We start from the raw sequence: 72,089 nt of genomic DNA on the forward strand, positions 1-72,089 counted from the left end.
GGTAACTGCCTCAGTTCCTTTCACTCACCTTCTTAACTTTCCATCCAAACCCTCTTTGACTTGTACTAGTTCTTGAGAGTTCAGGCAAGTTTTTTTGTTACTACTCTTGTAGGACTGCTTCTTTTAGCTGTTTTAAGATTTTTTGCCTTCTTTGAGAAAGGAGATTTTTTTTTAAATCATTGCTTCCTTTTACAAGTCTCTTCCACAGTATGGTGCCTCATGATATATGATTAATTACCAATGGCTTTCTTGCTTAATCAGTTTTCTCTTAATAGAGTGCATTAGGTTTTTCCTCTCTTGTTTCTCCCCTTTCCTCCTCTCCCTCACTCCCTGCCTACATATCTCCTTTTTCCTTCCCAAAATATCTCTCCAGCTTCCCCAACCCCACTTCTTTCTCCTGTATCTGGGGTCGCTGAAATTCTTAAAATCTGTGATTATAAAAAATACATGACCCAAAATGGGAAATATATGGGGAAGAACATTTGAGCAAAGGTCAAGCATAAAAAAACCCCCATAAATAGAATAAAGAGTAAATAGATGAGGTACTTGGGAAACAGATCAAAAGCCCGGCATAGAGATATGATATCAATATTTATGTCAATAATAATATAGTGGCAGGAGACAAATTATTGTGTTATTTACTGAAATTCTTTCTCCTTGCCAAAGAAGAAGAGCAAGTAAATTTTTTTTTGCCTTGCCCCAATGATGTAGAATAAATAAAACTAAGTAACTGATTGAATATAGGGTAGAAAGGACAAAGAACAGACAAGCATGACAATGAGATTTTGAATCTGTAAACAGAAAGATGGCATTATCATCATAAGAATTTGGAGCAAGAGTGACTTGGGAGGGGGAAATGCATTCTCTAATGATAGTTTCATCTATCTAAGATATGGGTGAACTAAGAAAGCAACTGGATCTGATATGAATCAGTAAGGTAGAGTTGATTCCCAAAGCAGCAATGATGGCAACTTTGAAAGGGTCTTCAAATACTTTATCTTAGCACAGTGCATGGTATATAGTAGGTGCTTAATAAATGCTTGTTTCCTTTTCCTCCTTTCTTCTTAAAATATGTGATAAAGGAGAACAAAGATGCACCAGCCTGACAAGTACACTAAATTTTGAGAGAAAATATTTTAATGACTTCATGGAAAGGATAAGTAGAATCTCACAGACAAATTCTACAAAAAAAAGCCAACCTTGGATGAATAAGGAGGTTATCAAGAATGAAATTCTTAAGACACAAAGACAAACTATCCCAAGGAGGAAGTCAAGGGGGAGTTGTACATTGATGAACAGGATGCTTGCTGACCAATATAGATTTTTTTAAGGACATGAACAGAGAGGAGAAGCAAGGGCATATGTAACAAAGGATCAATATAAAAACATGACTGTGCCCTATAAAATAGTGTTGGCATCAATGAAGCTGAAACTGGTTAGGAAACTAAGAATAGTCATCAAGGGGTATTCTGAGATATGTATTTTTTAAGCTATAGTAGGGGAAAGAGATGTCTCAAATAGAAGAGTAAGACCACTGCTTGGGACAGTGGAGAGAAAATTGATCTGCTCCATTCTTGTTTTGCTTCCATTTTCTTAGCAAGGGCAAGGAATGGACAGAACAAAGATGGAGAATAAAAGATTAATGCACCAACTAAGTAGGAAAATCGCAAGAGAGCACATAGCTGTGTTTGTTAAATTCAGGTTACCAGACTCAAATGAGCTACATCTTCAGATACAGAAAGAGCAAATTGATCTGATTCCTGAGTTATTGTCAGTGATTTTTGAAAGTTTGAGGAGAATAGGTGAGGTATCATAGGATAGGAAAAGGGCAAATTTGTTCCTATTTCCATCCTCCCCCAAATAAAACAAAAATAAAACAAAGCACATAGATACTCAAAACTATAGGCTGAGGAGTTTGACACTGATTTCTAGCAATATTCTAGACAGTATCATCAAATGGATGGTTATAAAATAAGACAATAACTAATTAGGATCCAGTATTGCTCAGCAAGAACAATCCCTGTCAAACAAACTTCAGTTATTTTTTTTTCAGTTACCAGACCAGTGGATCAGAGGAATGTTATAATATTGTAGATGTAGTTTAGCTTGATTTTAGCAGATCATCCAATGTCTCTCATGCTACACTTGTGGAGAACATAGTAGAATGTGTACATCATAGTACATCAGTCAGTTTTAAATTGAATTACTTGAGCAAAATAATCATTTATTGTTTGCTATGAGCTCATTGTACCCCAGGAGTTTATGTCTGGTCCTCTGCAATTGTTTTTGTCAATGAATTGGATAATTTAATATTTGGTACACTTGCATTTTGTAGATGAAGTAAAGCCAAGAAAATCCTTCATAACCTGTTCACTTTCCATCTTCTCACTCTAACACCTTAGTCTCTTACACTCTGTGATCAAGTGACCCTGACTTCCTTGCTGTTCCTCACACATGACACTGCATCTTTGGACTCTGCCTTTTCACTGTCTGTCCCCAATGCCTTTAAGGTTTTCCTTCTTCATTCCTAGCCCCTATCTTCCAAGGCTTTCTTAAAATCTCACCTGGAATAGGAGGGAGGAAAATATATTTAGTCACAATATACCTACTATGCAAATGTTTTGCGTAACTACACATGTACAACCTATATTGAATTTCCTATTTTCCCAGTGGTGGTGGGTGAGGAGGGAAGAAGGGAAAAAATCTGGAACTAAGTTTTAAAAACAAATGTTTAAAAATTTGTTTTTTACATGCAGCTGGGAAATAAGATATACAGGTACTGGGGTATATAAACCCATCTTGTCCTACTAGAAAGTTAGGGGGGTGATGGGGGAGGATATAAGAGAGAATAGATTGGGGGGAGAGGTATTCTTTAGGCTTGCTATTTTGGGGTGGGGGTAGGGAAAAGATGGGGAGAAAAATAATTGTAACTCAAAGTCTTGTGGAAATGAATGTTGAAAACTAAAAATAAATTTAAAAAAATCTCACCTGAAGTCTCATCTTCTGCAGAAAATCTTTCCCAGTTCTTTTTAATCTTAATACTTTCCCTTTCAGAAGATATCCATTTTTTTCCTATAGATTCTTTGTATGGAGTTGTTTGTGCACCCTCCCCCCATGATTAGACTGTAAGCTACAGCTTTGGGGAATAATCCTACTGTATTTTACCCTGGTCAGACCAGATTATGATCTGTAGTATTATATACAATTGTGGATGCCAGTTTTTGGAATGAGCATTGATAATGCTCAAAAAGATCCAAAGGAATACAAAAAGGATGATAAAGAACCTTCAGTTAATGTTATATAAACTTGGTTGAAGGAACTAAGTCTGTCTTAGAAGAGAAACTTAGGTAGGGCACCTGTCTTTAAATATTTGAAGGACTTTAATGTAAAAGTATAGTCAGATATCTCCTGTAGCAAAACTACAGACAGTGATGAAGATTGAAATTTGACACAAAGAAAAATATCTTAACAATTACAGCTATCCAAAAGTGAAAAGTGCTACTGTAAAAGATGATAGTGTTCTTTAAATAAATGCTAAATGATGTAAAATATGATGTAGAGAAAATTCTTATTCAGATATTGTTTAAAACTTCTTGGCTTTAAGGTCCCTTTAAACCTTAACATTAGCAGGACACAATTTCTCTTTTCCTATGATTGCACAAATTTACTTTGGGAGTGTGTTTAGTTTCTATTATTAAAAAGGGACTGGAGTTACAAACTAATTGATATGGTGTTTTTTTTCTTTGTTTTAGTATGTGTTGTCATAAGAGAATGAAATGGTCATTAGATATAACCTCAGAGTATCTACAAGACCAAAGACCTCCACTCTCTGAAAAACAAAGCAAAATCATACTCACAGGAGGCAACTCATAATGACCTAAACTTCTGGGAGTAGAATAAATTACTAATCATTTGTTCTCAGAAAATTCAGAGTAAATGAATAGAATCAGAAAACTCTAAGAAATGAAGAAATACGGTAAAGAACTCTCATTATTGACTTTAGCCATGCTAATACTTTTGGCATCCTTGGCAATATTCATTTTCCTTTTCTGGACAATAACCTAGTAATGGAAATAGTTTAGGAAGTAGTGAAACCCTACACACATATTTGATTTTATGACATTCTTTGCCCTTCCAACAGTATGGTTTGCCAGATATACATTTTTTCATTATAATGAATTAGTGAGAGTTCTGCATATTGAAACTTAAATTTGCAAACTATTGAAATCCTAGTTCATATATAATCAACCTCAAGAATAACATTATCTTATAGACTTTTATAGGATCACAGATTTAGAAATGGGAAGGGGCTTTCACAGACTAGTTAAATTCCTCTTATTTTACATATGAAGAAATTAACTCAACTGACTCAAGATCAAAGAAATAGTTGACAAAAAAATAAAGAAATTGAAACCCAGTTCCTCTGAACCCAAGTTTGCTGTTTTTTCAACCATTTCATACTCCTCTATCTCCAAGTAATCCAAAGATTACTCAAAGCTAAGTAACTTGCATTCATTAGACTAAAACTGGTTAATAAGTACTAAGAGGCATCAAATTATTCTTTTCCTCAAAATAGTATTAGATGTTAGAGGTAATGTTATATTTTGTTGTGTTTTTAATCATCTGTCTACATATTGTTGTCACCTAGAACAATGTAAATTCCTTGCTGTCAAAAAATATTCCATTTTTATTTTTGTGTCCCTCATGCCTGGAACATACTGGATGCTTAAAAAATGTTTTATTTATTATGATTTCTTGTTTCTTAAAATTGTTTATGGGGTTAGTTTTAGAAAAATTATTAATTGTTTTAAACATTACATTTTTCATATGTATATATATATATACATATATATATATATATATATATATATATATATATATATATCCTTCCTCCCTCCACTGCCCAGCATGTCATTCTTTGTAACAAAGATTAAAAAGAAAGATAAGCAACTCCTCCCAACACCCCACAAACCCCCCCACCCCAAACCTCACAAAAAACCACAAAACAATTCAGGGAAATCAATGAACACATCAGCTGTGTCAGACAATATATATTATATTCCACAACCATAGTTTCACAAGTAAGGTCCCTTGGATGCTCTTGTTTGTGGATCATAACATTTTCTTCATTGCAACAAACTCCAGGACACTACAGAAGAGATCTGTAATTACTTGAAGGTGTTTGGCATGATTACATACACAGGAATGACCAAGTATATGAAGACTTTCTATAGATCAGATGTCAGCATTCATTTGGACAAATATACTATAGATCTTTGTCCAACAGTAAGTATGTATGTCGTGGATGGACAATGAGTTGGACCCAGAATTAAAAAGGAGGAGCATAGACAGATAGCTTTTGGGAAATTACACAGCCTTTTGATTTTATTTTTACTATCCCTTAGTTTTCCTTGAAAGCAAATTTCTATATTTTCAATAGTAACATTTTCCTGATGTTTCATGGTGGTGAGATGTGGAACACTATTATTACTGAAGAACTAAAATTCAATATCTTAAGAGGTCAATGGAGCAACATGTAGTGGATGTGAACATACTGAAAAATGTAAACAAGGAGAAACTCTGAAGAAGAATAAAAGATGCTGCCAAGAAAACATATAACAAAAAGAAAAATGTACTGGTTAAGTGGTAAGATAGATGACAGGTAGATAATAAGAATGCCCTAGTAGTATCTTTGTGAGGTTAGGAGAAAGTGAGAAAAGCCTCTAGCACATTGGGGAGATCCAATGTAGTGAACTTTTGGAACTATATACATATAACAAGGGAGACATAGGATAGGTAGGTATGGATAGTGACATGTGTTATTGGATAGAACTCTCAAATAGAACAGGTTACAGAGTTATTTGAGTATAGTCCCCAACCTTTCCAGTGAAGGAAAGGAGTTGAGTTTTTAAACCTCTTCTATAAGGCTAAGCTTGGTTATTATAAATACATACCATTCAGTTTAATTTTATTTTTGGTCTTTACATTTATATTGCTGTAGAGATAATGTATATTGTTTTCCTAATTTTATGTACTTCTCTTTGCATCAGTTCATATAAGTCTTCCAATACTTCACTGAACCTTTCTTATTTGTCATTTCATTTTTTTTCTTGATATGGGTTTTTTTTTCTTCTCCCCCTTTAAAAAAATTAATTTGTTTGTTTATTTTTAGTTTACAAGATTCAATTCCACAATTCCTTGAATTTCAAATTTTGTCCTTATTCCCCACGCCCCCCCCCACCCCATGGCGGCATACAATCAAGTATAGGATCTGCAAATACTTTCACATTAGACGTTAGTCAGGTTATAAAGAAGGATTGAATCAGATGGAATGAAAAATAGTAGGGGAAATAAAACCATACAAGAAAAAGATGAGGTAATTTACTTCAATCTGTATTCAAATTCAGTTCTTTCTAGTTCTTTCTCTGGATGTAGACATCTCTCTCCATCATGAGGCTTTTGGGACTGACTTATATCACTGCATTGCTGAGAAGAGTCCAGTCTATCAAAGTTGGTCATCACACATACGTTGTGTCTGTAATTGTGTACAAATTTCTCCTGGTTCTACTCTTCTCACTCAACGTCAGTTCGTATAAACCTCTCCAGGTAAATATGAAGTCCATCTGCTCCTCGTTTCTTATAGCACAACAGTATTCCATTACATACATATACCACAACTTGTTCAGCCATTCCCCAATTGATGGGCACCCCCTTAATTTCCAATTCTTTGCCACCACAAAAAGAGCTGCTATAAAGATTTTTGTTCATATGGGTCTTCCTCCCACTTCTATGATCTCTTTGGGATATAACCCTAGAAGTGGTATTGCTGTGTCAAAGGGAATTAAATTATGTATAGACCTTTGGGCATAATTCCAGATTGCTCTCCAGAAAGGTTGGATCAGTTCACAACTCCACCAGTAATGCATTAGTGTTCCAATTTGCCCACATTCTCTCCAGCATTTGTCATTTTCCTGTTTTTTCATCTTAGTCAATCTGACTGGTGAGATGTGGTACCTCAGAGTGGTTTTGATTTGCATTTATCTGATCAATAGTGATTCAGAGCATTTCTTTATATACTTATAGATATCTTTAATTTCTTTCTCTGAAAACTGCCTGTTCATATCCTTTGACCATTTATCAATTGGGGAATGACTTGTATTGTTATAGATTTGACTCAATTCTCTGTATATTTTAGAAATGAGTCCTTTATCAGAGACATAGGTTGTGAAAATTCTTTCCCAATTTCCCACTTCTCTCTTAATCTTGGTTACATTGGCTTTATTTTTACAGAAGCTTTTCAATTTAATGTAATCAAAATTATCCATTTTGCAATGCTCTCTAATTCTTGTTTGGTCATAAAATCTTTCCCTCTCCACAAATCTGACAGGTAAACTATTCCTTGTTTTCTGAGATTGTTTACAATATCAGCCTTTATAACTAGATCATGCACCCATTTAGACTTGATTTTGGTGTATGGTGTTAGATAACGGTCTATGCCCAGTTTCTGCCATACTATATTCCAGTTTTCCCAACAGTTTTTGTTAAATAGTGACTTCTTATCCCCAAAACTGGGGTCTTTGTGTTTATCAAACAATAAATTACTATAGTCTTTGACTGCTGAATCTCATGTGCCCCTTCTATTCCATTGATCCACTACTCTATTCCTCAGCCAGTACCAAGTAGATTTGATGACTACTGCTTTATAATACAGATTAAAATCTGGTATAGCTAGTCCACCTTCCCTAGCATTTTTTTTCAGTAATTCCCTTGATATTCTGGACCATTTGTTCTTCCAAATGAATTTTGTTACTATTTTTTCTAGCTCTATAGAGTAGTTTTTTCATAAATTGATTGGTATGATCGCTCTTTGAACCAGAACCAATGAGTATAATGTTCAAATGATGCTCCCCTCTCTCGTTCCTTCCCCTCTACCATAGTGTTTTTATGCCTCTTTGTATTGCATAATTTACCTTTTTCTGTCTTATCCTTTCCTTTTATCCCATTACAGTCCCTCTGACCCCCTTAATAAAGTTTTGTTTTATCATCAGATTAGTTCATTTATACCCACACCCTTGATCTATGTATAACCCTTTTAAAGGTCATGATATTCATACAAATTTCGATATTGACAGCTGATAAGCTTCTCATATAGGGATGTGACTATGTGGCTCTTATTGCATCTCATGTTATGCGCGTGTGTGCTTGAGTGTGTGTGTATGCATATGTGCATGAGCAAGTGCGTGTTTTCCTTGTTTACCTTTTTATGTTATAATTGGAGATCAAGTTTTCCATTGAGCTCTGGTTTTTTTGTCAGGAAAGTCTGGAAGTCCCTTATTTCATTAAATGACCATCTTCTTGCCTGAAAAATTATGCTCAGTTTTGCTGGGTAGTTAATGCTTGGTTGCAGTCCTAGCTCTTTTGCTGTATGAAATATCAAATTCCAATTCTTCTGATCTTTTAATGTAAAATCTGCTAGGTCCTGTGTGATCTTGACTGTAGTTCCACAATATTTTAATTGTTTCTTTTTGGCTGCTTGCAGTATTTTCTCCTCAATTTTGTAATTCTGGAATCTGGCTACTATAATTCTTGGAGTTTTCAATTTTGGATCTCTTTCAGGAAGAGTCCAGTGAATCCTTTCGATACCTATTTTATCTTCTGATTCCAGGACGTCAGGACAGTTTTCTTTGACAATCTATTGGAGGATGTTGTCCAGGATGCTTTTTTCATTATGGCTTTTCGGTAGACGAATAATTCTTAAGTTATCTCTCCTGGATCTGTTCTCTAGGTCAGTTGATTTTCCAGTGAGATATTTTACACTTTCTTCCAATTTTTCAGTCTTCATGTTTTGTTTGATTGACTCTTGGTACATCACAGAGTCTTGAGCTTCAATTTGACTGATTCTAATTTTTAATGAATTATTCTCTTCAGTTAGTTTTTGAAGGTCCTTTTTTAGGGAGGCATTTTCTCCAATTAGTTCACTAATTTTACTTTTTAAGATTTGTTTTCTTCAGTAAGACTTTTTTTTTTCCAATTCGGTCATTGTAGATTTAAATTTATCTTCTACTTCACTAATTTGGCCTTTAAAATCTTTCTTGAGCCCCTCCAAGATTGCTTTTTGGGCTTGAGACCAATTCATATTTCCTTCTGTGGTCTCAGGTGTGAGTATATGTTTTCCTCTCTATTTCGTTGTTCTTGATCATTATAAGCTCTAATCGATTTTCTTGCCTTCCCCTTCTCCTTCTCAGCTTCCTTATCTCCCATTGTAACTTCCTGTTTCCTAATTTCTCAGGCTGGGAGCTAGGTTGTTGGCTTTGTGCATAGCCTATGGGTATCTAGATTGAGGCCAAGGCCAGAAGTCTCAGTGTTTCCCTTGATTTATGCTGATGCTCACAGAGTACTCTGTGGAGGACAGGTGGTCTGCTTACTTCAGATTTCTGCTTCTGTGCCCCTGGGCTACTGCTCTGGCAGGCTTTTGCTTGTCAGGTGAATTAGGGCTTGTTGGGACCCTTCCTACTCTTCCTTCAGACTCCTTGCTGCCTCAGTTACACCCCTTCTCAATGATTCCCAAGCCTGAGGCTGTTTCCACTATCTCAGGATTTCATTCTGGGTGGGACACTTATCTCTGGGTTTTTAGGTTAGGGAGGGGGAATTAGAGCAGCCAGAGTTTACTTTGGCATCCTAGCCCCTGGGAAAACAGGCAGCAAATTTCTAAACTTCCAGGCTGGGGACTGATAGCCCCAAGAGAAGGTGCTATCTCTGCTGGGGGCTCCAAGCCCTCTCTTACCCGGCTCCAATGGATCTTCACATCCTGTGGTAAGATGATGGTGAGATGGATGCGAATTGCCCTTGGGGTGGGTAAGTCCTCTGGCTGGGGCTCCTTCTCTCTCTGCTGTAGTCTGCTCTCTAGTCTGAGCTGCTGCAGCCCCCACATGCTCTGCGCTCCCCCTGCCCGGACCCACTCGAGGACTTTACTGGGCTGGATTCTGCCACGCTGTTTCTCCCAGTGGATTTTGACACTACAAAATCCATTCAGATTCACTTTTTAGAGTTTAGTGATGGGATTCATGGAAGAGCTTAGAAAAGTTACTGCTTCCATTCTGCCATCTTGGCTCCACCCCCATATTTGTCATTTCTTAAAGAACAATATTATATTACATTCATATACCACAATTTATTTTGTTGTCCCCCAAACAATGGTCATCTACTTTGTATCCATTTCTTTGTTATTTAGAAACTACTTCAATGATTTTTTTTTTCACTTGATGTATTGCTTAATTTGGCAGCTCAGTAGTGCTATGGTTAGAGGACTAGGCTTGGAATCAGGAGAACTCTTCATGAATTCAAATTTGGCCTCAGGCACTTATTAGCTTTGTGTCTCTGGTCAAGACCCTGTTTACCTCAGTTCCTCATCTGTAAAATGAGCTGGAGAAGGAAATGGCAAACCACACCAGTATCTTTTCCAAGAAAACCCCAAAATGGTGTCATGGAGAGTTGGACATAACTGAAATGACTGAAGAAATGTTTTCATTCATATGGCGAACTTTCTAGACCAATGCAGGTCAGTCATTGCTGTGCAAATTATAATCTTTTGTGACTGCTCTGTTACACTTTTGACTCATATTGAGCCAGTAGGCTCATTAAAAAAAATCCCAGGACTCCTGAATATGTGTAGTTATTTTATTTTCAAATGCAAGTTTTTGGATTTGCCATTATTCATATTAAGTTTCAATTATTAGATTCAGACTACTGTGTAAGTTTTTTGAGAAATTTTTGGATACTCACTCTGTTGTCTAATGTGATAGTTTTGTGTTATTTTTTTTCCCTTTTAGAGGGAAATTGGGGTTAAGTAACTTGCCCACAGTTACACAGCTAGTTTTTTTGTGTGGGTGTTTAGTGTCTGAGGCCGGAACCGAGTTCTGGTCCTCCTGACTCTGGGGTCGGTGCTTTACTCACTGCACCACCTAGCCGCCCCTGTGTTATTTGTTAATTGAAAAGCATTTGATCTTTGTCTTCCTCTAAATTGCTGATAACAATGTTGAGCAGAGTCAAAGATAGATTCCTGTGGTATTCCAATATAACCTTCTGTCCATGTTGATATAAATCCATGTATCTCTCTTTGAATCTCATTTTTTATCTAGTTCTGAATTTGCCTAGTTTTGTTATCACCCATTATTCATGGAAACATATGAGCTAGATATTTTTGAGCTCTAGACACACTTATTTCTATGATATTCACCTAATCTATCATTCTAATCACCTTGTCAAGCCAGGAAAAGACACGCCACAATCTGATCTCTTTCTAAGTGTTTATAAAATTTCCCTTTAATAATATATTCTAGAATTTCGCCAGGCATCAGAGTCCAGCTAAGTGGTTTATACTCTGAAAAAAACGCTTTTTTTTTTTTTGGAAAATGGTACCATTTTTCTTCCTTCTAGAACTGTACTGCACGTTATACTCTTTTTTTCTGACTTGTCAAGATATTTTTGAATTCTGATTCTGTCATCTATTGTATTAGTTATACTACTAGATTTTTGTCAGCTGCAAATTTGGTAGCATTTCTTCCTTCATTAAAAAAAAAAATACAGGGGGCAGCTAGGCGATGCAGTGAATAGAGCCCTGGCCCTGGGGTCAGGAGGACCTGAGTTCAAATGTTACCTCAGACACTTAACAATTACTAGCCATGTGACCTTGGGCAAGTTACTTAACCCCAATTGCTCTGCTCTCCCCCCTCCAAAAAAAGCAAAAAAAAAAAATAAAGCATTTATTAAGTGTGTTGAAGACTACTGTGCTGAAGGAAATCCAACATTTAGGTAAGATATTACCAGGCCTCAGAGAGCTTATAGTTTGAAAAAGAAGAAATTACTAAAACACAGATAACTATAACACACAGTATTACATAAGTGCATTAGATAGTTGCAGAACAAATTTATATATGAAACCCAAGGCGTGTGTGTGTGTGTGTGTGTGTGTGTGTGTGTGTGTGTGTGTGTGTGTAGAGGTGGGGTAATTCTTGACTTGCAGGATCAGAAGAAGTTTCCTAAAGGATATGACATTTTCCTTTCCTCCCTTATCACCCACCATTACTGGGAAGATAAGCAATTCAATATAGGTTGTACATGTGTAGCTATGCAAAACATTTCCATAGTAGATATATTGTGAAAGACTAATTATATTTCCCTCTATCCTATCCTGACCCCCACTTATTCTATTCTCTACTTTGACCTTGAACCTTTTCAAAAGTTTGTGCTTCCAACTTCCCTACCCCCAACCTGCCCTCCCTTCTGTCATCCCCCCTTTCATCCCCTTCCCCCCTACTCTCTGATAGGGTGGGATACCATATTTGGTGTGTATTTCATTCCCTTCCTAAGCCAAATTCAATGAGAGTAAGGTTGATTCATTCCCTTTTGCCTTCCTGTTCTTCCCCTCCATTGTAACAGTTTCCCTTGCCTCTTTTATATGAGATAATTTAACCCATTCTGTCTCTCCCCATCGCCTCTTGTTATATTCTTCTCTCACCTCTCAATTTCACCTTTTCAGTATCATCCCTTCCTATTCAATTGGTCCTGTGCCCTCTGTCTATGTATACGTGTACACATATATACACACACATATGTATTCATATGCCCATATACCCTCCTATATAGACATATATATGTATCTATACATATATTTGTACACATTATATTTCCTTCAACTATTCTCATACTGAGAAAAGTTTAATAAGTTACAATTATTGTTTTTCCACCTAGGAATGTAAATGGTTCAACTCTGATAAGTTCCTTATTATTTCCTTTCCCTGTTTTAACTTTACACGCTTCTTGTATCTGAATGTCAAATTTTCTATTCAGCTCTGGTTTTTTCATCAAGAATGCTTCAAAGTTCTCTATTCCACTCAATGACCATATTTTTCCCTGAAACATGATACTCATTTTTGTGGGGTAGGTGGTTCTTGGTTTTAATCTCAGCTTCTTTGACCTCCAGAATATCATATTCCAAGCCCTTTGATCCCTCAATGTAGAAGCTGCCAGATGCTGTGTTATCCTGATTATGTTTCCATGATATTCAAATTTTTTCTTCTTGGCTGCTTGTAATATTTTCTCCTTGATCAGGGAATTCCAGAATGTGGCTATAATATTCCTAGGGGTTTTCTTTTTGGGATCATTTTTAGGAGGTGATCAGTGGATACTTTCAACCTCTATTTTGCCCTCTGGTTCTAAAACATCAGGGCAATTTTCCTTGAGAATTTCTTGAATGATGATTTCTATGTTCTTTTTTTGGTCATGGCTTTCAGGTAGTCCAATAATTTTTAAATTATCTCTCTTGGATCTATTTTCTAGGTCAGTGGTTTTTCCAGTGATATATTTCACATTGCCTTCTTTTTTTTTTTCATTCCTTTGGATCTCTATAATAGTATCTTAATTTCTCGTAAAATCACTAGCTTCCATTTGCTCCAATATAGTTCTGAAGGGATTATTCTCTTCAATGAGCTTTTGAGATTCTTTTTCCATCTGGCAAATTAGGCTTTTTAAGGTATTCTTCTCCTCATTGCCTTTTTTTTTAGCCTTTTTGCCGTTTGAATTAGTCTATTTTTTAAGGTATTATTTTCTTCAATCAGATTGTTGGCTCTTTTCATGATTTTCTTGCATCATTCTCATTTCTCTTACCATTTTTCCCTCTACTTCTCTTATTTGGTTTTCAAAATCCCTTTTCAGCTCCTCTATGCTCTGTAACTAGTTTATATTTTTCTTGAAAGCTTTTGGTGCAGGAGTTCTGACTTTGTTGTCTTCCTCCTAGTCCATGCTTTGATCCTTTTTGTCCCCCCAAAAGGAGTCCAAAGTCAGATTGCTGTGCTTCTTTTGCTTTCTTTGCTTGCTCATGTTGCCACTCAATTACTTGACTTTTGATCTTTTTGCCACGGTAGATCTCTGCTTCCAGAGAGGAGAGCTTTGTCCCAAATCACTCGGGTTTTCTCAGCTGTGTGAACTATTAATTGGGTGTCCTCTCAGAAGCTTTCACTGCCTTTGGCACACTGGTCACACACCCTAGGACCTCAACCCTAGGCAGCAATCCAGAACCAAGCAGGTTAAAGCAAGAGCATTCACCCTTCAGACTGATTGCTTGGTCCCGCTACAGTCTTCAGGCCAGGAGCTCTGATGTAGCCAATATTGTGGTACACCCCAGCTGCTTCTCTTTCTGGTGGCAGAGGTTGGACCACACTCCCAGACTTCCTGTTCCCAAACTCTACACTGACCTCTCACTTTGTCTTTGGCATTTATGGGTTGATAATTCTGGAAACCACCACAGTTGCTGGTTATCTACTCTCCCTATGTCCCTTTAGTCAGGGCTGGTTGGGGCCACCCTGAAGATAAAACTGAGGGCTCAGGTAGGGGTGGGCCCTGTTCCCACACTCGATGATGAACCCTTCCTGTCAGCTTGTCAGGCTGTATTCTGTGGGAGATTTGTTTCTCTTTGTCACTTTGTGGGTTATTTCTCCCTAAATTTTGTTTAGAGTCATTTTTATATATTGCTATGGTTATGGGGTGGAGCACAGGGAGTTTTCCTGCTTCTATGCCACCGTCTTGGCTTTTCCCCCTACATCTATGTTTTAAAATGTTCAACTAAGTTGTGCACAAGGTGAATTTAATAGAGATAAGACTAATCTTAATTCTTACTATGCTTTCTCTATAAATCAATATAATAAAGTATATTATTGGGCCTAGGACTTTAGAATTTAATTTTGCGTGATCACCAGTAATCAAATAGTTAAGCATTTTTGTTCAGTGACATAATAGCTCAAATTATTCTTAATTTACCTTTCATTCCCAAGTGTCAAATGTGCTTAATTCAGCTGTCAGCTTGTCTTATGTTTATGGTACTCCTACTGGCATAATAGAAATTATGTGTTTGCATAGTAAGAGACTGGATTACCCAAATAACAAAAGACACTTACATTGTTTGTAGAATTCAATTTTATTTTTATTAGTTAGTCAATAAACATTAATCAAAGCCTATTGTGTGCCAGGTACTGTGTTATGAGTGACCATGAATTATTTTTCTTTCGAGGGGGGCAGATATAAATCATTACCTTATGTTTTAAATAATCAAACACTGAACAACAATCATGCCATAGATTAAAGAAAATAACCAAAATAATTTTTGTGCTTCTGACTTGGAGAAATTTTTCTTAAATAATCAGTAGGTTTCCTGGTGTGAAATATAAACTTCAACTAAAAAAGTGTTTTGCTTGATAGGGTCATAATAACTATTCTTGTCCTCAGGTTCTCTGTTCCTTGTACCTGTGCTGCCTTGGGAGGACTATAAATCTTGTTCATGAAATTATAGGGGAGGTTGTACCCAGAGTAGTTATATTGTCCCAATGGAGTATGAAGGGGGTGCTTTCTTCAATTCTTTCCTTTATAGAAAGTAACCTCTTACCAGAGAAATAGAAGAGAAAGTTTATCTTCTTTTCCTGTGGGGATGCTTTTACCACTGTCTGTTTTTCTGTCTGTCTCTGTTTCTGTGTTTCTGTTTTTCTCTTTTTCTGTGTCTCTATTTCTCTTTCTCTTCACAACACACACACACACAAATGCACACAGTCACACATAACATTAGCTAAAACCTTACTCCTTATAGTAATGATTTCTAATAGAAGAAGAAATTGTACGTGGTAAAAAAAAATGAAAAAGTGATCTCTTTCTATATAACTAACCCCCCTCATGTACATAGAAATAATCTGTCATGCATACCTTTGTGTAATAGAATCCCAGGGTCACACAACTAGGAAGTGTTTGAGTTCATATTTGAACCCAGGAAGATGAGTCTTCCTGATTGCAGGTCATGGGAGAGGATTAGATTACTAGGAGAGTGAAGAGAGAAGGAGAGAGAAGAAAGAGAAGGTTCTAGGAAAGAATTTTAGGGTACATCCATCATCTGCATAATGATTCAGAAAAACAGACCTAGAAGAAGTAGTCAGACAGGAGAAGCAAGAGACAACAGGAATATCTGGGTTCAAATCTTACTTCTGATACTTATGAATTGTGGGGTTATAGGCAATTTAATTAAACTCTGAGTCACTATTTCATCAGCTGTAAAGGATGTATATCACAGCTATTTCACAGAATTATTGAAAAATTCAAATTAACTAATGTATATAAACTACAATATAAATACAGGCAATTATTGCCATTGTCCATAGATGATCAGAGTGATTCTAATTCAGAGGTAGCTACACACATACAATCTATGTATGTGTACACATACACACAAACCTATTTTAGGTATATACACACACAGACATTTACGTGATAATTCTAGAAAACAGTAATTCTCTTCTCTGATTTTCCATGTTAGAGCACTACATGAAAACATGGAATTCATGATCTAAATATAACGGACCCAACTTTTTACAGTATACCTACAGTAAGATAAAAAGAATGAGACAATTTGCTAGCCGAGCATGGACAATCTAGCTTGTCAGTTACTGAATGAAACTAAGGAGGGGACTGAAGTGAAAGAGCAAAATGGATTCTATTCTTAGCCAATTAAGTGCTTTTCTTTTAGAGACAGAGAAGATATTTGTGATCCAAACGAATCGCAATAATTAATCAACAAAAGGTGCTGCAACTTTAACATACAGACATATTCCTTTCCCTTCTCTTACCTTCTTTTCATCCCAGCACTTAGAATAGCGCTTGGTGTCAGAATGGACCTTGGCACAATACCACGATTTGGACAAACCAAAAGGGCAAAAATGAATTGTGCAAGAATCAAGAAGACTGAGTTTCTTTTACACATAACCAACTGTCTTTCCTTGGGAAGGATAGAGAGAATTGATAAAGAAGAGTAGGACTAGGAAGGACCTAGTTTGAGTTACTGATATTTCATTAAGGCAAAGGTGGAGAAAAGAGGTAATGAATTAGAAAATAGGAGTAGTGTTCTGTTCTGCCTTTTTACAACTTTTTAGCACATTTGAAAAGACGACAATCATAATAATGAAATTAAAGGGTGTAACAAGAGGGTTTCGGGTTTTTTCTCCTTAAATGTACCCATTCTTGCTTTTCCTCACTTATCCACCTTACAAACTCTTCAAAGATTCTGGAGGTAGCCAGGATGTTAGAGATCATTTAATCAAATTCCCCCATTTTGCATATGACCAAAGTGAGGCCAAGAGAGGTGAAGGGACTTCCCCATGGTCATACAGGTAAGTAACAGCACAAGGAATCTTTCTAGGTTCTTCAAGGAAGATTTCTGGTTACTTTAAATCCATGCAGTTCACTGCCTTTACTTACAATATGTCAGACCTTGTGAGTATTTGTCAATAAAATTTCTGATGTTTACATTTGAAAGCATTTGGAGTCACATTTTGTGATTTATGGTCACTGAGAGCCAAGAATAAGTTTATAATTACTATTCTGCAAAGCACTGAAATTTTATTTCCTTCCCTTTTTAAGGTTGGACAAAGTTTGCCCGATTGACCCGGGCTTTGACAAATAGCCGAAGTGTTTTGCAGCAGCTTACTCCAATGAACAAAACAGAGGTGGTCCATAAACATTCAAGATTAGCTGAAGTAAGTGGGACATACAAACTTTGAGGTTCCAACCCAGTGAGAACCTAAGTGGGAGAAACTGTCTTCAAAAGGCACTGTTTTCCAAATATGGCTAATATACTAACTATTTTTTCCCTGCCAGAAGAGTATGTTTCCTTGACAAGAAATTACTTTTATCTCCTCCTGCTCTTGAAATAGCAAATTAATTCTACTATGAATTATACATGCTCAGGTGGGAAATTTCCTTTGAGCAAGGAGAAATGAGGCAGGAAAAACTCATGTATTCCACATGACTTTTTCCATCATCTGTTATAAAATATGTCCTCCATGAAAAGTAGTATAAAGCACATAGAAGACACTTAAAATATACTTGATTTTGCTTAATTAAAAAATATAGTTCCTAATCACTTGAAGCCTGGGAGACTTTGTGTAGAGTTCAGTATTAAAGACTCATGTCAATACTTAATGCATTTGTAAATTTCTTTCATTTTGATGCATTTTCACATAAAATACTGCCCTGAAATCTGTTAACATTTCCCCTACCCCGCATTTGTGTTGACATCAGGAAAACTTCAATTCTAGAGCTATTCAAGTTATGGAATTGTGCATTGTTAGCATGTCCAAACACAAGACATAACAGAATGGTGTGAATTTCAGGTATAAAACTATTTTTTCAAAACATGTGAAGTTACAGAATGTGAGTTTATAATGCAACATAACATTAAAAAACCCTACAGATATTTTTATAGTTCCATCAGTGTAGTGAAATAATAGTTATGTTATTTTGGAGCAATTTTCATGATATCATCCAGTTGGTACAAGACAGATGTATTTTAAAATGTTCCTAAATAGTTGCTCTGGCATGTTTGGGCCAACTCAGGGTATTAGATGTTCTGTGCAGTTGCTATCTGCTCCTTTATTCTGAAAGCCAAACATACGTTTTTGTATTTAAAGTCATATGTGCTCAAATTTCAAAAAATTGTTAATTTTAACGATTGGAATCTCCTTATTGATAGTCTTTTAGTTTTCCATGTGAATCTCTGCCTTCAGTATTTAGCCTTTGATTGGAATGAGATAGACATATCACCATAAAATTTCAGTAGTTCTGGCTCCTTTATAGAGTCACAAATTTTAGATCTTGTAAGAAGAATAGGAGTATTATCTCTGTGAGCACAAATATTTATAAGGCAATGCTTCTTACCAGAATTTAAAAGATAAAGTTACTTTGTTCATGGTGCAAATAAAATCTCTCGAAAAAGAAGAGTTAAGAGTGAAGATTGAACCAATGGAGAAGTTCCATAAGAGCAGATCATCAGTGATTCTCACAGTGTGGCCCATGGACCTCTGGAAATTCTAATCCTTTTCAGGAAGGTGTATAAGTTGAAAACCATTTTCATAAGAATACTCCTCACTTTTTCAACCATATATCTGTGTGAGGCTAGATTTTCTTTATATACTTCAACTAAAACAATGTATCCCAACAGACTAAATACAGAAGCAGATAGAAAAATCCAGTTGTCTATTAAGCCAAACATTAAAGAAATTTTCAGAACTACATAAAAATGCCACTATTATTAATATTTATAATATTTCTTATAGTTTTTGAAAATAGTTTTTAAAAATAAAAAAATATGCCAAAATAAAAATAGTTTATTACTATTATTTTAAAGTGAACTGATATATACATATTTAAAAATGGTCAATTTTAATTTTTTTTTCTTTTTGGAGGACAATTGGGGTTAAATGACTTGCCCAAGTCACATGGCTAGTTTTTGTGTTAAGTGTCTGAGGCCATATTTGAACTCAGGTCCTCCTGACTCCAGGGCCAGTGCTTTATTCACTGCGCCACCTAGCTGCCCTTCAATTTTGATTTCTAGCATGGAAAATATTGATAGATACAACCTATATAAGCAACAGCTCTTTAGACTCCTTGATAATTTTTAAGAGTGAAAAGGTATCCTGTGACCAAAATATCTGAGAGCCTCTGATCTGTGGAATCACCAGCATTGTCAGCCACAATCATTCAATTAAATTAAATTCAACAAATATTTATTAGATGCCCATTAAATATGCTAGGCTCTGGGAATAAGAAGACAAAACATGAAGCAGTTTCTGCCCTCAAGGATCCTACATGTATTGAATTGAGGCATCATACTACGAACTAAAATGCAGAAAATTATGAGACATAGTACCTGATCTGGAAGAATTTACAGTATATAATAGGGGTAGGAAGTTATTTGATACTACCTCTAGAAAAATCAATATAGTCACTTATTTATTAACTCAGATTTCTTCCTGTGCCTATAGCCATCTAGTACATTGTCTTAAATAACAAATGGTGACTGGACATGGAAATGGAGAAAGTTTTAGTACTTTGCACTGGGCAAGTTATTTTGATAGAACAGTACTGTGATAGATAAGAGATTTGATTATATCGGCCCTTGGTTTAGGAAAAAATATGAAGCTGCCTATATTTTTGTCCACTTTACCTCTGAAGCAGTTTTGATAGTACCCTCTGAAATGAAATCACAAGATCACTACCATTGAGATCTTGGGGGAATAACCTGGGCCTTTGTAGTTGTAGCACTGCTGTCTGAGGTGCTAGATGTGGATGAGGGACAGATGACAGTTTCTGGATGCCAAATGGAGATAGCTTGATTATTGACAGGACTCGAAAGGAAATGTTTCCAGCATTCTCTGAAGCAAAATCTCCACATAAATTGGATAGCTGTGACTGCTAGAAAACACAAGCAGGATGGCAAATCAGTTTGATTGTGCAGCAAGTGAGGTTGGGGGAGAGAAATCTGAGCAAAATCTAGGTATGACACATGAATCAAAGAATCAGTTCCATGAACAGAGAGATTTTTTTGAGGGGGTGAAGGGGAAGGAAATGTCTATAACAATCTCATGCTGAGTTTGTATGCTAAGGAAAGTACATCATATTCAGTTTATGGCTATATTTACATGTATAATCAGCATCATCTTCAAATCTGAAGGACATTGTAATATGCTTCTGAAAATTTCCTTTACTCTTAAATACAGGTCATTATATACATATGATTTTCTTTCATGTAATAATGGCCAATTATATTGTGGTTATTTTCTAATAGTTGCTGGATTGCTAGGAAGATACTTAGTATGGAATCATTAGACTTCAGTTCAATGTTCATATGGATAATATATATTCTCTCTTTTAGGTACTTCAGCTGGGATCAGACATTCTTCCTCAATATAAGCAAGAAGCTCCAAAGACTCCACCACACATTATTTTACACTATTGTGCTTTTAAAACGACCTGGGATTGGGTGATTTTAATTCTTACTTTCTACACCGCCATTATGGTTCCTTACAACGTTTCCTTCAAAACAAAACAGAACAACATAGCCTGGCTTGTGCTGGACAGCGTGGTGGATGTTATTTTTCTTGTAGACATTGTTTTAAATTTCCACACGACTTTTGTTGGTCCTGGCGGAGAGGTCATTTCTGACCCCAAGCTCATAAGGATGAACTATCTAAAAACTTGGTTTGTGATAGATCTGCTGTCTTGTTTACCTTATGACATCATCAATGCCTTTGAAAATGTGGATGAGGTAAGCTTTCTTCATATGTAGCAAACTTAGTACAGACAGCTTTCAATTAAATCTGTTTGTGGGTAAATGGCATCCAGATAAAAACTTATAAAACACTCATTTTATGCAGCTAGATGGCATAATGGATAGCGCATTGGACATGTATTCAGGAAAACTGGAGTTTAAATCCAACCTTAGCTACATATTAACTATTTGACTCGGCCATTTAACCTCCATCTGCCTCAGTTTCCAAATTAGTAAAATGGGGATAATAAAAGCATCTACTTCTGATGGTTATCAGGATCAAAGGAGATAATATTTGTTAAGCATTTTGTAAACCTTAAAGCACTATATAAATGTTAACTATTATTAGTTTCAACTGTTTTCTACCAATCCCTACCTCTCTACCTTTTGTTAATCAGTTAATGATTATATTTGAGTAGCTTGAGATTTTTTATTTCTCTCTTTATTTTAAGGAATAAATCCTTATAGCTGTTCTAATTATGGAGGCCTAGACTAGATGAGCTCTAAGTTTCCATGTAATACTAAGAACCTTTGATCAAATGGAGAAATTTCTAAAAGTCATGCAATAAAATAATAATAGCTAGCATATGTATACTGCCATAATAAGGTTTGAGAAGCACTTCCAGATTTGAACTCAGGTTTTTTTGATAAGGAGATCATCACTTTATTCACTGAACCATCCAGCTTCCTGTAAAAGAAAGAGATGAACCTAGTCCACATATAATCCATAAACTAAATTATTAAAGTAGAAGTGTTTTCTTTTAACAATTGGAATTGAACTTTGCATATTTAGTTTCAAACTGGTTAAGAGATGTTCAAACAAGAGAATAGGCATCTATGGATTTTCATTTTTTCTTTCTTCTAACCCTATCTCCAAAATTGGATTGTATTCCTTTCAAAGATAATCACAGGTTTTTCTATTTCATCTGTGGAGAGGTTATATTTGAGTGCTGGCCATGTTTGTTCCTATCTTTAATTATTTATTTAAATAGATTTTTAAATTTTCCTTTGAAGTGGTAAGTATTTAAGCACATTTATCTTTGGAAAGTTGGACTAGATGACACCTAATGTGTCTTTCAATTCTATCATTCTAATTTTGTCTATGTTATGGAATTGTAAATTGAGCTGTTATTTAGTTGCGTTTAGCTGTGCCTGACTCTTGGTGCCTCTATGGACCATAGCGTCCATGAGGTTTTCATGGCAAAGATAGCAGAATGGTTTTCCATTTCTTTATACAGTTGATTAAGAAAAACCAGAGGTCTAATGTGAAAGTATTTGCAGATCCTATACTTGATTGTATGCCGCCATGGGGGTAGGAAGGGAAGGGGAGGGAGGGGGAGAAAATTTGAAGCTCAAGGAAATGTGGAACTGAATTTTATAAACTAAAAGTAAACAAACAAATTAACAAAGACCCAAAAAAGACAAATAAGAGGTTAAATGTCTTGCCTAAGGTCATTAAGACAGTAAGTGTCTGAGACCAAATTTGAACTCATTTTTTCATGACCCCAGGTCTAGTACTCTATCTACTGAGCCATCTAGCTGCCTCTAATACTTTAAGAATTCACTAAAAAGTTCAGAACATCTTAGCCTTTTACTTACTAACATTTTGTAGCAGCAAGCACCCCAAGCATCCCCAGGGTTTGCTGCCAACACAGGTTCTTGGATCTGCTTTGATAAAGGAAAGCAACTCAAAATGGGTTAACAAGCTTACTTTGATCAGTCCTTTAATATATCCTTTACTTCGTTCAGGAGAAAAAGGTCAGCACCCCGCACTTCAAAGTATACAGGCAAAATTATCAAGACAGAAACAGATCAAGTAGAGAGCCTTCCAAACTGTCCAACCATTACATCCATACCAAACAACATCTGGGTTTCAACATCTGGGTTTTTCAAAGCCGAGGGGGCTCTGGACAACGGCTTCCCATAATCCAGATCAAATCACAGAACACTTCTCAAAGTGAGCCCCCAAAACAAAGCCTCACATCAGGGCTTATATAGCCTTCTCCTGGCTCAGAGAATGTAACAACCTTTTGGACCCACTGGCCAATCAAAAAGTATCTATTGAAAAACAAGCCTCCCACCCCAGGCTCCAGGTGCACTTTAGCCTAGGGGCAGGGAAGATCTTTAAAATTTACATTCCCATTACACATATAAAATTTTAACTTGCTAGAATTATCAAAGAAGAAACAACCAATAATCCTAGCTAATAACATATAAATGATTTGGTGTCGGTAAAACCTATTATTAAAATGTGTTCATAATGTTATTATTACCAACTTAATTCCCTATAGGACATTCTCTGTTTCAGTAGACCATGCAGATGTGATTATATTCATTGGTATTTTGGGAAACTTTTCAGCTATCTTTCCCCTATTACCAGAGTTAGTGGTCTTATATTAATGTAAGATCATTATAATATAATATAATATAACATAATATAATATAACATAACATAATATAATATAATATAATATAATATAATATAATACAATACAATACAACACAACACAACACAACACAACACAACACAACACAACACAACATAACAACATAACATAACATAACATAACATAACATAACATAACATAACATAACATAACATAACATAACATAATATAATAACCAGTGGATTCTCAGGATATATACCTTGTGTATAAAGTGCCCTCAATCTCATTCCTATTATTGAATACTTACTACCTCTTTGTTGATCATTTTTGAAATTCCATATTTTTTATTTGAACAGGCTCTTCTTAGTGTAAATAAACATGATTAAAATGATTACTCTTTGAAAGTATTACAGAGCATTTGAAATTGATCAAGATTATACTGGCCCATAGACCAAAGAGAAATTTTTCTAGAGGTTCACCTTGGATTAATAGAGGAAGGGAACTAATGTTTGTTTATTAAGCACCTACTATGGTGCCAGGTACTGTGCTAAGTGCTTTGCAAATATTAACTCATTTTATTCTTACAACAGCCATAGAACATAGGTGCTATTATTAAGTCTTCCTTCCTCTCAGCATTGCATTGTTGATTTATCTTAAAAATACATTTTGTATTGATTCTTTTATTTTTAAATAGTCAATTTTTTTCCCAGTGTTACATATCCCCCTCTTCCTGAGAGTCATCCAGTATATGACATGTACCACATTTTAAAAGAAAGATAAAAGAAAAAGAGGAGGAAGCACCATCAATGATCAATACATTGAAAAAGTACAAAAATGTATTCAATGCACCACATCCATGGGCCTCCCCCTTCTGCAAAGAAGTGAGGTCATAGTGTCTTGTCATATCTGTTCTTTTGGGACATACTCATTATTAGTAATTTTGCAAAGGCCACTTCTGATTATTTTATTGGTGGCCTTGTTCAGTCACTTTGGATGTGTCCAGTTCTTCCTGACCTTATTTGGGGTTTTCTTGACAGAGACACTAGAGTAGTTTGCCATTTCCTTTTCTATCTCATTTTATTGATGAAGAAACTGGGGCAAACAATTGGTTAAGTACTTGCCCAGGGTCACACAGCTAATAAATGGCCGAGACCTAATTTGAACTCAGGTCTTACTGACTCTAGGCCCAGCATATCATAGTACCACCTAGCTGCCCAGTGGTGAACCTATTCATTTTCATTGTCATAGAATATGTGTATATTGTTTCTTTCCTTCCCTTGCATACTTCAGTCTATATCAGTTCATAGAAGTCTTCCCATTATTTTCTGTGTTTGGTGTATTAGTAATTTCATACTACATTTATGCACTACAATTTCTTTATTCCTTTCCCAATCAACAGGCAGTTACTTTGTTTCTAGTTCTTGCTACCATAAAAAAAGTACTGCTATAAATATTTTGGAGTATATAGGGGCTTTTTTCTATTATCAATGATCTCCTTATCAAGTATTCTCCTCAAAGTAGAATCTCTTCATCAAAGGGTATTGACATTTTAGTCACTTTATTTTCACAATTCTGAATTGCTTTCCAGAATAACTGTAGTAATTCACAATTCCACCAGCAATTCACTAGTGTGCCAGTTTTCTCACAATCTTCCAAACATTTATTCTTTTCATCTTTTTTCTTCTTTGTCCATTTGCTAGCTATAAGGTGAAACCTCAGGGTTGCTTCTATTTGCACTTTTCATATTAAGGATTTGGAGGAATCTTTCATATGATTTTTGTTTGAATTGTCAATTAGTTTGAAATGTTTCTTTTGAGAAGTGTTTGTTCATTTCCTTTTATACATTGGTCATTTCTAAAAATGAAATAGCAACCTATTACATACATGTGTTATAACTTATTCAGCCATTCTGTAATTGATGGGCACCGACTTTAGTTCCAGCTCTTGTCCCATTCTTGGCTCTGTGATCAAGGCATTAACTCTGAATGAAATGGCATTTCCCTTCTACTCTGTTAGATTCATTACCATTACCTCTATGTAGTCTTGTCTTAACACCTTTTTCAGGAACGCTTCTCAACTCTGGTCCCTCTTGCACAATTTTCTCTCATCATTCACATACTTCCAACTTAATATAGTACAAAATAGTAGACTTTTAAATATTTAAGACTACTCTACTATCTATTAGGAGATAGCTTCTACTCCCCCCTCTACTATTAATTTTATCCTTCTGAACCTCAGTTTCCTTATTTGTAAAATAGAGTAAATAATTTTTTTACCTTGCCTTTTTACATCACAAGGTTGGACATAAATGGGAAAATAGACAATAATTCACTTTGAAAGACATAAACTCAACTAACATTTATTAAGTACCTGATGTAAACTGATGTGTATTGTACACAATGTGTACATTGTGCTGTGTAAATATGGACTAATAATTCTATCCTCATCATCATTATTTCATTCATTTATGTCTTGTTTTCCTGACTAGATGGTGAAAAATATGATGACAGAGAATGTTTCATATTTTTAAAAATATTCCTTTACAGTGGATACGAACTGATTCAAAGAACTAAACCATTAACAAGTTCGTAAAAATTATATAATACCCTAAAAATGTATAGCAAGGAGATAGTGAGTTACAGCATGAAGTGGTAGGGAGAAATTATGAGTTTAAATTTAAACTTTGTTCACATATTTTATAGGTGTACAATGATCTCAGGACTTCATAGAGGTATTCCTTTTCAAAGGCTGACTCAAATGTTTCCTGCAAATCATATGATTTCAATATAGAATATATTATATTTGAATATAAAGAATATAGAAATGGAACTCTTCTAGGAGAAGTGATGAAGGATGACCAAAATTTTATTAAACAAATCTATTCTATGTGAACCATGAAGATTTGGTAGCCACAGTAATGTACTAGTATAAAGAATAAGTGATAAAGCTATCAATATTAATAATAATAGGTTTAACTTTGAGCTGGACTTTTGCTCATTTGATGCGAAAGAAAGGATAGCTTATGATGATGTATCCAGTTGTAGCATAAGGAAGTTAAAAAATTATATTATTAGATAAATGTATTGTTTTTGAAATGATAAAACATAGTAGTGCCTGGGAAATATAGCCCTTTAATGCAGATGGATTAATTTTTGGTGAAATAAGTAAGAAAATCATGAGCTGTGAGAAAGAGAAAATGGAAAGAATTCTCATGGGTGTTGTTCTTAGAATAACAAGTGAATACAATTAATTTCAGGTAACAAAAAAAAGTGGGAGCAAATTTTATACTCCAATAAAGCTTCTGTAGAGACATTGTAGATATTAGGTCTTTTGTTATTATTTATAATTCAATTCAATAAACTTTTATTAAGCATCTATTATTCTAGGTGCACTTTGGCACATGCTATAGGATTAGAAAGATTTTATTTTATTTTATTTTATTTTTTTTTAAAGCAATTGGGGTTAAGTAACTTGCTCAAGGTTACACGGCCAGTTATTTCTGGGTGTGGTGCTAAGTATCTGAGCCCAGATTTGATCCAGGTCATCCCGACACTGGAGCTGGTGCTCTTACTTGCTGAGCCACCTGGCCGCCCCGATTAGAAAGATTTTAAAAGGACATTACCTGATCCTAAGGAGCTTATGTTCTACCAGGAGACAATAATGGTCATAGATATGTATAACATAAAGTGGATTGCAATGGGCCTTAAAGAGAGATCCAAAGTGCTCTGGAAAAATTTTGAGAAGGATTCTTTCAGGAATAGGCTGCTTGGAGTAGGTCATACTTGAGATGAACCTTTAAGAGTGATAAGGATTTTGAAATACAGATGTTAGAAATGTGGAAAGACTAAAATCCAAGAATTTTATTGTGGTTGTTCAGCTGTTTTTAGTTGTGTCTGACTTTCTGTGACCCCATTTGTAGTTTTATTGTCAAAGATACTGAGTAGTTTGCCATTTCCTTCTCAAGTTCATTTTACAGATGAGAAAACAGAGGCAAACAGGATTAAGTGCCTTGCTCAGGGTCACCTGGCTAGTCTATGTCTGAGACCAGATTTGAACTCAGGGAGATGAGTCTTCCTGACTCCCAACCTAGTGTAATATATCCTCTGTGTCACCAGGAATGAGTGACATACTATGTCATTGTGCATAAGATGAAAGACCACATGATGGCCTAGGAGAACAACTACTTCATATCAAGAATAAGGAACATCTATTACATGCCAATTTATATTCTTGCTTTAAAAAGCTTTATAAAGAAGAGAAAATGTACCTTTACCAATTATTATGTATACCACTGAATTTAAAAATAATTAGTATTTCAAGTACTGATGATACTTCTTGAGTCCTTGTAGCATAGAAACCTGGAATCATTGTTTGGAAGAAGATTGCTTTTTTTAATTTTCTACCCATTCACAGACTGGTCACTAAAGTAATTAGTCAGTGAATTAATTAATTAACATATTGATTGGCAAATGCCACATTATAATAATAAAGAGATTCCAAATTTATTTTTTCACAAACGTACAGATAATTCAGATGCAATAAATGTTCATTTTAAAGAATTTTATGTTCATTTTTTTTTACATCTGTCATTTCCACAAGATTTTGAGTTACAAATTTTCTCCTGATCTTTCTCCTACCCACCACCCCAAAATACTGTATACCCCCTCCCAAAATCTGCTCTCTCCTATATCCTCCCCCATGCCCCCTGTGAATTTCCAATAGGGCAAGATGGATCTCTACACCCCAGTGCCTGTATATCTTATTTCCCAGTTGCATGTAAAAAAATAATATATGTTTTTAAACATATAATTTTAAAATTTTGAATTTCAGATTCTTTCTCTTCCTCCCTCATCACCCACCCTTACTGGAAAGATAAGAAATTCAATATGGGTTGTATATGTGTAGCTAAGCAAAACATTTCCATAGCGGATATATTGTGAAAGATTCATTATATTTCCCTTCATCCTGTCCCGACCCCAACTTGTTCTATTCTCTACTTTGACCTTGTCCCTTTTTTTTTATTTGTTTGGATCTGTTTAATAGCATCTTGATTTCTCATGAAGTCATTAGCTTCCATTTACTCCAGTCTAATTCTGAAGCAATGATTCTCCTCAGTGAGCTTTTGAGATTCTTTTTCCATCTGACAAATTCGGCTTTTTAAGGCATTCTTCTCTTCATTGCCTTTTTGAGCTTCCTTTGGCATTTGAGTCAGTCTGTTTTTTAAGGTATTATTTTCCTCAGTCAGGCTGTTGGCTCTCATTTCATAATTTTCTTGCATTGTTCTCATTTCTCTTCCCAATTTTTCCTCCATTTCTCTTATCTGCTTCTTAAGGTCCTCTATGGCCTGTAACCAGCTCATATTTTCCTTCGAAGCTTTTGGTGCAGGAGTTCTAACTTCACTGTCTTCCTCCTGTTCCATGCTTTGCTCCTTTTTGTTCCCAAAATAGGAGTCTAATGTTGGAATTTTCAGTCTGCATTGTTTCCTTTGCCTGGTCATTTTGCCCCTCAGTCACTTGACCTCAGGGCTTTTTGCCACAGTAGGACTCTGCCGCCAGACAGGGGAGCTTTTGGACCAAATGCTGGGGTGTTCTCAGCTGTTGGTTAGATGGGTGCCCTCTCTGAGGTCTCCACATGCTTTGGCAAGCTGGACACACACCTCAGGATCTCCACCCTAGACTGCAATCCAGATCCAAGAAAGTTAAAGCAAGAGTGATTACCCCTCAGACTGGTGCTTGGTCTGCAGGCCAGGAGCTGAAGCTGCCAAATGGCGCTGGCTGGCTGTGCTGGGTGGCTTCTCACCCCGGGGGCAAAAGCCAAGCACTCCCACCTACTGGTCCCAAAGTCCAGAGTGCACTGACCTCTCACTTTGTCCTTCACATCTGTGTGTTGATAAATCTGGAAATGGCCACAGCTGCTGCTGATCTGGAGTACCTCCAGCCAGAGGCTGGTCAGACCTGCCCTGGGGCTAAAGCCTTGGGGTGGGGCTGGGCTTGGCTCCCAGAGCACTGTGCTGGCCAATTCATGCTGGCCTGCCAGATTGTCCTCAGCAGGAGGTTAGCTTCTCCGTGTCATTTTGTGGGTTATGCAGCTCCAAAGTTTGTTTGGAGTTGCCTTATTACATAGATTGGGGAAGGTGGAAGCCAGAGCTGCAGGGAGGTCCTGCTTCTACTCAGCCATCTTGACTCTGCCCCGACACATAACTTTCTATCATAAGATTTGTCTATTTTATTTTCTGTGATCCTGTCATTACCTTATTTAGTCATGAACTCTTCCCTTCTTCACATATTAGAAATGTGATTTCTTCCTTGCTTTTAAAATTTATTTATGATGTGTATCCATTTGGGCCTTATCTTGTTATATGATGTGAAATGTTGATCTACATCAGTTTTCTGATGAACTATTTTTTACCTTTCCCTGAAATTTTTAAAGTAGTGAATTCTTTTTTAATTACCCCCTTTCTGCCCCAGCTCAGTTTGCAAAAGTCAATGACATGCCATTCCCATTGTAAGCTTTCCATTTAAGTTTGCTTCTAATGATTAAAATTTCATTTATGTGAAAGAAAAAAAAAGTACTGGAATGATTTACTTTTTCCTTCTCTAGATTATTTTATGAATGAGAAATGGAAACACACAGCATTAAGTGACTTGCCCATGGTTACACAGCTAGTAATTGTTGTCTAAATCTAATTTCTGATTGACTAATTTTTACCTTTTCTTGTATTTTTTTAAATAGTGAGTCCTTACCCCAGAAATTGAGATGAGTTAATCAGTCAACAATCCTGTATTAAGCACCGTCAATATTCCAGAAATGTACTAAACTCTGAGGATACAGAAAAAGGCAAAGAATAGTCCCTGATCTCAAGGAGCTCACAGTCTAATAGAAGAGAGAGTATGCAAATAACTACATGTGAACAAGTGAACACAGGTTAAATTGAATATGATCAACCGAGGGAAAGTATGAATTAAGGGGGAAGAAAAGGCTTCTTGGAGAAGAAAAGATTTTTAGCTAGAATTTTTAGTCAGCTAGAGAGGGCACAAGACAGATGTGAAGAGGCAGATAATTCTAGGCATGGAGGACACCCAATGAGAATGCAAGAAATTTGGAGATTGAATATCTTTTGTGAGGAACAGGAAGGAGACTAGTGCCACTAGACTGCAAAGTACTTGGTAGGGAATAAGGTATGAGAAGATTGTAAAGGCTGGAGGGGGCTGGGGCATAAAAGGCTTTGAATTTCAAACAAAAGATTTTGTATTTGATCCTGAAGATAACTGGGAGTTTATTGAATTGGAGGGCAACAATTTCAGACTGTTGCTTTAGGAAAATACATTGGATAGCTAAGTGGAAGATAGACTAGAGAGGCCAGAGATCTGTGACAAAAGACCAACCAGAGTACTATGACAAAAGTCCAAGCATGAGAGTCCTGTCTTTGACTTTAAGTGACTAAGTCACTTTGAGTATTAGAAATACACAAATTAAAAATAAAGGACATATGATGGAAGAAATTATCTGTATTCAGAGAAGGAACTGATAAATACAAGTATGTATAGTGTAATTTTACATGCATACACACATGCATATATGTGTATATATGTATATATACATGTACATTTATATCTATTTGTGTCTTATGGAAGCCTTCTCTAGAATGGGGAAGGAGAAGGGAAAAGAAAAAGAAGAAATGATAACTTTATTGTACGTAATAAATTTGCAGTTTCATACTCAATTATCAAAAGATAATTTATTATACCATGTTATGGAAATACTTGTTTTATTTCATAAATTAAAAATAAAATAAATTTTAAAAAATAAATCAAGCATGAGGTGCTCAGGCTCTGTACTAGTATGGTGGTCTCTGTCAGAGTGAAGAAGGGGACATATAGGAAAGATGTTATGAAGTTAGAATCAATTTTCCTTGGAAAGAGATTGGACATAAATGATGAAAGAGAGTGAAGAGTTGAGGATGACCCCTAGATTGTGAGTATGAGTGACTTGGAAGATGGCGACGCCCTTGATAGGAATAGGAAAATTATGAAAAGAGCAGGATTTGGGGTGAAAAGATGACACATCAGTTTTGGACTTTAGTTTAAAACATCCAACAGGCAGTTGAAGATGTGAGATTGGTAGTTTGAAGAAAGGTGCTGGTCTTTCAGTGTCTTCGGAGAGGCATACTATCAGTGGGGGTTCTATGACTGTGGGTCACAGATGGGAGGCCAAGTGGCAAGTAAAGAGCATTACTGACACACCAAAGAATCGGCTCTTGCTGATAGTGAATTCAAATTCCTGAGATACAGATTTGGTTTTTATAATCTCTTTCACCTCCTGAGAGTACCTTGCCATTAACAGCATTCCATGGAAACTTAGGATATAAAAGCAAAGCATTGAAGGAAAGAGAAGAGTAACAAAAGAGGAGGATCACTCAATGGAGACAAGAGAAGCATTTGGAATGCAAGGGGCATAATTTATTATAAGAGTAAAAATAGGGATGGCTAGGTGGTCCAGTGAATAGAGCAGTCAGGAGGACCTGAGGTCAAATGTGACCTCAGACACTTAACACCAAAACTAGATGTGTGACCTCTGGCAAGTCACTTAACTCCATTTGCCCCTCCAAAAAAAAAGCAAAAAAAAAAGAGAATAAAAATAAAATTCCCTATTCAAGGGTAGAAAGGTAGACAGAAATACTTCTACAATCATGAAGGCAGTCCTTTTAGACAAAACTGCAGGAATTGTTACCAAGGACACCAAGTAATTGTGACAATGGATGAAACCATCTATTTTCCTGGGTCCTTGCATAACATACTTGCTATTATTCCTCCACAGAGGTCATAGCTATATGAGCAGATCTGAGAATTATTATCATGATTAGCATGGTCTTTGGGTTTATGTAACATTAGGTGTCTACATTTGGTTGCTACAGTGCGATATATTATATACTTAATGTTTTTCACCATCCAACTTCTTGTTGGACTCTGTTTCTTCCCGTTAAAAAATTTATTTTTGTTGATATCCTTGACCTCTTTTTCTTATTTTTTTAAAGCTCTATGAAGTAATCTTTTGGTAGCTTGGCTGACATGGCAATGTATAAGTAATTTAATTTAAATAGCATTGTCATTTGTGTTATGTTGGCATAGGCATGCTTTCTTAGTTTTTTGTTGTTGTTCATCCATTTCAATCATCTTCAACTTTGTGACCCCATTTGGGGTTTTCTTGGCAAAGATATTGGAGTGGTTTGCAATTTCCTTTTCTAGCTCATTTTACATTTTACATTTTCTAGCTCATTTACTCATTTTACAGATGAGGAAATCGAGGCAAACAGGGTTAAGTGACTTGCCGGGGTCACACAGCTAGTAAGTGTCTGAGACTAGATTTGAACTCAGGAAAATGAGTCTTCCTGACTGGAAGCATGATACTCTATCTACTGAAACACCTAGGTGCCCTAGTTATTTTTTGACATGACATCTGAAATATAAAATAAGTGATAAAGCAGGAGAGAGCTGATTAAATGTAATTAATTTCTTTATAACAGTTTATGCTAAATTAACTTCAATTTAAAAATTTATATTTTAAAATAAAGATAATACAATAAAGAGTTAAGGAATTTGAGAAAGTTTCAGAGCATGGTCTTTTCAATGAGGATGTCATTAAGGTACATTTATATGTCTCTATGAAAGAAGCAACTAACATTTGAATAGGTTCTCTCATGGTTTTTTATAGGAAAATTGGAAAGAAATAATGTGTAAGGAATTGGTTTACAAAGTATGTGCTTTATAATCTAGTATAGCACCTATTTTGGAAATATTTTTGAGACAGTATGTGAAGATGTCACTTGCTTAGTACAAAATGAGATTTTAAAAGACTGCTTAAATTAAAAATACCAACATAACAGTTTCATGTACTTGGAGTACCTTCCTGGTCGTAAGTTGGCAAGATTTTGTGTAGAGGAAAAATAAGACTGAAAAGACTATGGCTGGGAGGACTATCCAAAGTCTAAATTTCTATTAAAAATTTACTTAAATTGTCCTGTCTCCAATTCCATCCAAAAGACACCTTATGTGATCTAATTACTAAGCAGAGAAAATAATTTTAATGTTTACAAAATAAGAGCAGTACATTTGTATATTTAATAAATTAATCATTTACACTAACTAGTATGATTTCACGATAGCTTTATTCTTCACAAGTGGTGAGGAAACCTACCAAACGTTACCATTGGTTTTTGTTGTACATGCTATGTTATACTCAGTGGCATGGATGCATGTTTGAGCAGATTCAGTATGGTGCCATGAGAAGCATATTGAATTTGACTGTAGGACACCTGGCTCTACTACTTACTTAAGAAATGCATGAATAAGATGAGTCCCTTAAACTTTCTCTGTATCACTTTCCTTATCTGAAAAATGTAGGGTTTAGATTAAATGAGTTCTTGGTTCCCTTCTAGTTTGAAATCCCTGGATAGATGACTATTTTCCTTCAGTCTTTTAAAATTAGAAAACCCTTTTTTTCTTCTGAGCTATCTAGAAAAGATGCAATGCATTCAATGTCCTAGTTAAGGGATTAAATATCATTTACACTGGAGTGGTGCATGCTAAGGTTTTCTGGGATGTTTGAGTTTGTTCATATTTTATATTGAACTGCGGACACCATTGATATTCAAGAGAAAAAATATTTTCCTCACAATGAAGTACTTACAATTTAATGATATTGCAAGGGTAAAAACCGTTAAGTACAAGCCATTTAAATTCAGATTCTCTTACTGGAACATATTAGGTACTGTGTTATCTACTAGAGGATCAATTCCTCATAGATTTTGTGATAACATGATGTGGAGAAGTAGGCTTTTATCTGTTACATATCAAGATAACTAAAATAAGTTTTTAGAATTAAAAAAAACGAAACAATAGCAATTGTTACTTTTTTATGAATAGAAATAGAAGAGTGAGCATGCAAAATCCCTCAAAGATAAAATGTTATCATCTTCTAAAGTTTGATTGGTTCTCATTAGATGGATTCTTTTAAGTTGCCTGATAGATTAGTGCACCAGCAAGCATCTGATAATTACCATTGATGGTGATAAGACTGCTATTATAAGCATCAGGAAATTGTAAAAAGCAGAATTTAATTTTGGATAACAATAGTGAACATTGATTGAACATTCTCTATATTCAGTACCGAGCCATGTATTATCTGTGGACCAGTGGGAGTGAGGGAGGAGTGCTTCTCAGTGCATTTGGTCTCACTTAGACTGGATAAGGTCTTACGGGAGTCTGGCCACTCAAGGAGGAGAGTCAATCTTTTCCTGTACCCTCTGACTCATTGTCCCTGCCTCAGTGTTCTGGGGGAGAATCCACAAAACAACAACAACAAAACCCCCCCAAACTTAGGTATATTATTAGTTGTGTGTGTGTGTATTCAATATACAAAATAGATTCAGATGCAAGAGTGTTTCATTCATTTGTTATCTATCTCAGAATAAATGCCTAAAACACAAAATACTCATATCCTTGAAACCTAAAATGACAACCCATTATACCAATGATATTCTCCTAAAGGCAAAGACATTTTGTGGGACATTGAATGGATATTTTGGTTTCACCTCTGAACAATGTTCATGCAACTCTCCAACGAGGGTATGGCTTAAGTTTCTGAGTTCTTCTGGGTTCAGCATCCTTCTGGCAGTTTCTCCTGGTGGGTCATGCATCTTCTTCTCTGAGAAGGGGTATATTTACAGGAAGTACCTCTTTCTAACCTATTCAGGAACTCAGAAACTCTCAAACTCATGTGATAGCCACCAGCGTGAAATACTTATTTCCCAGAATCACTATTCAATGACTTGTGTCCAGGGAAGAAATACAAAGCAGAAAAGGCTACCATGAACTTGATGTCCCATCTAAAATCATCTAGGTAAGATCATGTTCTTGCTTTTTCTTGCTCCAGTAGTAGCCACCAAAGGAAGAGAGGGGAGTTAAAGAAAGGCAAAGGAAGACCTTCTCTTCTCCCTTCTCTTGAACATAGCTCTGTGGTCACAGAGACCAATTAAGGATTGCAGATGCATCTCAAAACACAAGTGCTTCAGAACCGAGGCAAATTGAATGTCTATCTTCACAGAGCCATGGTATGATATATTCTCTATGCAATTTCTCTTGTTACACAGAAAATATATTTTCCCTCCTTGTATGGAGTTATATCTTTGATATGGACACATTTCAATGAAACATGGTGCATAGAGGATAGAGAACACACTTTGTGCTCTGAAATCTCTGGGTTCAAGTTCTGACTCTGAAATACATGGGCTGCATGACCCTGGGTGAGTCACATAACCTCATGCTCCAAACAACTATATATGTTGTAGAACAATTAATAATATTCATCTGTAAAGGGAGTTTTCTCACTAAGAGTTATTTATGCCAATAAAACCAAAATTCTAATCTCTCCTTCCTCCAAAGGAGGACACATAACCATAAACTTAAGCAACAAAGCCTTATGGTATCCTTTTTTTTTGCTGACTAAATGAAAAAATATGAACAATATCTGACATATTTCTCATATACCCATTCCTAGTTTTCATTAAGTTCTGTAATTTGTCCTGATTTTTTTGAGCACTTGAAGGAAATTAGGAACAGATAGAAGGAAAAATTGTTCCTTAGAATGTAATCTCAATATGAACAGAAATTCTCTGTATTTAAATCCCCAACATTTTGCTACAAAGTCTGGAACATAGTAGTCACTTAATAAATGTTGGTTAATTGATTAAGTAGTTTGAGGTAGTTTAAGAAAGATATTAAGTCAAAAAAACATTTATTAAGCTCCCACTACATGACAGGCACTGAGCTAAGCAATGGAAATATAAACACAAAAAAGATAGTCCTGTTTGGGATTAAAAGCCTCATCCAAAATTTAATCAAGAAGACGGAGATCTCTTAGGATAGGAACAGGAATTTATTCTCTTCTCCTGGGAGAAGAGGGTAGTCTTCCCCATGATCAATCATGAGGAAGAGGCACATTACAAAAGGCAGAACAAGAATTTATACCCTAATGCAGTCAAAGTCCCTTCCCTTCCTTCCCCCATCTCCTGTCCCTTCTCCCATTGGCTGAGTGGTGGACTCAAGTCTTGGCATGAAAATCCTCCCCAATGGCAAACAGGGAGGCCTGCCACTATCTCTCAGTGGCAGAGAGGCAGGCTCAAGTCTCAGTGTGAAAATTTTCCCCAAAAGCAAATAACAAGGAAATGGGGAATGGCCAATTCAAATGTACCTATCCTTATTGGCAGGGGTGGGGGGTGGGCGGGGGGGGGAGAGGTGAAGTAGACAGTCAGAACTGACACCAATTTATAAGATCCATTCTGAGAAGTTTTCAAGTTTTCATTCCCCAGACAGTTCCTACCCTCAAGGAGTTTACAATCTAATGAGGAAAAGCAACACACAAAATAAAGCTCTAAAGTAAAGGAGGGGGAGGGGGAGGGGGAGGGGAGGTAGAGGTATGGGTTCAGTCTGGGAAATAGTGGAGAAGTCAAGTTCAAAAGGACTGCAAATGCATGGGAAATGAGTAGATAGCTGAGTTGTCTAACTCTTATCTCCTCTCCTTAAATAGTGGTTGAGGCTCTTACCCTCAGATCAGAGGGGCAGAAGGTTCTGATGAGATATAGCTACCAAGTCTGATTGTATCTTGTCAGATGATGAGATTTCCCAGTGATGAATTTAGTGGGAGCATGATGAAGTCCAAGTCATTCATAATGAAGGTATTGCATAGATCTACAGTGGAATTTAACCCTTAGCTCATTAGATATGTAAGCTGTGTGCTGTTTATGTAGGATACCCCCCCCCCCTTATCTTTGGATGTCTAAGTGTCTAGAGAGGTGGAGGCATTTATAGATACGTCTAGAGTGTTGACCACCCCTCTCCAGGTAATGCTGTGAATCTAGCCTTGAGGGGGGAAGGAGAAGGGCCCACAAGACTGGTCTTCTTTAAGAGAAAGGTAAAGGGCTAGAATTACATCTTTCTGTTGTTTTAACTCCTGTTGATCTAGGGGTACAACTGAACAAAAAGCTACTTCCATGACCACTATCTCTTAGAGGGGGAGAGTACCTTAATGTTGCATACAATGTCCTGCCCTTTCATGTCAAACTTTTAAGGTTACAGAAAAGTCACAAAGATTAAATAGAGAATAAATCTATTTATCAAACCAAATAACAAACAGAAATTAGAGAAGTCAGATTAGACTGTACTGAAAATACACAAGAGTGAATGAACTATCATTCTGAGAGTGAGATATACTCAACCACAAAAGAGACTCCAATCTCACCCAAGGAGAAATTCTCCAAAGACTCTAGGGAGACAAGGTGGAAACCACAGACATATTGAAGAGCTAGTTCCCACTACATATTACAAGAAAGTCTTTTTCTTTCTCCTTTCTAAGGTCAATCCCAAAGAGGATCTGGAAGCTTGAGAACTATTAGAAACTCATGAGAAAGACAGAGAGATATATGTTGATAGATAGATGATAGATAGATACATAGGTAATTTGTGAAGTATTTATTATATGTCAGGAACTGTGATGAGCACTGGAGATAAAAATATAAGTAAGACACCTTGCCTTTGAGGAACTTACAATTCTAATTGGGAAATGTAACACATAGGAGCGAGCTGAAGAAAGTGTGTTATGTGTATGGCAATATACTTTAGAGATAGTGTCCATATATAAAGTGCAGCCTTTGTCTGGGGAAAGCTAGGGAGAAATTTGCCTGTTAAACTCTAGGATGAATCTGGGGCAGAGTCCAAAGTTTCTAGTGGGGAGGAATTGTGATGATGCCCAGAGTGGAGGTTTGGCAAGGGTTGGAACTATTGGCAGAGACTTTTGGCAAATGTTGTCATTTGTAGATTTTTTTCAGTCGAAAGTCTGAAGACATAAAGTTGAACTATTATCTGTGGGGATACACACAAAAAAGCAGCATATTTAATTCAGCAATTACTAAGTATCTACTATATACCTACCACCATGGAAGGCTCTGGGGATACAAACAGAACCATCCCTACCTTCAAGAAGTTTACATCCTACAGCAAGAGAAAATACTCTTTGATTATTATTATTATTATTATTACTATTATATTTCCCCCAGTTATATGTTAAAAAAACTTAAAAACATTAAAAAAAAGTTTTGAATTACAAATTCTATCCCTCCTTCCCTCTGTCCCTCCCTTACCCTTCCCCGCCACTGAGATGGTAAATAATCTGATATAGATTATACATGTGCATAAATGTAAAATATTTCCATATTAGTCATTTTGTACAAGAAGATTTAAATAAAAAGAAAGAGAAAAATAGCCTGCTTCATTCTGCATACTTCAATCTCTTATTTGTTTATTGATCAAGTTATAAAACCTCTCTGAAGATCAATTACTACTCTAAAAAATACCTTGTTATGAGACTGGAATAAGTTAACATACAAAGTTTGTATGTGTGATGCAAAATACTGTACAGATGTAAGGTATTATCAGATAGAATCCCTCCTTTATTTCTTTGGTGTGAGTATGGTAGAAAGTGATCTGAAGATACAATAATATATAATAGTTCAATAGGTTCTCAGATACGTTTTTCTTCCTGTGTCTGGCCACAGAAACTTGCAGACTTTGCAAGCTGACAAAGCTGAAGGAAGAGGGGAGAGGCTACTGAATAAGATCTCTCCATCAACCTTATTATGTCTTAATTTGCCTTAAAGGTGCTTGATGCTGTCAAATTCATGTTTGATGTTAGAAAAGAGGGTTTGTTTGTTAGTAACATTGGGGTTGGATGGAAGGTGGGGTAGTGGTGGTAGTGGCAGAACATAGATGGGAAAGGAAGATCTAGGAATATAGAGTAAAATGAAAAATGAGTGAAATAGTAAGAGTGGAAGAAAGTGCACAAAGACTATTAAAAATGAATAGAATGGTATTTCATGAAGATCATCCTGTCAAATGAAATAATCTGACAAAAGATGGGCTGAGGATGGGGACCAAGATTCAAGGGAAATAACAACATTAACAGTAACAATGATAGCACTTATTTAATGATAACTCTTTAAGGTTTGCAAAGTGCTTCAAAATATTGTAACATTTAATAATTTAAGGTGGGTACTCTTACTGAGGAAACTGAGACAAGCAGAGATTAAGTCATTTGCCTAGGCTCACACAGCTAGTAAGTGTCTGAGACTGATTTTGAACTCAGGTCTTCCTTACTCCAGATTCAGCATTCTATGAACTACTCTGTACCAACCAGCAGAGAAAAATCTGTTAGTGAGATAATGTGTTTATTTTTTTCTCCTCCCCTCCCCCCCGCTCGGAAATTAGAGTAAAATGGTGACACCAATAAACATGAATCATGTTCTATAGTAAATAATATTTAATTTACTTTAAAACTTCTATAAATCATTCCTTATTTCTTTGGTAGGGGTACTCCTTCTCCAATTCAAAAAGCAAACCACAATACTTTTCATAACTTGCTTTTATTCATTTCTGTAGCTCAAAACATTTGTCATCTGGAAACCAATATTCTGCAAATGTTCATTGCCTTAGGGAACTTCTATTAGTACTCAGACAGGAGACATATGGTTGTTCACTGGGTTTATACTTAAAGACCTCCCAGAATGCTTGCATTTGGTAGATATTGTTCTCACTGACATTGCCTTTGGAGTCATGTCCACACCATGATGAAAAAGAATACATTCATCTGAAAAACCTGCAGGGCCTTCTGAGTCTTTAAGATTTTGTGTCATCAATGCATTTAACTTCAGGTTATAGTTAAGATTGCTTCATTGAACTGTATGAATTATAAAATAATGAATATCTTAATAGGTGAACTATGCTTTCATATCAAAGCCAATTCATTTTGTTATAGGCTTTTATTCTTTTAAAATAACTTCTCAAGATTTGTAAACCAGCAAGTCTGGAGTGACATCCATGTACTGTATCCCTTCAATTTCCAATATCTTACCAACATGAAAATGGGGCCTTTTATGATCTCATTGGAACACAGACCTAGTAGTCATATTGATGGATCAAAGGGTATGCACAATTTGCTTGCTGTTTGGGCATAGTTCCAAATTGCTCTCCAGAATGGTTGGATTAGTGTCCCAACAGTGCATTAGTGTCCCAATTTTCCTACATCCTTTTAAACATTTATAATTTTCCTTTTATTTTTTTGGTCATATAAGCCAATCTGATAGGTGTGAGGTACCTGTTTTAATTTGAATTTCTCTGATCAATAATAATTTAGAGCCTTTTCATATGACTATAGATAGCTTTAATTTCTTCATCTTCATCCTTTGATCAATTTATTAATTGGGTGATGGCCTGCATTATTATAAATTTGACTCAGTTCTCTATATATTTGAGAAATGAGGTTGTTATCAGAGACACTTGCTGTAAAGATTGCTTACCAACTTTCTGCTTTCCTTCTAATTTTGGTTGCATTAGTTTTGTTTGAGCAAAAGCTTTTTAATTTAACATAACCAAAATTATGTATTTGACATTTTGTAATGTTCTCTTCTAGCTCATTTTATAGATGAAGAAATTGAGGCAAACAAGGTTAAGTGACTTGCTTAGGGTCACACAGCTAATAAGTTTCCAGCTAATAAGTGTCTGAGGCTGGATTTGAATTTAGGAAGATGAAATTTCCTGACTCCAGGCTCTGCACTCTATTCACCATACCACCTAGCTGCCTGGGTTGTTCTTCGGTAGTTTTTCAGTCATATTCTTACTTGCTGTGTCTCCTTTTTGAAGTTTTCTTAGCAAAGATACTTAAGCCTGCCCTCCCTTTCATCATCTCCCCCCTCATCCCCTTCCCCACTACTCTCCTGTAGGGTGAGATAAACTATTTAGTGTGTATTTCATTCCCTCCCCAAGCCAAATTCAATGAGAATAAGGTTGACCCATTCCCTTTTGCCTTCCTATTCTTCCCCTCCATTGTAACCATTTTCCCTTGCCTCTAATCTATGAGATAGTTTACCCCATTCTGTCTCTCCCCATCTCCTCTCATTATATTCTTCTCTCAACTCTTAATTTCACTTTTTAAGTATCATCCCTTCCTGTTAAATTGGTCCTGTGCCCTCTATCTATGTATACCTGTAAGCATATATACACACATTCACATATGTATTCATATGCCCATATACCCTCATATATAGACATATATATATATATATATATATATATATATATATATATATATATATTCCCTTAAACTACTGAGAAAGGTTTCATAAGTTACAATTATTGTTTTTCCATGTAGGAATGTTAATAGTTCAACTTTGATAAGTTCCTTATGATTTCTTGTCCCTGTTTACCTTCTCATGCTTCTTTTGCTTCTTGTATCTGAATGTCAAATTTTCTATTCAACTCTGGTTTTTTCAACAAGAATGCTTGAAAGTCCTCTATTCCACTGAATGACCACTTTTTCCCCCTGAAATATGACACTCAGTTTTGCTGAGTAGGTGATTCTTGGTTTTAATCCCAGCTCCTTTGACCTCCGGAATATCATATTCCAAGCCCTTTGATCCCTCAGTGTAGAAACTGCCAGATCCTGGGTTATCATGATTGTCTTTCCACAATATTGAAATTGTTGCTTCCTGACTGCTTGTAATATTCTCTCCTTGATCTGGGAATGTCAGAACCTGGGTATAATATTCCTAGGATTTTTCTTTTTGGGATTTTTTTCAGGAGGTGATTGGTGGATTCTTTCAACCTCTGTTTTGCCCTCTGCTTCTAAAACATCAGGGCAGTTTTCCTTGAGGATTTCTTGGAGGATGATTTCTAGGTTCTTTCTTTGATCATGGCTTTCAGGCAGTCCAATAATTTTTAAATTATCTCTCCTGGATCTATTTTCCAGGTCAGTAGTTTTTCCAAAGAGATATTTCACATTGTCTTCTCTTCTTTCATTTGTTTGGATCTTTTTAACAGAATCTTGATTTCTCATAAAGTCACTAACTTCCATTTGTTCCAATCTAATTCAGAAGGAATGATTCTTTTTAGTGAGCTCTTGAGATTCTTTTTCCATCTGGCAAATTTGAGTTTTTATGGCTTTCTTCTCCTCATTGCCTTTTTGAGCCTCTTTTGCCATTTGAGTTAGTCTATTTTTCAAGGTGTTATTTTTCTCAGTCAGGGTGCTGACTCTCATTTCATAATTTTCTTGCATCATTCTCATTTCTCTTCCCAATTTTTCCTACACTTCTCTTATCTGTTTCTTAAGCTTCTCTATGTCCTGTAACCAGCTCATGTTTTTCTTTGAAGCTTTTGGTGCAAGAGTTCTGACTTCACTGTCTTCCTCCTGTTCCATGCTTTGATCCTTTTTGTCCCCCAAATAGGGGTCTAATGTTGGGTTCTTCTGTTTGCTTTGTTTCCTTTACCTGGTCATGTTGCCACTGAATTACTTGACTTTTTTTTTTTTACCACAATAGGACTATGCTACCAGATAGGAGAGCTTTGTTCTAAATCAATGGGGTTTTCTCAGCTGCCAGAGGTGTTAGTTGGGTGCTCTTTCTGAAGCCTCCACATGCACTGGTAACCTGGACACACACCCCAGTACCTCCAGCCTAGACTGCAATCCAGATCTAAGCATGTTAAAGCACGAGTGATTACCCCTCAGACTGGTCACTTGGTGCCTCTGCACTCTGCAGGCCAGGAACTGAAGCTGCCACCTTGGTGTGGCTGCACAGCTGTGGCTCCTCAGTGGCTTCTCGCTCCAGGGGCAAAAGCCAATGCACTCCCAACTACTGGGTCCCCAAATCCACAGATCACTGACCTCTCACTTTGTCCTTATTATCTATGTGTTGATAATTCTGGACCTCCACAGATGCTGGTTTTCTGGAGTCCCTCCAGCCTGTGGCTGGTGAGGCCTGCCCTGGGGTTAAAACCTCAGCATGGATCTGGGCTTGGCTCCCAGAGCACTGAGCTGGCCAATTCCTGCCAGTCTGCCAGGCTGGCCTCAGTGGGAGGTTAGCTTCTCTGTGTCATTTTGTGGGTTCTGTAGCTCCAAAGTTTGTTCAGAGTCCCCTTTTACATCAATTGGGGAAGGTGGAAGCCGGAGCCGCATGGAGGACCTGCTTCTACTCCACCGTCTTGACTCCGCCAACCTTTAACATTTAATTTTAATGTGTTTGCATTAGGGCTGAACATTTTAGCATGTATTTTTAACTTTGCATAGTATCTGGTTCATCTCTGACTTTAATAGCTCAAAGTCACTTAATGAACAGGATTTCAAGATGATGTTGAGAATAGCATTTGTTGGTTCCCATATTTAGCTACTGTATTTATGAGAGGGAATAAGAGAAGGAGAATTAAAATGTACTTTAGAAGAGGCAAATGTAAAAAATGTCATATTATTATAGGGGCATCCTGTGACTGAGAGTATCATTACCAAAGTCACTTAAAACTGAAGGAATCTTCTGTTAATTGTGGAAGGATTATTGTCATTGAAGGTAAAGGTCAGGTAGAATAAGAGAAAGAGAGATGAGGTAGACAGGGTTGGGATCCTGAGAAAAATACTGAAATGATCCAGTTGTCTTTGGTGCCCACTACCTTGCTTTTGTGTGTTATTTTCTCTCATTGCAAGATCTCTTTAATCTCCTTCACCCCCAGCACTTGGGCTTTTCATGCTTACTTAGGGTCTCTTTTCAAAGGTGTTGTGTATACAATTGTTCTATTCAATTCCAATCAACAAATATTTATTGTGAATTTATTTTAAATTTTGAATTATTTCTTTCACAATAAAAATAAGCAGAGTGAAGGTAGGAAAAATAGAGAAAGGGGTATTCTGCCCATTTTCATTGGTATCCTCAAAATGTGAAGAGAATTCAAGGAAAGTTTTCAGTATGTTAGGTGGACACCCTGTAATGAATTTATGAACAGCAATGAAATAGGGTAAAGAGGCATGAATAGGTTGGAAGGAAAGCTGTCATCAATGAGATGATAGGTTTATTGGAGTTTTGGAGCAGATGAAACATTTCATAAACAGTGTCTTCTACAATTTAACAAAGTAGAATTCACAATTCACACACTTATACTGTGGTTTATGTATTCACAGGTTGAATAAGAAGATTCATTTGTTAAATGCATATACAGAACATCTCTATCAATTGAGATTTACACTTCAAAGACAGGAATATTTTAACTGATCTAGGTTATATGAATTAAAAATTAAAAAAATAAAATATGCATGATGAGTTCAATAGGATTTTAATAGCAATTCACGATGAAATCAATTTATTTAAAGCTCTTATTTCTGTAGATTTGTCACAATCAATTCTTAAAATTATCTTTTCTTAAAATATTTCTATTATATGTATACAAAAATATATACATACACATATATATGTAAACATACATATATTATACATACACAAATCCCAGGAATTTGCCTGAGACATAAAATGTTTAAATGGTTTGCAGTATCAGAGACATGATTTAAACAGTTATTCCTGATTAGAACTCTATCCACCAATTAATAATAATATTTAGTATTTACATAGCACTTCCACAGTTCTCTATCTTTATAAATGGGTGGCAGTTAGTCAGCATGGTAGATAGAGTGACTAATTGTGGAGATGGGAAGACCTGAGCTTAAATTTGGCCTCAAACATTTATTAGCTGTCTGACTGGGCAAGTAACTTTATGCTGTTGCTGGTGGTGGTGATGACTCCCAGACTTTATTATTTTTTTAAGAAAAAGATCAGAGAGTTGTGGCTCTGTTATAATTACAGAGTTCTGCACACAGTAACCTTTTCAAACTGGTATCTTATAATCCCACCATCTATACTCTTTGACTCATCAGTTTAGTGATAATCACCAAATTTAATCTCAAATTTAATATAGCGTTATCTAGATATGGAAATGTGACAGTATACCATTGGATAGCTCCAAGAGCACATATATTGAGGTTAAGTGACATGTTATCTTCGTTCCTCTGTTAATAATCTACCCTGATCTTTAGAAAGAGTTCATAATAGAAAGTAACATGTCCAGTGATAGTCATGCCCTTATAGACTATATTTCCCCCATGGCACAGCCCTGATTTTCTCAGGTTGATGTCAGCAGAGAAAAATTATATAATATCACAGGAAAGCTAACATATATTGATGAATCTGAGGTATGGAAACACTACTGGGGGAGACCGTAGTACCTTATTGTTATTCACATTGACCATAGGAATTTAGAGAACTCTGTTCATTAATTTGATACATGTCAAATTCATTGTATGGTATTTAATAAACAAAACAAAACAGATATAATACTATCATTTCAATAAGGCAAACAGCAGACAGATATACTTTTACACAAACTAGAATTTGGATACCAAATGAATCAGTTACTTCAATCAGTCAATAAAAAGTCAATTAGGACCTCCTATGTGTCAGGCACTATGTTAAGTCTCCAGGATGCAAAGAAAGTAAAAGATAGTCCCCACTTTCAAGGAGCTCACAGTCTAATGAGGAATCATGGAAGATACTCATGCATAACATACCAATTTAAATTTACACAGTGCTTTTTGGAGGGGCAATTGGGGTTAAGTGACTTTTCCAAAGTCACATGGCTAGTAAGTATGTCAAATGTCTGAGGCTGGATTTGAACTCAGGTCCTCCTGACTCCAGGGCCAGTGCTCTATTCACTGTGCCACCTAGCTGCCCCATACACAGTGCTTTGAAATTTACAAAGCATTTTGTTTATTATCTCACTTGATCCCAGAAACAACCATGTGAGGTAGGCAATGCTCAAGTATCATTATCTCCATTTTCCAGATGGAGAAATTGAGATTCATGTAGTTTTATAAGCAGTAGAGCCAGAGTTTCATTTAGTTCAACACTAGATCTCATCTACCAGCAGTAGCTGTAGTATACCTGTCTTCAGAGCCCTTTGTTAAAATTCCAAACTGGTACAAATCAATCGATTTGTACTTGATTTCTTGATTTCTGCACTCTTCTACCTCCACTGATATTTACACGTGTTCCCTGGAAAGACCTAATGGACAATGTTCCTCCTCACCTTGACTGCTAGAATTTCAGATGCTCTTTGGGCCTAGTTGAAATCTTAGATTCTGTTACCCTGTAGCTGTGTTTGCCACTTGCTAGGACATGTATGTGGAAGTGCAAACCTCTGAAGTATGTGCCCAGACCTATGGGGAAATTGGCAGGACTGTTAGAACCTATATTGACTCTCCATCATTCTAGATGTGTGAGGATGCTGGAATTTTTTCACAAATTTACCTCATCACAAGATATGATGTCATCTTGGTAGTTGTTCACACTTTGAACAAAATGGGTGATGTTCTCTTCTGTGCATACATTCCAAAATGGAGGCCTCATCTTCCCTCCTTCAATTACGTTTTAGGTTCCATGGTATCTCCTATTTCTTCATTTCTGATCAGGGTCTTCAATTAAACCCAATTTTTTTCACAACACTACAGATGAAAATTCACATATGCCTATTATATCATTTCACATATACCTAGTCCAACAGATTATCACTACAAATAGGAAGGCAAGGCAGTTGATTTTCTGGGTAGGAAGGTAACAACTGCTGTCGGTCACCCTCATGAGAACACTAACCTCTCTCTACCCTGAGGGCATCTGTGGACAGTGGACGACGGAAGGGAGAGACTATTCTTCTAGGCCTGTATTTTGTACTGTGTTGATGCAGCATTGTGTTTTGTAAGGAAGGGGAGTAAGACAGACAAATAAGACCTCTCTGTGGTTGCCATTCAACTCTGGGGAATCTGGTTAACTGGGCAGTTTTTTCTAGGAACCTGTGTTATTGCCCTTTTGTCCATGTCCCTGGGGAAAATATTGCCTTCTTAGTTATTCTCTAAGATGCTTAAGGTCTTAAACACATAATAGATCTAAGGACTGGGCAATGATGCCTGTGTCATCAGGTCAGTGACAGATGCATTCTCAACAATATCTTCTTTGCCTTTCCTTGTGCTTTAAGGGATGACTGTGTCAAAGGTTGCTGGATCCTTGCAGGCAGGGATCTGAACAGAATGCACTAAATGGATGTCTCAACACTATGTCAGGTTCTGTATATTAGAAGCATCATGGTATAATGAAAAGAGTGGTATTTGGAGTCAGAAGCCATAGGTTAAAATCTTAACTCTGCTACTAATGCTCTCTGTAACCTTTCCTTAGTTGTTTCATTTTCCTGGGCCTGTTTCTTCACTCTTAAAATTATAGGATTGGAATAGATCAGGGTTCTTTGCCTTTTTTGGCAGGGTCAATCCCTTTAGTAGGCTAGTTAACCCTATGGACTTCTCAGAATAATATTTTTTAAATGTATAAACTAAAATACACAGAATTACAAGGGAAATGATATTTAATTGACATGGCCATCAATTTTTTTTTAAATTGTAAACTCCCTGATATTTATCCATGAGCCCTAGTGATAGAGAGGGCCCATGAATCCCAGATTAAGAATTCCAGGGACAGATTATTCTAAGGTCCCTTCCTTAAATCCCATGTTCCTATATCACAAAGAACTCTCTGCTGCCATGGTAGTACTCTGCCTACCGAAATCACTTTACTTGATCCAAAATGCCCTTTCCCACAAACTAAAGTCCTTATCCCAACTCATCCCTGAATTCCCACTTTTCGTTCTAGTTATACTCACTGAGAAGAAATGAGGGAAGTTATAGAGTACTCAGGACTACTTGTAACACAAGGTAGAGGCTATAAAGCTACTTGTATCAATCAATAACATTTATTAAATACTTACTGAACCCCAACTAATTATGTATGGCCAAGAGTGTTATTGTAGCTCAGGACACCCTAGACTCTGAAAGGTGACTGATGGAGTTTGAAAGGTGGGGGATTCAAGGACCCCTCAAAGATCTGAATATAGTAGAGGAATGAATTCTTCTGGAATGAATTCATGGACTCAAGCATTCTTTAAGTCAAGGTGACAAAGATTTCTCATTGTTATGCTTTTCAGGGCAAGAGTTTTTGGGGAACCTGCAACCTTACAGGAGTACAGTTAAAGTTTTATAGGATAAACTACAGTAAAACATGTGCCAAATATGCTTAGTAGATGATTCAGGGAGGGATTAGTGAGTGGTTAAGGAGTGATCACTTCTTAAAGGAGCATGCAGTTTTGGTATCTACTGCACAGGTATTTTATCCAGAGTTCACTGGGAAGTAGCCCAAGGGTGGGTTACATGGACATGTGGTTTTAAGCCTGCAATGTCACTTAGTCAACTAGCAGTCAGGGCGGACTGAGAAATACCCAGGCTGCCTCCATCAATGTCTTGTTGGACAAGATCAATGTAACTAGTATACATATATCTAAGTCTAGGATAGATATAATAGGGAGTAGTAAACATTATTATGAACCAGTACACAGGCAGTTCAGTCAGTATCCAGCTGCTTCAAACTAATAAATTCTATCGGTGCAGCTGGTTGCTGTATCAGGAAGAGAGATAAGTGTTTTGCTAGTACCCACTCATTAGTAATTGCTAGGCATAGTGTCCTTGGGGTGGGGAGAAACTGCTTGAGACAGTGTTTTGAGTCTCAGGAGAAATGTGATTTTGTAACTGGGACCTAAGCACAGGCTCCCAAGCATTCCATCAGCGATAAGGCCATACCGAGTACCTAATAAACTGGTCAGGCTATGAGTTGGAGGAAGTAACTTGAAACTCATACATAAACGACATGCATGCCCTACATTAGGTCAAATGTGTTCTCACAGATATTCCACGAAACTACTTGTGCTTTAGGGAGATATTATAAGTGGTATGTTAGCTATGTTGCCTTTAATTGAGTTGGGGTACATGTGAAGTGCCCCATCTTCATAAAAGAATGCTGCTTCAAGTTCACTTTTGTAATTTTTATAAACTGGGCCTATGGTTTTATTAGTACTACTAGGGGACTTTCTTTGACAATCCAAGTTAGAACTTTCTATGCAACATAAAATTTTAGAGATTTGCCTAGATCATTGAGAGGTAAATTGACTTATCCAGGGTCATAAGGCAGTATATGTCTGGACAGAACTTGAACCTGCATCTTCTTGACTCAAAGACCTATCAAAGACTCTATCCCCTATGCCATTATTAATTAAAGCCCTACAGTGCTCCATGTTGTTTTTTCCGACCCTACTCTGTGCTGTCTCTCCCTTTGTATCCATTCTCCCTCTCCCAGCAGATTTTGAATACATCACCCTTGAACATAGATCACATCCTTAATCCCAGTGCTCTCAGTCTCATACCTGGAAAGTTGCTATTAACTTCAACCGTTATTGGATTGTTAACTTGTGCTCTTAGTGAACTCTGGAATGGGGCACTTAAGCTTGGATCATGCCCATTTCTTCAGGCATTCTAACTATTCTCACATGTTAATCACCCATTAATTGTCTTGGATATAATTATTGGATGTGCTACCCTATATTCTAGAACTCACCCTCTTTAAAGAGTAGTGCTGCATAAGAAAATTGATACCTTCCCTCCCTCAGTGAATTTTTGTCTCAAGATAAAGTCTTTTATGTGAACTCGTTTCAGAGTTAGCTATATATCTCTATTCTTGCTCAATAATGAAATGGAAAGTATTATTAATTTCAGAAACAACTTGCATGCCCCTTTTGTTATTCACAACTTTAAAATTGATTCAGAATTTATTAATTGCCTATTATGTACCATAATAAGACACTATCATAGGAGTAGGGAATAGAAAGACTCAAATGAAACAAAACAGTGAATTTACATTCTATTGGGAATGTGGCGGGGTACCATATGTAAAAGATTAATTATAGCACAAGAAAAATTTTGGAGACTGAGAGCATTGACTTACTAGAGTGGATGTAGGAAGAATCAAGGAGAGATGATCCCTAAAGGAAATTAAGGATCCTAGAAAACAGAAATGAAGAGGGAATGCATTTCAAGCATGGAGAATGGCTTCTGTCAATGTGAAGAGGAAAGGGTTGATTTCAGGAAACAGCAAATAACATCTCAGTTTCTCTGCTGTTGGAATTTGTTTTTTTTTCCTTTAAGTCTCAAATAACACCCTATATTCTACAGGAAGCCTCCCACAACTCTTCTTAATTTTAGTCCCTTCCCTATGTTAGTTATTCCCTATGTATCCTGTAACTATGTATCCTTTATGTCTTGCTTCTTTGTATGTATTTGTTTGAGTGTTCCCTCCTCCATTAGACTGTGAGCTCCTTGAAGGCTGGGACTGTCTCTTGCCTCTTTTTTTAAGTATCCGTAGTACTTAGTATATTACTTGGCACATAGTAGGTGATAAATATTTATTAAGTTGAATTGTGAAATGGAGTAGCATGAAATCTGACTGGAAGGGTAAGCAGAGCCAGAATATGGGGTTACTTAAATGCCAGGTTAATAACATTACTGATGGAGGAGCGTGGGGCATAGTAGTTAAGTACGAGCCTATGATTTAAGAACACCTGAATTTGAACCTTGACACAGAAATTTGGGAACTGTGTGGTATTGAGCAAAATGTTTTTCTTTTATGGGCCACATTTTCTACATCTGTAAAATGAGGACAGTAATACTTGGGTTGTCTTTAAGGTCCAATGAGGTAATTTATATTAAGCATTTTTTAAACTTTCAAATGCTATAAAATTTCAGTTATAACTATTAAATGACTGCCTCAGAAATTTGTATTTTATCCTCTAGGTAAAGGAAAGCCGCTCTTCTATTTAAATAGGAGAGTGATAAGATCAGACCTATGTCTTTTAAAACTGGATAAATAAAATACTTTATCCAGTTAAAAGGGTATTTTATTCTTTTATAAACAAATTTAGAATTGGTAAAATTGTCACAAAGCTAACAACTCGACATTTGGAAGTATTCGTGAGTGCATAAGATAAAGAACACATTATTATTATTATTATTATTATTGTTTCAAACCAAACTTTTATATTTTGAGAGTTTAATTCTAGATAATTTCAATTAATTAATCAATTAATAAACATTTATTAAGTACCTACAATGTGACAGGCACTGTGCTGAGTGCTTGTTTATAGTAAATATCATAATATTTGATGTGGAACAGAATATTCTCTTATGACATTTGCTATAAACAAACAATTTTCTTGATTGATTCAGTTAATAGAGGGTTTATAGTTAAAATATTACCTATGCCAAGGAGGTAATTGATTCTTTGTCTATGATGTAATTGACTAAATTAATGAGACTAATGACACTAGAAGGTTAAATTTGTGTGTGTGCATATACGTGTTTGTGCATGTGTGTACAAGTGCACACAAACACGTGCATGTGTGAGTGTGTGTGTGTGTGTCTGTGTGTGTAAAATCTGGAACATTTAGAAAGGTTTGTGAGGGAAACGTTGTTGTGTCATCTGTAGAGGTGATAACAAAAGCAAGCTTTTTGCAAGCTTGGAAATATATTTAATGACCTTTCAATTGTTCTAAAAGGACAAAGAGAGAAGCGAATAATGGGAGTCTTAGGTGCAGAGGAGGTGTTAAACACTTCTCAGTTTTATTATTATAATATCATTATTATCACAGCTATATAATGGAGACTCCTTAATTGGGTTACCTCCAGAGGTGATGCATATTGTAAAACAACACTTTTTAAAAAATAAAAGAATTGCACTAAAATAGTCCTCAGATCCCTAGCTAATATCTATCTCTGTTGTTCTTTGGGAAGATGGGATTCTCCTGAACAGCTTCAAAATTCTACTTAGTTCTAGTACAAGGATAAGAGCCCATCTGATCCCCATAGAACACAGAAGGCTCAGATTTCTGAATGAATCAGTTATTGAATCATATTGTAAACTGGGTGTGAACAATTCCTAGATATCCCTACTGACTCATTCAGAGGCATTAACTAGATGCCAGAACTTTTTAAGTCATTTGGAAGTGAAATGCTTTGAGATGACAACATAGAATTGGTTGAAATGACTCAGTCAGGCCTTGTGGGGCTTGGATAGCAGGCTGGATGAGTGGTAGAGCATCTAGAGACAAGTCCTTGAAAAGGAATTGCTTATGAGAGATGAGGGTGAAGAGAGTGGACCTCTGGTCTCCCTCCCTATCCCACTCCCCAAAGGAAAGTCTCATGACCTTCAAAAGTCAATCAACAAGCATTTATTAAGTACCTTCTGTGTGCTATCATTGTGCTAAGTCCTGAGGATACAAAATAAAAACAAAACACCTTTTTCCCTCCCCAAACAACAGCCAAAATATTACTCCCTGCTATAAAGGAGCTCATAGCCTAATGGGGAGACCACATGTAAATTATGGTACAAACAAGCTATATAGTGTGTTCCAAAGGTCTTAGTGCCATTTTATGCTTTAATACCTTTAAGATTTAATAGTTTAATACTTCACTAAGACCTTTGGGTACACACATTCCGTTGCATCCTGGGCCATCTCCAGTTGTCTTGATGAATATCTGGTCATTGGATCCAGATGACTCTGGAAGAGGAAATGAGACTGGTCACCTTGCACAGCCCTCCCTTGCTCAAATCAAAGTCAACTACAAGTCATGTCATCATTTACCTGACTTCATGGTCCTCTTCAAAAATGAAAGACAAATGCAACAACAACAATGGATGTCACCTTGATGAGTTCTACACTCTTCCCAGAGACTATTCTAATGGAGTTTCTTTTGGTCTATTCGGTTTTTCATTTATGTAGATCTCAGTGCCAGGAAGTGGGGAAATAATAATAACAATAATAATAAAAATTATATAATACTTTAAGTTTGAAAAACACTTTATGCATGTTAACTCATTTGAGTGCCAAATAATCCTGTGAGGTAGGTGTTATTATTATTCCTATATTACAGATGAAGAAATAGAATCTGAGAAAGATTATGTGAATTGACTGGGGTAACACATCCAGTAAGTATCTGAAGTAGAATTTGAACTCAGGTTATCTGACTCTGAGGGGCAACTAGGTAGTGCAGTGGATAGAGTATCTAGAGTCACAAAGATCTGAATTTAAATCTAGCCTCAGACACTTACCAGCTGTGTGACCCTGGGCAAGTCACTTAATCCCAAATTATTTCAGTTTTTCATCCATAAATATGACACACTGGAGAAGAAAAGGGAAAACTATTCCAGTATCTTTACCAAGAAAACCTAGAGTTGGACATGACTGAATGACTAAACAACAATAACTATCTGACTCCAAGTCCTATACTCTATGCACTGTATCATCTGGTTGCCTTAAGTCAGAATAAAATTTTAGTTAAGACAAGATCTCCTGCCCTTTTGAAACTTTTTTTTTGGAAAAAATCTTGTTTTTCCTTTGCTAACCAACATCTGCTGTGCCTACTAATGCACAAAACACTAAATTATTTTTAAAAACATCCCTATTTTAGAATAGCTCTTTTAGTTTTCAGGTTTTTTACTTCATGGCAAGTTAAAGTTGCATTTTATGTTTCTGTTGTCATAATATAAATGGATCTTGAATCTTCACTAGGTTTTTAGAAGTCATTCTATCATTTCTTTCTTTTCAGGGGATCAGCAGCCTCTTCAGTTCTTTAAAAGTGGTACGTCTTTTACGCCTGGGCCGTGTTGCTAGGAAGTTGGATCATTACCTGGAATATGGTGCTGCTGTATTGGTACTGTTGGTGTGTGTGTTTGGACTAGTTGCTCACTGGCTAGCCTGCATTTGGTACAGCATTGGGGATTATGAAGTCATTGATGAAGTCACAAATCGCATCCAAAATGATAGTTGGCTCTATCAGTTGGCCATGAGTATTGGGACGCCTTATCAGTACAATACCAGTACAGGGGCATGGGAAGGAGGACCCAGCAAGGATTCCTTGTATGTATCCTCGCTCTACTTTACCATGACAAGCCTTACCACGATAGGATTTGGAAACATAGCTCCAACCACCGATGTGGAGAAGATGTTTTCAGTGGCCATGATGATGGTTGGCTGTAAGTAGTTTTATTCTCTTTTGTTAAGAGCCTTCATCACAGTTCTTGAAATATTAAAATAAAGCCACTCAGACTTTTAAAGAAATTTTAAGACTTTGGTCTGTTGTAATCATCACTTTGTACTATTGTACTAGAAAAGTTGTTTTTGCTACTTTTATTCTGTATATGGATAACATACACACAGAGAAACACAAAAGCAGAGTCAGTATGACCTGGATTCAAATCCTTCCTCTGCCATATACTGTGTGGTCCTGGGTAAGTTACTTGACTTCTCAATTTCCCCAGACAACTCCCTAAAACTATAAGACATAGCACAGTTGCTTAGCAACATTGGCAGAGGGAGTTTCCTTGTGGGCACTTTCCTATAGCAGTGAAATCCCAGGTCTGATAAAATATTCCAATATACATACACATAAATACATGTACACATATATTGAAAACTGCTTTTAAAATGCAGTATGGAGGTAGACACGTGGTAAATATCTAACAATTATATAATTGAATGTAACGTTGTTATCATTTTCAGCAACTTAGATGAAGAAAGGCACGCTTACCAAATTTGTAGATGGTACAAGACTGGAAAAGAAAATGAATTCATTGATTGACAGAATCAAGATTCAGAAATGTAGGAGGGTGATGCTAACAATATAAATTTAATAAGGATAAATGTAGTCCTGTAGTACTATTCAAATAATTAACTGTGCAAGTAGAGGATTGAATGTGATGGGTAGGGTATGTCTAGAAAGAAAATCCATAATATATTGGTTCTAAGCAGACAGTAAGTTCAGTATGAGGTGATATTTTGATGGTGGTAAGTCAAGGAACCCAGGCAATACTGGAATGAAATAATAGAGGCATACTGTCTAGTGATAGTGACATATGGATTCAACCTGTGCTGTTTTGAGAACCATAATTTAGAATGGACAAACTTGAAGTATTTCCAGAAGATGGTGGCTGGTAGAGTAAGATGACTCCCTAACAATGTCACTTAAGGATTAATGGGAAGAACCAGGGATATTTAGAAAAGATTTGTGAAATAAGGAATCTAACAATCTTCAAATATTTGAAAGTTTTTCATGTGGAAAGGCATTCATTTATTCTTGACTCTAGAGGACATAGTTAATAGGTAAAAGTTACAGGAAAACAGATTTTAGCTTAAAATAAGGAAGAAAATATTAAGCTTCCCCAAATGTTAGTGGCTCTCTGAGTTTCTTCCTATTGGAAATGTTTAAAACAGTTATGTCAAGTGGTTTGTTGGCCAAATGTTGGCCATAACACTTCCAATTGTAGCCCAAATCAGATATAATCAATATAATTGGGAAATATTTAATAAAATAAGTAAAAATACAAAAAAACCTATAAATAATATAATTTAAAACTAATTCAATATGAAATCCACAGAGACCCTTAGGTACAGATAAATGGCCTCCATTTCTATTTGAATTTGACACCACAGATTTAAAGAAATGTAGTATAGAGAAAGGAATGCTAGACTTGTAGTCAAAAGAAACCTGGGTTTGAATCTAATCTCTGACACTTACTAATTGTATGATTTAACCTCATTAATTCTTTTACTTTGATCTGTAAAATGGACAATATGATACTCTCAATACCTCACAATATTGTATTTTGTGAACATTAAAAAAATCAGTGCATTGGCCAACATTTATTAATTTTTTGTAACATTCACTGTGCTATATTGTGGGGATTCAAAAAATAAAAGCAAAAGAAGTACCTGTCCTCAAGAACATTACCATTGAGCCAGGGGAACAACATATACATGTCTAGGTATAGACCAAAGAGATACAATGTTATTTTTTGAGGAAGACCCCAGTAATTGGGTGGTGGTGGGAGGAGGTGATAAGGAAAGGCACTTGATATTAAAAGCCTTGAGTGTAACTAGGAATTTTGAGGGCTAGAAATGAGGATGGAGTGTATTCTAGTCATGAAAGAACAGAAGCACAGCTACAAGTTAAAAATGAGAAGCAGCAAGAAGCCCAGTTTGTCTGGATCACAGTGTGTGTAGAGGAGTGCTATGTTCAATAAGACCGAAAAGGTACTGTAGTTTGGGGCCAGGTCATGAAGGACTTGAAATGCTAAACAAAGGAGTTATATTTGATTATGGAGGCAATAGGGAGCCAACTGAATTTATTAAGTAAGGTAATATGTTCAGATCAGGAAAATCAATTTGGCAACTGTGCAAAGGTTGTTTTGGAGAGGTAAAGGGCTTGAGGACAGGAGATGAATTAGGAGGCTGTGGCAATAGTCCAGGTGACAGATGTTGAGGGCCAGAGCTAGGGCAATGACTGTGTGAGTAGAGAGAAGGGAACAGACATGAGTGTACGTACCTCCTTCCTAGTCAGCCCTTAATATAGTTTGTTGGCTTATGGAGATGAGCTACTATTGATTTATAATGAGATCGGATAGTCATTTTGTTAGGGATGTTGTAGATAGTAGTCATGATTTGCCAAAAAAAAAAAAAAAGATGAAACATATGCTATATTTTAGTTTATGTCAACTGGAAGGTCTTTTCTCTACTACCTTACTGATTTTTTTTTCCTTTTTGGAGGGGGGCAGTGAGGGCAGTTGGGGTTCAGTGACTTGCCCAAGGTCACACAGCTAGTAAGTGTTAAGTGTCTGAGACCGGGTTTGAACTCAGGTCATCCTGACTCCAGGGCCGGTGCTCTATTCACTGTGCCACCTAGCCTTCCCCATTCCTGATTTTTTTTAAAGCTGTCTAACACTAGATAAACAAAGAGTTACCGTTAAAAACCTTGTGGGCACAGAGTTCACTTTTAAATATTTGAAACCCTGTCATACAAAAGAAAGTTTGGCCTTGTTCTGCTTGGTTTGAAGGACAGAGTAGAAATAAGAGCAGCAGATATTGTTAACAGGCAATTTTGGATCCGCATAAAGAGGAAAAAACAACTTAAAAAATAACTAGACTTATACAAAAGTAGAAAGTTTGCTTCCTCAGGAGGTAGTGTTGCTTATTATTTGGAGGTCATAGGATCATAGATTTATACTTGGGATGGACCTGAGAGGTCTTCCAGTCTAAATCTCCTCATTTTAAGGATGAAAAAATTGAGGCACAGAGTAGTTAGTGATTTATCCATGAACAAAAAGTTAGTAAGTGTCTGAGACAGGATTTAAACTCAGGTCTTCATGATTTTAGGTCCATATATACTCTGCTATTTAACTGCCTTTAAGTAGGATAGACGGCCATTTATGAGGGATGTTTTTGAGGGGATTCCTGTATAAATGCAGACTGGGCTAGATGACTTCTGATTTCCCATCCTATGATCTGGGGAAATAGAGACTGCTTGATTATTTAATATTTAACAAGGAAGAATTATTTTGTTTTTTGCCAGTGAGTAACTAGCAATGATGGTAAGGAAGTACTTAATTTTACTGAATGTTGTACTTTTATCATGCAAAGAATATATACATACATACACATATATATATATATATATATATATACACACACATACCTATATGAATATCTATGGATATCTATCTACTTTATCTACTTCTTATCTAAATTCATAGGAACTTAAGGTTAGGATGAACCTTCAAGTTCACCTTGATCAGTCTTCATTTTGCAGATGAAATTGGGACCTTTAGGGGTGAGTGACTTTATGTAGGTCACTTAACTAAGAAGTAATAGAGTTGTGTTGTACTTAAAACTAGATTTTTCTTCCAAGTCTAATGTCTTTACAACACACCATACTTCCCCCGCCTCTTTCTCTCTTTGCTCAAAAGCTGTAATCAAATAGTCTTAATGTGAAATTCCAAAAGTATAGCTATGGTTTCATATAAAGTTGAAATTTCTGTGTGATCTTTTGGCCACAAAACTAGAGGACATTGAGTAACCAAATGTGCTATAATTGGGATTTGCTTGCCTAATAGTATTAATTGCCTGGCAGTTATATAAAAAAGAACTTCCTTTTACTTTTAGATAAAAAGTAAAATATAACCTCTTTGTTGATTTATTTGGTGAACACCTTATGAAATCTCTTTGGGAAATACTTGATTTTTAAATTACTTATTATCTGAGTTGGGTCTAAATGTTTTTGTCCCCTAGGGAAAGTCTGAACTTTGTATCTTCTTTATGGTCTTGTTGATTGGACATTTTAAGCCTTCACTCTAAAAAATGCAGCTTGATTTTTGCCAAATCCTTTCCTATGAGACACAGGGTAGAATTTCTTGGCAGTATATTTTAAAAATAATATTTTAAAATATCTTCCATTGTTCTCCCTCTTTCCTTCTTGGCTTGCCTCCATCTTTCTGTCTCTCCTTCTCCTGCTTAGACTCTTCCTCTTCCTCCTCACCTCTACCTCTTCCTGTCTCCCTCCACCACAAGTGGTACTGTGACAGATTCATATATGAGAACATGCAATAAAAATTAGAAAAATATAAATTCATAAAAGAAGTACGAAGTCTGTGAGATGAGAGGAGGCAGAAGTCATTTCCTTGTGAGTATTTCAGTGAAAACTTTGAGAAAACAGAATTGAACTGTACTTTATAGGGTGATTAGAATATCAATAGATCAATATAGGTCAAGGTGTGGATGTGATAGGCGATGGTGTTTGGTAGAAGGCATATAAAATGTATTTGTCTACTAGCATTTATGAAATCAAAATCAATAGGGTCATACTCAAATTCCTCTAGTCAATAAGTTATCTTCATCATCATCATCATCATCATCATCATCTCATCCAATGTTTACTGAGCATCTACAATGTCCAGAAGCCTATGTCAGATTCTACATTATTGACACATGAATTAACCTGTTAATTTTTAAGTTAATAATTATATATGTATATATGCATATATATATATAAAACCTAAGTTAATTATTAAGTTAAGATTGTTTAAAATAAGATGGATTCCCAAGGTGCTGGTGACCTCCCTCCTTCCCTTTGCTGTGTGAACAGGAAATAAAATTAACTTTAAAGTAGGTGTGCTTTACTTTTGACCAGTAGATGTGGTCCTAAAAAGTTATAATTAAATCTAACTAAATTTTGATCTGTACACCTTTGTTTCCTTTAATGTCTGTAGTTTTATTCGATCTGAACTTAAATCAGTGAATAGCCCTTCCAAGAAGTACTGGTACCAATCTTATTATCTTGGGGAGACTGTAAAAAGCCTTCATTTACCTTGTTCAGGGCCAGGAAGAAGAGGGGGGAGCCATTATGGCTCTGATAACTAGGAAAAATGAACAAGTATTTAGACAGAAGATATAAATTTTCAATAAATGATTACACAATTTATATGTATGTAGTGGTACCACTTTCCCTTCTCCCCCATTTTGTTCAAATTTATGTAATTAGCTTCTTTTGTAGAGCAGGGCAAAAAACCTTCATAGAGCTAGGTAATTCCCTATAACAGTGCAATTAGGAAGTCTACAGCTGTGTCTGTGTGTGTGTGTGTGTGTGTGTTTTACCATAGTAATGCAATTACTGTCCATTGCTCAAATTCAGTCATTTCCCATATGGAAAACACTACAAAGACTGGGAGATATTCACAGTGGAAGCTCACCCCAAAGAGTCATGGATGTCCAGATGGAAGGGACCTCAGCAGCTATCTCCTTCATTTTCTACATAAAGAAACCAAAGCTCACAAGGGTTTGTCCCCTGCCTTCAGAGTTTTTACTCTTTTTACTTACTATACCATACTGTTTTGTTAAGAAAATACAAGGAAGACTTGGTTAGTATCACAGAGGAGAGCTTAAATTCATACTGACATGCATTCTTTGTGTTATTTCTGACAAAAGGTAGATGAACACAACAAATTGTCGTTGGAGACCTTATTACTGAAGACTTTCTCATTCCTATTTAACTGACTTGCTAGTTTTGTAGGCCACACCATGGAAGGGTCTCAGTTACCATCTCAGGCTGTTTATGCTCTGGCCCTATCTCTGGGTCAAGCCAAGGAAATCCAGCCATGTCTGGAGTGTTGTAGGGTCCAGCTAGCTGGGGTATATTAAGTAAACAGGGACAAAGAAGAGAGGGAAAATCAGTTCAAGGGCAATGGAGAGAGTGTTACACTTGAAAGCAAAGGGCCCTTGTTCAAATTCTGATGAACTATTGCTACCTGAATGGCCTTGATCAATTTACTTAACATCTTCTAAAACTGAAGCTATAAGGGAACTTGAATATTTTGCTGCCTAGAACAAAGTTTGTGGAGAGGATTAAAGCCAGCTCTGTTTCTAGTCACCCTTCCTCTAGGCATAGAATCTCTTAGAACCAGAGGTGCGCTGGAGCTAGCTCAAACTATCTGTGCTGCTTATAAAATTTTCTGTGTGAGCATTTGTATCTTGGAAACTAGCAAAAGCTACAAGTCAGTATTTGTTTTGCTGATTATCTATGTTTAAGAAAGTGATAGAGAAAATATTTATAACGAGGATTAAACTTAAAAGTATGTGAGTGTTGTGGAGCAGCAGTTTTGACTGCTTAGGCTTTTCCCTCTAGGCCACTCTGCTTCCCCACTCATTGTACTCTGTTTTCCTCATGTAAATGTCTGGCTACTTAGTGTCTTCTCAGTCAATATCTTCCACTTCATGGGGGTTTGAGGAATTCAGATTGTCACACTGCATGAGATTTTAAGAGAGGACTGGCTTCTCTGATGTGAGAACTTGCTCAGCACCTTTCAGAACTCCTCATTCACCTTCGGTGTTCACCTGTCACCCAACTCTCACCTGTGGTTTCAAGAAAGTAGCATGCACAGTGGCCACACCCAGGTAAAGCTATCTCAGCAGACAGGTTATACCAGGTTGAGGGATAACTGATGGACCACATTGGTAAGTTAGAGGCATGTTTATGCCAAACATGTGAAGACTTCTCCCAGTGGAATGGGTGGATGAAAACAATTTGTTACAACTATGAAGACAGCAGCAGAAGGTACCATGGAGCATTTAGGGCTTGGTCAAACATCAAAGACACTGATATCATTCAACACATTCTGGGCCATTTCCAGTCATCCTGGCTTTTGTCTTGCCACAGGAATTTGATGACTCTGGAAGACAGAGTGAGGTTAATCACTTTGTGCAACTCTGCCTCACTTAAATCTAGTTCATGTGCAAGTCATGACATCAACCCTATGATGTCATTGGTCATCTTCAAAAAACAAAGGAACAACAACTGTGAAGAAACTCGAGTTGTTATTCAGTTGTTTCAGTTATATCTGACTCCTCATGACCCCATTTGCAGTTTTCTTGGAAGACATGCTGTAGTGGTGTGCCATTTCCTTCTCCAGGTCATTTTACAGAAGAGGAAATTGAGGCACACAGAGGTAAGTGATTTTCCTAGGGTCATATAGCTAGATAGTGTCTCAAGCCAGATTTGAATTCAGGTCTTCCTGATTCCAGGTCTGGCTCTATGTCCACTGTGTCACCTTGCTGAAAAAACTCAAAAGGGGCCATCATAGCTAAACCCTCAGAAACACAAGTTTGTGATGTTTTGGCTATGTCTGTTAAGTGACTTTGGCTGGAAACAGACGTTGAGAAGGAACTATAAGAATTTTAGTCGTTCAATGGTATTAAATGAAGTTTTTGCTTTATGAAGTATTTCATAATTATTTTCTAGATCTAACTTTGACTACTCTAGATTGGTACATATTTTCTTTTTTTTTGAAATTGTTAGGTTGGAGAAAAATACATGGAAAAGAACTACCTCATCATCTTGCTGATCATGTGACCTTCCTTTCCCTTTACTTCTTTTATTTTTTTAAAGCAATCGGGGTTAAGTAACTTGGTCAAGGTTACACGGCCAGGTGTTTCTGGGTGGGTGCTAAGTGTCTGAGCCCGGGATTCGATCTCCAGGTCTTCTCAACACTGGAGCCGGTGCTCTTACTCACTGTGCCCCCTGGCCACCCCTTTCCCTTTACTTCTTGACTGCAGACAACTAATGCCTGGGATTATAAAAGGTGACAGACAGGAACTTATTATTAGAAATAAAGATTTGCCCGAAAAATCTGTAAGGAAAGAAATCCTGTCACATGTATGCTAATTTGCAAATAAGTGGTAATTGATAGCCAAATCATGCTGTAACTTCCTTTAGTACTTAGTGTGGTTTATAACATACAAAGAAAATCATTTGGCATATTTAAACATATGGCAGGGACATCTGCAAATGGGATGTGTGTGCAGGGAAATCTGAATTTCCATGTATCTACTTAAAATGACCTGAGAGTACTGTACTTTAGTTACACCTTGGCTCCCGTGCACTCTATAAAGAAGGCAATGCTTTTCTTTCCATTTCATCAATTCACTTGATAATTGCAAATGTGGTTAAGAATCATTGTCACTACCTCAAAGAAAACAGAAAGAAGTGGAAGGTGAGCAGGGATTTTCAATGTTATGGTAATTTAGAATACATAAAAGGGCAAATGTGACTTTGGGCAAGGCAAGTAAACCCTCTGGGCTTCAGTATTCTCACCTATATAATGGGAGTATGTGTGAGGATGGGCTAGGTGAGGTTTTTTTTTTAATATAATTTTTCCCACCAATTACATGTTAAAATCTTTTTACCTTTTTTTCAAAAAAGGTTTTAAATTTCAAATTCTATTCCTCCCTCCCCTTTGCCTTCTTTTCTTCCTGAGATGGTAAACAATAGGTTAGATGTGTGCAATCATGTAAAACATTTCTACATTAAGTAATTATGTACAAGAAGACTCAAATAAAAGGAAGAGAATGGAAGAAAGTGAAAATAGCATGCTTCAAACTGTATTCAAACTATCAAGTTTTGTTTCTCTGAAGGTAGATAGTATGCTTCATCATTAGTTTTTTGGGGTTGTTTTGGATCACTGTTCTGTTGAGAATAGCTAAGTCATTCAGTTTTTCTTTGTACAATAGGAATATTACTGTGTACAATGTTCTCCTGGTTTTTCACTTTACTTTGCATCAGTTCATGTAAATTTTTCCAGGTTTTTCTGAAATAATCCTGCTTGTCATTTCTTATAGTACATAATATTCCATCATAAACATATACCACAACTTGTTTAGCCATTCCCCAATTGATGGGCATTCCTTTGATTTCCAATTTTTAGCCACCACAAAAAGTGCTGCTATAAATATTTTTGTACAAATAGGTCCTTTTTCCTTTTTTTCAGAAATAAATTTGGAAGATAGACATAACAGTGATATTTCTTGATCAAAAAGCATGCAGTTTTATAGCCCTTTGGGCATGCTGCCAAATTGCTCTCCAGAATGGTTGTATCACTTCACAACTCCACCAACAGTGCACTAGTATACCAGTTTTCCCACATTCCCTCCAATATCCATTATTTTTTCTTTCTATCATATTAGTCAATCTGATATTTGTGAGGTGATACCTCAGAGTTGTTATAATTTGCATTTCTCTAATCAGTAGTGATTCAGAGAATGTTTTCATAGATAGCTTTGATTTTTTTCTGAAAACTGCCTGGATATCCTTTGACCATTTATCACTTGTGGAGTGACTTTTATTTTTATAAATTTGACTCAGTTCTCTGTGTATTTGAGAAATGAGAACTTTGTCAGAAATGCTTGCTGCAAATATCCCTCCCCCCTCCCCCTGGGTTTTTGCTTTCCTTTCAATTTTTGTTGCTTTGGTTTTGTTTGTGCAAAAACTTTTAAATTTTATATAATCAAAATTATCTATTTTTCATTTTGTGATACTTTCTATATTTTCTTTGATCCTAAATTCTTCCCTTATCCATAGTACATCAGGGGTTTTAAACTGTGTTTTTGTGTCCTCTATCCATTTGTCAGTCTGATGATCCTTATGAATCTCTTTCTCATAATAGTTTAGAAATGAAGGGAAATGCTAAATTTCACCTAGTTGTTAATGAAAATAAATATATGTATTTTTTGCATCTAAGTTCACAGACCCACTGAAATCAATCCATGGATCTCTTGGGATCTGTAGACAACAAGCTAAGAATTCTTGGACTAAATGATCTCAAAAGTACTTGCCAGGGGAGTAGAAAGAGGACCTCCATGTGGCTCCAGCTCCCACCATCTCCAATTCATGTAAAAGGGGACTCTAAAAAAATTTTGGAGCTACAGAACCCACAAAATGACACAGAGAAACTAACCTCCCACTGAGGACAGCCTGGTAGGCCAGCAGGAATCGGCCACCACTGTGCTCTGGGAGCTGAGCTCAGCCCCACACCAAGGTTTTAGTGCCAGGGAGGGTCAGACCAAACACTGGCTGGAGGGACTCCAGATCACCAGCAGCTGTGGTGATCCAGAATTATCAACACATAGATGCTAAGGACAAAGTTAGAGGACAGTGCAGTCTGGACTTTCGGACCCAGAAGTTGGGAGTGCCTCAGCTTTTGACCCCGGGGCGAGAAGCCATTGAGGGCTGCTGCACAGTGACAGCCATATGGCAGCTTCAGCTCCTGGCCTGCAGGGTGTAGGGGGATGAAGCGACCAGTCTGAGGGGTAATCACTCTTGCTTTAACCTGCTTACATCTGTATTGTGGTCTAGGATGGATTTCCTGGGGTGTATGACCAGCTTGCCAGAGAGTGTGGAGGCTCCAGAGAGGGCACCCAACTAATACCTCAGGAAGCTGTGAATACCCCAGCATTTGAAACAAAGCTCCTCTGTCTGGTCGCAGAGTCCTAATGTGGCAAAAAGCCCAGGAGTCAAGTGACTGAGGGGTGACATGACCAGGCAAAGGAAGCAAACAAAGCAGAGCAATCCAAAATTAAACAACTATTTTTGGGACAAAAAGGATCAAAGCATGGAACAGGAGGAAGACAGTGAAGTCAGAACCCCTGCACCAAAAGCGTCCAAGAAAAATATGAGCTGGTTACAGGCCATACAGGACCTTAAGAAGCAGATAAGAGAAGTGGAAGAAAAATCGGGAAGATAAATGAGAACAATGCAAGAAAATTATGAAATGAGAGTCAACAGCCTGACTGAGGAAAATATCACCTTAAAAAACAGACTAACTCAAATGCCAAAAGCCAATGAGGAGAAGAATGCCTTAAAAACCCAAATTTTCCAGATGGAAAAAGAATCTCAAAAGCTCACTGAGGAGGATCATTCCTTCAGAATTAGATTGGAGAAAATGGAGGCTAATGACTTTATGAGAAACCAAAATGTTGTTAAACAGATCCAATCAAATGAAAGAATAGAAGGCAATGTGAAATATCTCATTGGAAAAACCACTGACCAGAAAAATAGATCCAGGAGAGATAATTTAAAAATTATTGGACTACCTGAAAGCCATGATCAAAGAAAGAACCTAGAAATCATCCTCCAAGAAATTCTCAAGGAAAACTGTCCTGATGTTTTAGAACCAGAGAGCAAAACAGAGGTTGAAAGAATCCACCGATCACCCCCTGGAAAAGATCCCCAAAAGAAAACTCCTAGGAATATTATAGCTAGGTTCTGAAATTCTCAGGTCAAGGAGAGAATATTACCAGCAGCCAGGAAGAAACAATTTGAATATTGTGAAAAAACAATCAGGATATTAAAGGATCTGGCAGCTTCTACACTGAGGGATCGAAGGGCTTGGAATATGATATTCTAGAGGTCAAAGAAGCTGGGACTAAAAGCAAGAATCACCTCCCCAGCAAAACTGAGTATCATATTTCAGGGGAAAATATGTTCATTCAGTGGAATAGAGGACTTTCAAGCATTCTTGATGAAAAAATCAGAGTTGAACAGAAAATTTGACATTCAGATATAAGAAACAAGAGAAGCATGAGAAGGTAAACAGGGAAAAGGAATCATAAGGAACTTATCAAAATTGAACTATTAACATTCCTACATGGAAATATGATAATTGTAACTGATGTAAATTTTCTCAGTATGAAAATAGTTGAAGGGGAGAGAAATATATATATATATACATATGTCTATCAGAGCATATATGGGCATATGAATACATATGTGAATGTGTGTATATATGTTTACAGGTAGACATAGATAGAGGGCACAGGACCGATTTAATAGGATGGGATGATACTTAAAAAGTGAAATTAAGAGGTGAGAGAGGAATATCATGAGAGGAGATGGGGAGAGACAGAATGGGATAAACTATCTCATATAGAAGAGGCAAGGGAAAATGCTTACAGTGGAGGGGAAACATAGGAAGGCAAAAGGTAATGGGTCAACCTTATTCTCATTGAATTTGGCTCAGGGAAGGAATGACATACACACTAAATAAGGTATCTCACCCTACAAGAGAGTAGGACAGGCTGAGGGAGAGGGAAGTTGGAATCACCCACCTTTGAAAAGGGACAGGATCAAAGTAGAGAATGGAACAAGTCGGAGGTGGGATAGGAGGGAGGGAGATATAGTCAGTCTTTTAAAATATATATCTACTATGGTAATATTTTGAATTAGCTACACATGTACAACCTACACTGAATTGCTTATCTTCCCAATAAGGGTGGATGACAAGGAAGGAAGGGAATGAATCTGGAATTAAAAATTTTAAAATCAAATGTATATGTATACTGTTATTAATTGGGAAATGTTTTACAGGCACTGGGGCATAGAGATCCACCTTCCCTACTGGTAAAGTAGAAGGGGGTATGGAAGAAGATATGGGAAAGAGCAGATTGGAGGAGGGTATATCCTGTGGGACTGCTATTCTGGGGTGGTGAGTAGGGGAAAAACAGGGAGACAATTTGTAACTCAAAATCTGACAGAAATGAATTATGTAAATCAGAAGTTAATAAACAGTTTGAAAAATGAAAAAAAAAGTATTTTCCATGTGCAATTGTCTATTATTCTGTGTTGGTTTGAAGTTATATTACTGTGAAATCAGAACTATATAGAGAAGGGGGGAAAAGCTACTTTTTTTTTGGCTTTCATGGCATACTTTATTCTCCTTAGAATTCCACATTTCTATTTTTTGTCTTTATTAATTTTTTTTGTTTGCTTTTAGTTTACAAAATTCAGTTCCACACTCCGTTGAGTTTCAAATTCCCCCCCCCCATTTCTCCTCCTGCCCCCACCTCATGGTAGCATGCAATCAAGTATAGGATCTGCAGATATTTTCACATTAGACATTAGTCAGGTTTTGAAGAAGAATTGTGACCGATGGAAAAAACAATGGGAAAAAGGAAACAAAACCAAACAAGAAAAAAACAGAGAGCAGGTAGTTTGCTTCAATCTGCATTCAAATTCTGTTCTTTCTCTGAGTGTAGACATCTCCTTCCATCATGAGTGTTTCGGAGTTGTTTTATAACCTTGCATTGCTGAGAAGAGTCCAGTCTATCAAAACTGGTTGTCACACATACATTGTGTCTGTAGTTGTGTACACATTTATCCTGGTTCTGTTCTTCTTACTCTACATCAGTTTGTATACGTCTCTCCAGGTAAATATGAAGTCCATCTGCTCCTCATTTCTTATAGCACAATAGAATTCCATTACTTTCATATACCACAATTTGTTTAGCCATTCCCCAATTGATGGGCATCCCTTTAATCTCCAATTTTTTGTCACCTCTATTTTTTATGGAGAATAAAGTATGTTTAGGTTTAGTACCTTCTCTGCTTTTTTAAATTTTAGAAAATGGGAAAAAAGTGAATTATAAAGTATAGTTGTTTGTTTATGTGTATGTGCTTTCTAGTGAAGATTTGAGAAGATAATCTGGTACATAATGTTTCTGGGAGGAAGAAATGCATGATCAGTGAATATGTTTCTAAAGGAATGGGAACTGAATCATTAGGGATAGGCAAAGATTAAAGGTATTCATTTTAAAATATAGGAATACTGTTTGGGATGTCATCTGTCCTCTTTGCTAGAAAGGGAAGAATATATCTATCTATCTCTCTCTGTCTCTCTCTCTCTATATATATGAATATAATCTCCTAGGATTAGGGATTTATTTTATGGATAGAGTGCCTTGGAGATGGGGAGATGAAAGTGGGTTTCTGCTATCTGTAGATAGAAGTTAGAATCCCCAGGCATTATCTATATACTTTTTCTTTTTTAAAATGAATTGTTATCTTTTTTTAAAGGTTTGTCAATAGTAATGGGATTTCTTGGAAACATTCCATCTATCATGTAAAACCCTTGATCTGCAAATCAGAAAAGCTCAGTTACATAACTGGATTCCATTTTAAATAAAACTTCTACTGTTCCAGGTGTGGAGATAGTGAAGTAAGAAATGGAGTTCGAATGTGGTTCTTTATTTTCCTGGATTTAATTTTAGTCAGCTGGTGAAAGCCTGAAGCCTGATGTTTATTTTGGAAACTGGGTCAGCTGTTCACATCTGATATACCTTGGCTTGTAATTAAAAAAATGAGCTGTGAGTGTCCTTGTTAGAAATAGGTCTCTGTGAATCTGCAGCATAGGGTGATTGGCACCTTTAGCACATATGATTATGTTTTCACATTTTAGAAGATAACTGTGTATGATATTCTTTGGTCAAGTTCTAAAATAAATGCTATGTAGAAATGTTTTTAACTATAGTAATGATTACAAAATTCACATTTTTAGAGGGGAAATACATTTTCCACACCCTATCCTTGAGAATTGCTGGGTCCTATGCTTTGACCGAGTCATTATTTCAATAAATGACATTGACTATGGTTTGGAGTTTTATTAAAATTTCAATTGCCTTAGAGGGCAAAAGAGAGCCTAATCATTTGTCTTTTGACTGACCTGAATTCCTCATAGTAATCTTTTGTCCCTTGAAACTTTGAAAGGTTGTAGCCTTCCTTGTTTTGCTGCAGACAGCTGGTTCAAGGAATAGAGATGAGTCACGAATCAGGAAGACCTCAATTCAAATACAGCCTCAAATACTTACTGCCAGTGTAACCCTGGGAAAGTCATTTATTACAGTTTCTCCATCTGTAAAACAGGGATAATAATATCATTCCCTTCCTACTTTCTGGGTTTTGGGGAGGACAAAATAAGGTAATATTTGTAAAGTTCTTCTTTGCAAACTTTGAAAAGCTATACAAATGATATTATTATTAATTATCATTATCATCATTAAAACCTGGTTTCTTTAAATAGAAAGATAAGTTTACCAGGTTTAAATCCCTAAATCTTAGGGATTTAATACAAATAAATAAATAGAATACTTTAAAAGTTATTGTTCTTTGTTAGTTTTCACTCATGTATGACTCTTCATGACCCCTTTTGGGGTGTTCTTATCAAGGCATTGCAGTGGTTTGCCACTTCCTTCTCCAGCTCACTTTACAGATAAGGAAACTGAGGCAAAAAGTTAGGTGACTTACCCAGTGTCACACAGCTAGTAAGTAACTGAGGCTGGATTTGAACCCACATCTTCCTGACACTAGGACTAGCACTCTATCCCCTGTGCCAAAAAGTACAAAGTAGCAATTACTCGATACTCTCACACACATATATTTCATATATGTGAGTGAATGTATACATATAATATGCATGTGTAATACAAATATATTACACATATAATATATTGTATTATATATAAGTATATATGTATACACACATATATACACACACATACATAATACACATACAGTATCAACTACATCTTAGGAAAGAGAAAGTAAACATCAACCAACAGAAGTGGCAGATTACTGGGCGAGGACAAGTTCCTGTTTTTTCAAAGAATAATACTATATGTAGAAACATAACCCTTTAGTAGCTAAATTCCTGTGCTATAATATCGACTTCCCCTGGGGAAACTCATACTCATGCAGGAGACATTCACTAGCAACTTGCAGAATAGCTTGAGATTGTACCTGGGAAAACACTAGTAGCAAGCACCCCAGTGTCCTCAGGGTGGCTGCCAACACAGTTTCTTAGATCTGCTTTTCTAAAGGAAAGCAACTCAAAATGGGTTAACAAGCTTACTTTTTAATCAATCAAACATACATAGTTTACCTAGTTCAGGGGAAAAAGGTCAGCACCCAGAACTTCAGAGTATACAGAGTTACAAGCAGAAGTTACAAGACAGAGAAACATTTCAGCAGACAGGCTTCCAAACTGTCCAACCATTACATACATCCATACCTAATCACAGTTACCAGAGAGGGAAACTTCAACATCTGGGTTGTCAAAGCCAGGTGGCTCTCAATGCCTGCCCAGAGTCTCATCTGGTGAAGTCACACAACACTTCTCAAAGTGAGCCCCAAAGCAAAGCATCACATCAGGGATTTTATAGCCTTCTCCAGGCTCAGAGAATGTAAAAACCCTCTTGAACCACTGCCCAATCACAAAGTATCTCTTTAAAAACAAGTCTCCCACCACAGTCTCCAGGTGCATGTAAGCCTAGGGGAAGGGAAGATCTTAAAAATTACATTCCTGGGGTGGCCAGGTAGCACAGCGAGTAAGAGCACCGGCCTGAGAGTCGGGATGACCTGGGATCTAATCAGGGCTCAGACACTTAGCACACCCAGAAACACCTGCCTGTGTAACCTTGAGCAAGTTACTTAACCTCAATTGCTTAGGGGCAGCCAGGTGGTGTAGTGAGTGAGAGCACCGGCCCCAGAGTCGGGATGACTTGTGATTGAATCTGGGCTCTGATACTTAATACCACACCCAGAAATAACTGGCCGTGTAACCTTGAGCAAGTTACTTAACCCCAATTGCTTTAAAAAAATTCCATTCTTATAACACACACACACACACACACACACACACACACTTTGAGGCAATATATTTTATGTAAGAGCCAAGAATCAAACAGAGATGGTGATTATTTTGATGTCAGTTGCTATTATTCTACTGAGCCATAGTGAACGAAATAATTATTCTGGTGCTGATTAAAGATGCAGATTTGAACTCATGTCTGAATTTTCTTTGTGACCTCAGGATGTATTGGTGTTAGGATGTGTCCTCTGATTAAACATTTGTGTGAGTTATGTGGCTCCTTTTGAGTTCCTCCAGATGGTTAGAACCACTAGGGTTCAGCCTTATCTTCTTTTTTGATTGGTTACAGCAATAATTGTAAAGACCTGGATTTGTTATCATCTCTGTGGGAATTGTCCCTGGTGATAGATTGACCCAAGACTAAGTCAAGTAGGGCATAAATAAATAGACTAAAGAACATTCTGTGTTCCTGCTCAGATTTATGATATAATAGTGGGAAAATAATAAAATCTAGAAAAATAAAGTTTTGATATTCTCAAAATAACTGCATACAACTATTTTATTAATATGAATATTGTTCAAGTTTGAGCTGGGACCAGAATTGAACAGGTGGAAGGTAATGAATTGTGTTGAATTGAGAAGTCATGTAAGTAGTTTTACTCCACTTTTATCTTTTTTCCTCTAATTAAATTTTATTTTGTTTAATCAACAAAAATCTCCCTCCACACATCTTCCTTTTTTTTTTTGAAAAATATTTTCATTATCTTTATTTTACATTTATTCTTTTCTGATTAAATGGGTAGCCCCTTCAAAAAATTACAGAGAATCAGGCAAATGCAAGTCATTTTATGCTGCTTCCATTAGAATTTCCTGCCTTGTTCCTCCCTTCAGAACTGGGATTGGTTCCACCTCTTCTGGGTTACAAGCTTTCTGACCTGTCCATGACATATCTACTCTTTCATATGTTCCCCTTCCAACATGAGCTGATATGCTTTCCATGATGGGAGAATGAGATTTTAAATTTTATGTGGGCTGTGTCAGATAATATGTATGAGGCTAGTTAATCATGTGTGTTAATGAAAAGTTGGTAACCATCCTTTGACACTAGCCATTTTGAGCCAGCTTAGCCCAGGCCTCTTTCAAGGGTAAACTT

The sequence above is a fragment of the Petaurus breviceps genome, unplaced genomic scaffold, assembly GCF_028583685.1.
Source record: "Petaurus breviceps papuanus isolate PSGF00001 unplaced genomic scaffold, PetGlider_PUasm1.0 189, whole genome shotgun sequence".
Lineage (NCBI taxonomy): Eukaryota > Metazoa > Chordata > Mammalia > Diprotodontia > Petauridae > Petaurus > Petaurus breviceps.